General features: G+C 38.7%; 9 non-coding genes across 9 annotated transcripts; all 9 read left to right on the forward strand.

Moving 5' to 3' along the window:
• The first annotated feature begins 2,541 nt into the window (after positions 1–2,541).
• Positions 2,542–2,613, forward strand: TRNAP-UGG (transfer RNA proline (anticodon UGG)). The gene has a single exon. It is a non-coding gene; the product is annotated as a tRNA-Pro (tRNA).
• Positions 2,614–12,823: 10,210 nt separating this feature from the next.
• TRNAV-CAC (transfer RNA valine (anticodon CAC)) lies at positions 12,824–12,896 on the forward strand. The gene has a single exon. It is a non-coding gene; the product is annotated as a tRNA-Val (tRNA).
• Positions 12,897–20,364: 7,468 nt separating this feature from the next.
• Positions 20,365–20,437, forward strand: TRNAV-CAC (transfer RNA valine (anticodon CAC)). Its single transcript has one exon. It is a non-coding gene; the product is annotated as a tRNA-Val (tRNA).
• Positions 20,438–25,303: 4,866 nt separating this feature from the next.
• On the forward strand, positions 25,304–25,376 carry TRNAV-CAC (transfer RNA valine (anticodon CAC)). The gene has a single exon. It is a non-coding gene; the product is annotated as a tRNA-Val (tRNA).
• A 2,354-nt stretch (positions 25,377–27,730) lies between these two features.
• Positions 27,731–27,803, forward strand: TRNAV-CAC (transfer RNA valine (anticodon CAC)). The gene has a single exon. It is a non-coding gene; the product is annotated as a tRNA-Val (tRNA).
• A 4,944-nt stretch (positions 27,804–32,747) lies between these two features.
• On the forward strand, positions 32,748–32,820 carry TRNAV-CAC (transfer RNA valine (anticodon CAC)). The gene has a single exon. It is a non-coding gene; the product is annotated as a tRNA-Val (tRNA).
• A 4,494-nt stretch (positions 32,821–37,314) lies between these two features.
• On the forward strand, positions 37,315–37,386 carry TRNAP-UGG (transfer RNA proline (anticodon UGG)). Its single transcript has one exon. It is a non-coding gene; the product is annotated as a tRNA-Pro (tRNA).
• Positions 37,387–39,824: 2,438 nt separating this feature from the next.
• Positions 39,825–39,896, forward strand: TRNAP-UGG (transfer RNA proline (anticodon UGG)). The gene has a single exon. It is a non-coding gene; the product is annotated as a tRNA-Pro (tRNA).
• Positions 39,897–49,792: 9,896 nt separating this feature from the next.
• On the forward strand, positions 49,793–49,864 carry TRNAP-UGG (transfer RNA proline (anticodon UGG)). The gene has a single exon. It is a non-coding gene; the product is annotated as a tRNA-Pro (tRNA).
• The last annotated feature ends 22,225 nt before the right edge of the window (positions 49,865–72,089 follow it).

The raw sequence follows: 72,089 nt of genomic DNA on the forward strand, positions 1-72,089 counted from the left end.
TGATAGTGCTATCGTTTGAGAAAGGGTAAGTTGAGACTGACTTTCATGCGTATTCACAGACCAAGCATCATAAAGATACCAGCATGATCTTCATTGCGGGCTTAGAGCCGGTATTAGCTTTTGAGAGGTAAGAGGATTTTGAGGGCTCGTTTGTCTAGGGGTATGATTCTCGCTTTGGGTGCGAGAGGTCCCGGGTTCAAATCCCGGACGAGCCCTTTTCTTGGTACTCTTTTCAAGTTGTTTTGAAGTTTGCGTTTCAAAACCAACATCAATTTTTTCTTTGCAGTAGTGGATAATTCTTTGCTAGAGTCTCATGCTTCAGCCCTGCCCAGTCTGAGCTAATATCAAACATCTGGTCTTGCATGGCATGTACGAGCGTTCAGCTAGGGATGTCGGGCAGGTTGCATGAAAGAAATCTAAAGCCAGAGGCCCATGGAATAGCCAGTTCGGAGCAGTTTCATTACAGAAAAATCAACTGTAGGTATCTGTTTCTGTAGTGTAGTGGTTATCACGTTCGCCTCACACGCGAAAGGTCCCCAGTTCGAAACCGGGCAGAAACAGTTGTTATATTGTGTTGGCTACAATGTTGATAGGTGCCGTTTTGCCATGGAATTGTCCAAGCCCTGAAGATTATTTCATGCAATCTCGTTCCAAGAAAGGGAATTCTCTCAAAACACTAAAGTAATCGGCGTGTGGATGTATCTGTTGGTTCTCAGACCTTGCTTTCAAAAGAGCCCTGCAATCGGTTCACTGCTCACCTAGAACAAGCATTAACATGGAGAATTGTTGGCACCAACAGGAATCTTATTTTAGTGGAGTGTTTCTGGCTTTGAGTGCAGAGGCCCTCGGCTCAATTCCAAGATGATCCTTCTCAAGGTGATGATACAAATGCATTGTCACCTTTACGTTTAATGTCAGAATCATTTATTTCCAGTTGGTGGTGTAAGAATGTTTGCAACAGTATGGCGATTTTTCCTAGCCATGCATGAATGAAAGCATATCACTCGCCTTTAGGTGTTTTTCTAATACATTGATATTTGCATCTTCCTTCTTAGCCTGCATGTTTGACTATCTTACAGGCTGCATGTAATAAGTATCACATCAGGGCCCTTCTTCTACTCAATTCACAACTGTTCTATCACGACATAGATAAGAAAGCTGCATCTGCTTTTGTTGTGTAGTGGTAATCAGGTTTACCTGACGTGTGAAAGCCCCATGCTTTGAAAGTACACAGTAACAAAGAAACCGATGACTTTTATAAAAAGGTGTCATGTGTGTCTGTTACTTTGCACAAAAAGTGCCAGAGATGACTTCATTTGCAGTCACTTGAAAAGTAGGGATTCTCCAATAAATGGTAAATGGTTGAAACAAATCTGAAGAAATGCATGACATACCTGTGTGTGTGTGTGTACGCATGTATGTATATATAGGGAGAGAGAGAGCGTCAATATAAACAGACTTTATTTCAATCAAGCTGTCTTTTCTATCCTTCAGGACCAGAATGTTCTGATCATCAGCGCTCCAGAATGTAGTGTTTTCTTGGCAAGCATCACATATTGTGATGTGTTAGCTAAAAGTTCCATATCCTAGAGACTGATATATTCCTCTGTACTTGTACCTTGGGGATTCATCAAAACCTGGCATCATAAGCAGCTTTCTACTGCCACAGACTGGACAGCGAAACAATTTAAAATATCCCAGAAAAAGAAAATAAGCATGCTTAATCAGAGCTTTCTGGACAGGAAGGACCTTTGAGCAAGTGAGGAATAAGCACTGCTTTTGTTAATTTGCATAGGCAGAATAGAGACTTCTGGGAAAAGGCCGAAATTACAGTCACAGAAAATGGCTGCATCTATAGAGAACGCTAAGAAGTGTTGGCAGCTTTTCCTCTGACCCTGACCACTTTTACAAGCAATCCTATGATAGTCAGCAGGACCCACCCTAAAAAGGAAGGGGCATCCACTTGGACCCTTTCCACCTTTTCTAAATCTCGCCTGATTGAGCACTGATTGAGCACTGATTGAGCAGATAAGCACATGTCATTCTCATTTCAGAAAGGTATTGGTTAGCTTGCTGCTAGCAGCTCAGTTATGTTATGATGTTAGAGGCTATGCAAGGAATGCTTTAGTCCAGCGATATGCAGTTTTTATTGCGCCTTGCATTCAGCAGGAAGATCTTTAGCTTGAATCTGTGGCCTAGGTATTCACCTTGGTATTTCTTTTGGCACAAAGTGAAGGAGTATTTGAGAGAAAATGCACAATGTGTTTCTTATGTTGTTATGAACAACTTGTTACTCTTTCTCATTAAGCTTCAGCCACTGCAGAAATATATAAATAAGGGCTGACTTCCTGTAAGACGTGTCCAAAGCTGGGACGGAATAAAAGGAGACACTTGTAAATGATAGTGCTATCGTTTGAGAAAGGGTAAGTTGAGACTGACTTTCATGCGTATTCACAGACCAAGCATCATAAAGATACCAGCATGATCTTCATTGCGGGCTTAGAGCCGGTATTAGCTTTTGAGAGGTAAGAGGATTTTGAGGGCTCGTTGGTCTAGGGGTATGATTCTCGCTTTGGGTGCGAGAGGTCCCGGGTTCAAATCCCGGACGAGCCCTTTTCTTGGTACTCTTTTCAAGTTGTTTTGAAGTTTGCGTTTCAAAACCAACATCAATTTTTTCTTTGCAGTAGTGGATAATTCTTTGCTAGAGTCTCATGCTTCAGCCCTGCCCAGTCTGAGCTAATACCAAACATCTGGTCTTGCATGGCATGTACGAGCGTTCAGCTAGGGATGTCGGGCAGGTTGCATGAAAGAAATCTAAAGCCAGAGGCCCATGGAATAGCCAGTTCGGAGCAGTTTCATTACAGAAAAATCAACTGTAGGTATCTGTTTCTGTAGTGTAGTGGTTATCACGTTTGCCTCACACGCGAAAGGTCCCCGGTTTGAAACCGGGCAGAAACAGTTGTTATATTGTGTTGGCTACAATGTTGATAGGTGCCGTTTTGCCATGGAATTGTCCAAGCCCTGAAGATTATTTCATGCAATCTCGTTCCAAGAAAGGGAATTCTCTCAAAACACTAAAGTAATCGGCGTGTGGATGTATCTGTTGGTTCTCAGACCTTGCTTTCAAAAGAGCCCTGCAATCGGTTCACTGCTCACCTAGAACAAGCATTAACATGGAGAATTGTTGGCACCAACCGGAATCTTATTTTAGTGGAGTGTTTCTGGCTTTGAGTGCAGAGGCCCTCGGCTCAATTCCAAGATGATTCTTCTCAAGGTGATGATACAAATGCATTGTCACCTTTACGTTTAATGTCAGAATCATTTATTTCCAGTCGGTGGTGTAAGAATGTTTGCAACAGTATGGTGATTTTTCCTAGCCATGCATGAATGAAAGCATATCACTCGCCTTTAGGTGTTTTTCTAATACATTTATATTTGCATCTTCCTTCCTAGCCTGCATGTTTGACTATCTTACAGGCTGCATGTAAAAAGTATCACATCAGGGCCCTTCTTTTACTCAATTCACAACTGTTCTATCACGACATAGATAAGAAAGCTGCATCTGCTTTTGTTGTGTAGTGGTAATCAGGTTTACCTGGCGTGTGAAAGCCCCATGCTTTGAAAGTACACAGTAACAAAGAAACCGATGACTTTTATAAAAAGGTGTCATGTGTGTCTCTTACTTTGCACACAAAGTGCCAGAGATGACTTCATTTGCAGTCACTTGAAAAGTAGGGATTCTCCAATAAATGGTAAATGGTTGAAACATATCTGAAGAAATGCATGGCATACCTGTGTGTGTGTGTGTGTGTACGCATGTATGTATATATAGGGAGAGAGAGAGCATCAATATAAACAGACTTTATTTCAATCAAGCTGTCTTTTCTATCCTTTAGGAGCAGAATGTTCTGATCATCAGCGCTCCAGAATGTAGTGTTTTCTTGGCAAGCATCACATATTGTGATGTGTTAGCTAAAAGTTCCATATCCTACAGACTGATATATTCCTCTGTACTTGTACCTTGGGGATTCATCAAAACCTGGCATCATAAGCAGCTTTCTACTGCCACAGACTGGACAGCGAAACAATTTAAAATATCCCAGAAAAAGAAAATAAGCATGCTTAATCAGAGCTTTCTGGACAGGAAGGACATTTGAGCAAGTGAGGAATAAGCACTGCTTTTGTTAATTTGCATAGGCAGAATAGAGACTTCTGGGAAAAGGCCGAAATTACAGACACAGAAAATGGCTGCATCTATAGAGAACGCTAAGAAGTGTTGGCAGCTTTTCCTCTGACCCTGACCACTTTTACAAGCAATCCTATGATAGTCAGCAGGACCCACCCTAAAAAGGAAGGGGCATCCACTTGGACCCTTTCCACCTTTTCTAAGTCTCGCCTGATCGAGCCTCATCGAGCACTGATTGAGCAGATAAGCACATGTAATTCTCATTTCAGAAAGATATTGGTTAGCTTGCTGCTAGCAGCTCAGTTATGTTATGATGTTAGAGGCTATGCAAGGAATGCTTTAGTCCAGCATTATGCAGTTTTTATTGCGCCTTGCATTCAACAGGAAGATCTTTAGCTTGAATCTGTGGCCTAGGTCTTCACCTTGGTATTTCTATTGGCACAAAGTGAATGAGTATTTGAGAGAAAATGCACAATGTGTTTCTTATGTTGTTAGGAACAACTTATTACTCTTTCTCATTAAGCTTCAGCCACTGCAGAAATATATAAATAAGGGCTGACTTCCTGTAAGACGTGTCCAAAGCTGGGACGAAATAAAAGGAGACACTTGTAAATGATAGTGCTATCGTTTGCGAACGGGTAAGTTGAGACTGATTTTCATGCGTATTCACAGATCAAGTATGATAAAGATACCAGCATGATCTTCATTGCGGGCTTAGAGCCGGTATTAGCTTTTGAGAGGTAAGAGGATTTTGAGGGCTCGTTGGTCTAGGGGTATGATTCTCGCTTTGGGTGCGAGAGGTCCCGGGTTCAAATCCCGGACAAGCCCTTTTCTTGGTACTCTTTTCAAGTTGTTTTGAAGTTTGCGTTTCAAAGCCAACATCAATTTTTTCTTTGCAGTAGTGGATAATTCTTTGCTAGAGTCTCATGCTTCAGCCCTGCCCAGTCTGAGCTAATACCAAACATTTCTCTTGACGAATTTTACAAAAATTCTGGTCTTGTATGGCGCTAGAGTCTCATGCTTCAGCCCTGCCCAGTCTGAGCTAATACCAAACATTTCTCTTTACGAATTTTACAAAAATTCTGGTCTTGCATGGCATGTACGAGCGTTCAGCTAGGGATGTTGGGCAGGTTGCATGAAAGAAATCTAAAGCCAGAGGCCCTTGGAATAGCCAGTTCTGAGCAGTTTCATTACAGAAAAATCAACTGTAAGTATCTGTTTCTGTGGTGTAGTGGTTATTACGTTCGCCTCACACGTGAAAGGTCACCGGGCAGAAACAGTTGTTATATTGTGTTGGCTACAATGTTGATAGGTGCCTTTTTACCATGGAATTGTTCAAGCCCTGAAGATTATTTCATGCAATCTCGTTCCAAGAAAGGGAATTCTCTCAAAACACTAAAGTAATCGGCGTGTGGATGTTTCTGTTGGTTCTCAGACCTTGCTTTCAAAAGAGCCCTGCAATCGGTTCACTGCTCACCTAGAACAAGCATTAACATGGAGAATTGTTGGCACCAACAGGAATCTTATTTTAGTGGAGTGTTTCTGGCTTTGAGTGCAGAGGCCCTCGGCTCAATTCCAAGATGATCCTTCTCAAGGTGATGATACAAATGCATTGTCACCTTTACGTTTAATGTCAGAATCATTTATTTCCAGTCGGTGGTGTAAGAATGTTTGCAACAGTATGGTGATTTTTCCTAGCCATGCATGAATGAAAGCATTTCACTCGCCTTTAGGTGTTTTTCTAATACATTTATATTTGCATCTTCCTTCCTAGCCTGCATGTTTGACTATCTTACAGGCTGCATGTAATAAGTATCACATCAGGGCCCTTCTTTTACTCAATTAACAACTGTTCTATCACGACATAGATAAGAAAGCTGCATCTGCTTTTGTTGTGTAGTGGTAATCAGGTTTACCTGGCGTGTGAAAGCCCCATGCTTTGAAAGTACACAGTAATAAAGAAACCGATGACTTTTATAAAAAGGTGTCATGTGTGTCTCTTACTTTGCACAAAAAGTGCCAGAGATGACTTCATTTGCAGTCACTTGAAAAGTAGGGATTCTCCAATAAATGGTAAATGGTTGAAACAAATCTGAAGAAATGCATGGCATACCTGTGTGTGTGTGTGTACGCATGTATGTATATATAGGGAGAGAGAGAGCGTCAATATAAACAGACTTTATTTCAATCAAGCTGTCTTTTCTATCCTTTAGGAACAGAATGTTCTGATCATCAGCGCTCCAGAATGTAGTGTTTTCTTGGCAAGCATCACATATTGTGATGTGTTAGCTAAAAGTTCCATATCCTACAGACTGATATATTCCTCTGTACTTGTACCTTGGGGATTCATCAAAACCTGGCATCATAAGCAGCTTTCTACTGCCACAGACTGGACAGCGAAACAATTTAAAATATCCCAGAAAAAGAAAATAAGCATGCTTAATCAGAGCTTTCTGGACAGGAAGGACATTTGAGCAAGTGAGGAATAAGCACTGCTTTTGTTAATTTGCATAGGCAGAATAGAGACTTCTGGGAAAAGGCCGAAATTACAGACACAGAAAATAGAGAACGCTAAGAAGTGTTGGCAGCTTTTCCTCTGACCCTGACCACTTTTACAAGCAATCCTATGATAGTCAGCAGGACCCACCCTAAAAAGGAAGGGGCATCCACTTGGACCCTTTCCACCTTTTCTAAGTCTCGCCTCATCGAGCACTGATTGAGCAGATAAGCACATGTAATTCTCATTTCAGAAAGGTATTGGTTAGCTTGCTGCTAGCCGCTCAGTTATGTTATGATGTTAGAGGCTATGCAAGGAATGCTTTAGTCCAGCATTATGCAGTTTTTATTGCGCCTTGCATTCAACAGGAAGATCTTTAGCTTGAATCTGTGGACTAGGTATTCACCTTGGTATTTCTATTGGCACAAAGTGAATGAGTATTTGAGAGAAAATGCACAATGTGTTTCTTATGTTGTTATGAACAACTTGTTACTCTTTCTCATTAAGCTTCAGCCACTGCAGAAATATATAAATAAGGGCTGACTTCCTGTAAGACGTGTCCAAAGCTGGGACGAAATAAAAGGAGACACTTGTAAATGATAGTGCTATCGTTTGAGAAAGGGTAAGTTGAGACTGACTTTCATGAGTATTCACAGACCAAGCATGATAAAGATACCAGCATGATCTTCATTGCGGGCTTAGAGCCGGTATTAGCTTTTGAGAGGTAAGAGGATTTTGAGGGCTCGTTGGTCTAGGGGTATGATTCTCGCTTTGGGTGCGAAAGGTCCCGGGTTCAAATCCCGGACGAGCCCTTTTCTCGGTACTCTTTTCAAGTTGTTTTGAAGTTTGCGTTTCAAAGCCAACATCAATTTTTTCTTTGCAGTAGTTGATAATTCTTTGCTAGAGTCTCATGCTTCAGCCCTGCCCAGTCTGAGCTCATACCAAACATTTCTCTTGACGAATTTTACAAAAATTCTGGTCTTGTATGGCGCTAGAGTCTCATGCTTCAGCCCTGCCCAGTCTGAGCTAATACCAAACATTTCTCTTTACGAATTTTACAAAAATTCTGGTCTTGCATGGCATGTACGAGCGTTCAGTTAGGGATGTCGGGCAGGTTGCATGAAAGAAATCTAAAGCCAGAGGCCCTTGGAATAGCCAGTTTTGAGCAGTTTCATTACAGAAAAATCAACTGTAAGGATCTGTTTCTGTAGTGTAGTGATTATCACGTTCGCCTCACACGCAAAAGGTCCCCGGTTTGAAACCGGGCAGAAACAGTTGTTATATTGTGTTGGCTACAATGTTGATAGGTGCTGTTTTGCCATGGAATTGTCCAAGCCCTGAAGATTATTTCATGCAATCTCGTTCCAAGAAAGGGAATTCTCTCAAAACACTAAAGTAATCGGCGTGTGGATGTTTCTGTTGGTTCTCAGACCTTGCTTTCAAAAGAGCCCTGCAATCGGTTCACTGCTCACCTAGAACAAGCATTAACATGGAGAATTGTTGGCACCAACAGGAATCTTATTTTAGTGGAGTGTTTCTGGCTTTGAGTGCAGAGGCCCTCGGCTCAATTCCAAGATAATTCTTCTCAAGGTGATGATGCAAATGCATTGTCACCTTTACGTTTAATGTCAGAATCATTTATTTCCAGTCGGTGGTGTAAGAATGTTTGCAACAGTATGGTGATTTTTCCTAGCCATGCATGAATGAAAGCATATCACTCGCCTTTAGGTGTTTTTCTAATACATTTATATTTGCATCTTCCTTCCTAGCCTGCATGTTTGACTATCTTACAGGCTGCATGTAATAAGTATCACATCAGGGCCCTTCTTCTACTCAATTCACAACTGTTCTATCACGACATAGATAAGAAAGCTGCATCTGCTTTTGTTGTGTAGTGGTAATCAGGTTTACCTGGCGTGTGAAAGCCCCATGCTTTGAAAGTACACAGTAACAAAGAAACCGATGACTTTTATAAAAAGGTGTCATGTGTGTCTCTTACTTGGCACAAAAAGTGCCAGAGATGACTTCATTTGCAGTCACTTGAAAAGTAGGGATTCTCCAATAAATGGTAAATGGTTGAAACAAATCTGAAGAAATGCATGGCATACCTATGTGTGTGTGTGTACGCATGTATGTATATATAGGGAGAGAGAGAGCGTCAATATAAACAGACTTTATTTCAATCAAGCTGACTTTTCTATCCTTTAGGAGCAGAATGTTCTGATCATCAGCGCTCCAGAATGTAGTGTTTTCTTGGCAAGCATCACATATTGTGATGTGTTAGCTAAAAGTTCCATATCCTACAGAGTGATATATTCCTCTGTACTTGTACCTTGGGGATTCATCAAAACCTGGCATCATAAGCAGCTTTCTACTGCCACAGACTGGACAGCGAAACAATTTAAAATATCCCAGAAAAAGAAAATAAGCATGCTTAATCAGAGCTTTCTGGACAGGAAGGACATTTGAGCAAGTGAGGAATAAGCACTGCTTTTGTTAATTTGCATAGGCAGAATAGAGACTTCTGGGAAAAGGCCGAAATTACAGACACAGAAAATGGCTGCATCTATAGAGAACGCTAAGAAGTGTTGGCAGCTTTTCCTCTGACCCTGACCACTTTTACAAGCAATCCTATGATAGTCAGCAGGACCCACCCTAAAAAGGAAGGGGCATCCACTTGGACCCTTTCCACCTTTTCTAAGTCTCGCCTGATCAAGCCTCATCGAGCACTGATTGAGCAGATAAGCACATGTAATTCTCATTTCAGAAAGGTATTGGTTAGCTTGCTGCTAGCAGCTCAGTTATGTTATGATGTTAGAGGCCATGAGAGGAATGCTTTAGTCCAGCATAATGCAGTTTTTATTGCGCCTTGCATTCAACAGGAAGATCTTTAGCTTGAATCTGTGGCCTAGGTATTCACCTTGGTATTTCTATTGGCACAAAGTGAATGAGTATTTGAGAGAAAATGCACAATGTGTTTCTTATGTTGTTATGAACAACTTGTTACTCTTTCTCATTAAGCTACAGCCACTGCAGAAATATATAAATAAGGGCTGACTTCTTGTAAGACGTGTCCAAAGCTGGGACGAAATAAAAAGAGACACTTGTAAATGATAGTGCTATCGTTTGAGAAAGGGTAAGTTGAGACTGACTTTCATGCGTATTCACAGACCAAGCATGATAAAGATACCAGTATGATTTTCATTGCGGGCTAAGAGCCGGTATTAGCTTTTGAGAGGTAAGAGGATTTTGAGGGCTCGTTGGTCTAGGGTTATGATTCTCGCTTTGGGTGCGAGAGGTCCCGGGTTCAAATCCCGGACGAGCCCTTTTCTTGGTACTCTTTTCAAGTTGTTTTGAAGTTTGCGTTTCAAAGCCAACATCAATTTTTTCTTTGCAGTAGTGGATAATTCTTTGCTAGAGTCTCATGCTTCAGCCCTGCCCAGTCTGAGCTAATACCAAACATATCTCTTGACGAATTTTACAAAAATTCTGGTCTTGCATGGCATGTACGAGCGTTCAGCTATGGATGTCGGGCAGGTTGCATGAAAGAAATCTAAAGCCAGAGGCCCTTGGAATAGCCAGTTCTGAGCAGTTTCATTACAGAAAAATCAACTATAAGTATCTGTTTCTGTAGTGTAGTGGTTATCATGTTCGCCTCACACGTGAAAGGTCCCCGGTTCGAAACCGGGCAGAAACAGTTGTTATATTGTGTTGGCTACAATGTTGATAGGTGCCGTTTTGCCATGGAATTGTCCAAGCCCTGAAGATTATTTCATGCAATCTCGTTCCACGAAAGGGAATTCTCTCAAAACACTAAAGTAATCGGCGTGTGGATGTTTCTGTTGGTTCTCAGACCTTGCTTTCAAAAGAGCCCTGCAATCGGTTCACTGCTCACCTAGAACAAGCATTAACATGGAGAATTGTTGGCACCAACCGGAATCTTATTTTAGTGGAGTGTTTCTGGCTTTGAGTGCAGAGGCCCTCGGCTCAATTCCAAGATGATTCTTCTCAAGGTGATGATACAAATGCATTGTCACCTTTACGTTTAATGTCAGAATCATTTATTTCCAGTCGGTGGTGTAAGAATGTTTGCAACAGTATGGTGATTTTTCCTAGCCATGCATGAATGAAAGCATATCACTCGCCTTTAGGTGTTTTTCTAATACATTTATATTTGCATCTTCCTTCCTAGCCTGCATGTTTGACTATCTTACAGGCTGCATGTAAAAAGTATCACATCAGGGCCCTTCTTTTACTCAATTCACAACTGTTCTATCACGACATAGATAAGAAAGCTGCATCTGCTTTTGTTGTGTAGTGGTAATCAGGTGTACCTGGCGTGTGAAAGCCCCATGCTTTGAAAGTACACAGTAACAAAGAAACCGATGACTTTTATAAAAAGGTGTCATGTGTGTCTCTTACTTTGCACACAAAGTGCCAGAGATGACTTCATTTGCAGTCACTTGAAAAGTAGGGATTCTCCAATAAATGGTAAATGGTTGAAACATATCTGAAGAAATGCATGGCATACCTGTGTGTGTGTGTGTGTACGCATGTATGTATATATAGGGAGAGAGAGAGCATCAATATAAACAGACTTTATTTCAATCAAGCTGTCTTTTCTATCCTTTAGGAGCAGAATGTTCTGATCATCAGCGCTCCAGAATGTAGTGTTTTCTTGGCAAGCATCACATATTGTGATGTGTTAGCTAAAAGTTCCATATCCTACAGACTGATATATTCCTCTGTACTTGTACCTTGGGGATTCATCAAAACCTGGCATCATAAGCAGCTTTCTACTGCCACAGACTGGACAGCGAAACAATTTAAAATATCCCAGAAAAAGAAAATAAGCATGCTTAATCAGAGCTTTCTGGACAGGAAGGACATTTGAGCAAGTGAGGAATAAGCACTGCTTTTGTTAATTTGCATAGGCAGAATAGAGACTTCTGGGAAAAGGCCGAAATTACAGACACAGAAAATGGCTGCATCTATAGAGAACGCTAAGAAGTGTTGGCAGCTTTTCCTCTGACCCTGACCACTTTTACAAGCAATCCAATGATAGTCAGCAGGACCCACCCTAAAAAGGAAGGGGCATCCACTTGGACCCTTTCCACCTTTTCTAAGTCTCGCCTGATCGAGCCTCATTGAGCACTGATTGAGCAGATAAGCACATGTAATTCTCATTTCAGAAAGGTATTGGTTAGCTTGCTGCTAGCAGTTCAGTTATGTTATGATGTTAGAGGCTATGCAAGGAATGCTTTAGTCCAGCATTATGCAGTTTTTATTGCGCCTTGCATTCAACAGGAAGATCTTTAGCTTGAATCTGTGGCCTAGGTATTCACCTTGGTATTTCTATTGGCACAAAGTGAATGAGTATTTGAGAGAAAATTCACAATGTGTTTCTTATGTTGTTATGAACAACTTATTACTCTTTCTCATTAAGCTTCAGCCACTGCAGAAATATATAAATAAGGACTGACTTCCTGTAAGACGTGTCCAAAGCTGGGACGAAATAAAAGGAGACACGTGTAAATGATAGTGCTATCGTTTGAGAAAGGGTAAGTTGAGACTGACTTTCATGCGTATTCACAGACCAAGCATGATAAAGATACCAGCATGATCTTCATTGCGGGCTTAGAGCCGGTATTAGCTTTTGAGAGGTAAGAGGATTTTGAGGGCTCGTTGGTATAGGGGTATGATTCTCGCTTTGGGTGCGAGAGGTCCCGGGTTCAAATCCCGGACGAGCCCTTTTCTTGGTACTCTTTTCAAGTTGTTTTGAAGTTTGCGTTTCAAAGCCAACATCAATTTTTTCTTTGCAGTAGTGGATAATTCTTTGCTAGAGTCTCATGCTTCAGCCCTGCCCAGTCTGAGCTAATACCAAACATTTCTCTTGACGAATTTTACAAAAATTCTGGTCTTGTATGGCGCTAGAGTCTAATGCTTCAGCCCTGCCCAGTCTGAGCTAATACCAAACATTTCTCTTTACGAATTTTACAAAAATTCTGGTCTTGCATGGCATGTAAGAGCGTTCAGCTAGGGATGTCGGGCAGGTTGCATGAAAGAAATCTAAAGCCAGAGGCCCTTGGAATAGCCAGTTCTGAGCAGTTACATTACAGAAAAATCAACTGTAAGTATCTGTTTCTGTAGTGTAGTGGTTATCACGTTCGCCTCACATGCGAAAGGTCCCCGGTTCGAAACCGGGCAGAAACAGTTGTTATATTGTGTTGGCTACAATGTTGATAGGTGCTGTTTTCCATGGAATTGTCCAAGCCCTGAATATTATTTCATGCAATCTCGTTCCAAAAAAGGGAATTCTCTCAAAACACTAAAGTAATTGGCGTGTGGATGTTTCTGTTGGTTCTCAGACCTTGCTTTCAAAAGAGCCCTGCAATCGGTTCACTGCTCACCTAGAACAAGCATTAACATGAAGAATTGTTGGCACCAACAGGAATCTTATTTTAGTGGAGTGTTTCTGGCTTTGAGTGCAGAGGCCCTCGGCTCAATTCCAAGATGATTCTTCTCAAGGTGATGATACAAATGCATTGTCACCTTTACGTTTAATGTTAGAATCATTTATTTCCAGTAGGTGGTGTAAGAATATTTGCAACAGTATGGTGATTTTTCCTAGCCATGCATGAATGAAAGCATATTACTTGCCTTTAGGTGTTTTTCTCATACATTTATATTTGCATCTTCCTTCCTAGCCTGCATGTTTGACTATCTTACAGGCTGCATGTAATAAGTATCACATCAGGGCCCTTCTTTTACTCAATTCACAACTGTTCTATCACGACATAGATAAGAAAGCTGCATCTGCTTTTGTTGTGTAGTGGTAATCAGGTTTACCTGGCGTGTGAAAGCCCCATGCTTTGAAAGTACACAGTAACAAAGAAACCGATGACTTTTATAAAAAGGTGTCATGTGTGTCTCTTACTTTGCACAAAAAGTGCCAGAGATGACTTCATTTGCAGTCACTTGAAAAGTAGGGATTCTCCAATAAATGGTAAATGGTTGAAACAAATCTGAAGAAATGCATGGCATATCTGTGTGTGTGTGTGTACGCATGTATGTATATATAGGGAGAGAGAGAGCGTCAATATAAACAGACTTTATTTCAATCAAGCTGTCTTTTCTATCCTTTAGGAGCAGAATGTTCTGATCATCAGCGCTCCAGAATGTAGTGTTTTCTTGGCAAGCATCACATATTGTGATGTGTTAGCTAAAAGTTCCATATCCTACAGACTGATATATTCCTCTGTACTTGTACCTTGGGGATTCATCAAAACCTGACATCATAAGCAACTTTCTACTGCCACAGACTGGACAGCGAAACAATTTAAAATATCCCCGAAAAAGAAAATAAGCATGCTTAATCAGAGCTTTCTGCACAGGAAGGACATTTGAGCAAGTGAGGAATAAGCACTGCTTTTGTTAATTTGCATAGGCAGAATAGAGACTTCTGGGAAAAGGCCGAAATTACAGACACAGAAAATGGCTGCATCTATAGAGAACGCTAAGAAGTGTTGGCAGCTTTTCCTCTGACCCTGACCACTTTTACAAGCAATCCTATGATAGTCAGCAGGACCCACCCTAAAAAGGAAGGGGCATCCACTTGGACCCTTTCCACCTTTTCTAAGTCTCGCCTGATCGAGCCTCATCGAGCCTCATCGAGCACTGATTGTGCAGATAAGCACATGTAATTCTCATTTCAGAAAGGTATTGGTTAGCTTGCTGCTAGCAGCTCAGTTATGTTATGATGTTAGAGGCTATGCAAGGAATGCTTTAGTCCAGCATTATGCAGTTTTTATTGCGCCTTGCATTCAACAGGAAGATCTTTAGCTTGAATCTGTGGCCTAGGTATTCACCTTGGTATTTCTATTGGCACAAAGTGACTGAGTATTTGAGAGAAAATGCACAATGTGTTTCTTATGTTGTTATGAACAACTTGTTACTCTTTCTCATTAAGCTTCAGCCACTGCAGAAATATATAAATAAGGGCTGACTTCCTGTAAGACGTGTCCAAAGCTGGGACGAAATAAAAGGAGACACTTGTAAATGATAGTGCTATCGTTTGAGAAAGGGTAAGTTGAGACTGACTTTCATGAGTATTCACAGACCAAGCATGATAAAGATACCAGCATGATCTTCATTGCGGGCTTAGAGCCGGTATTAGCTTTTGAGAGGTAAGAGGATTTTGAGGGCTCGTTGGTCTAGGGGTATGATTCTCGCTTTGGGTGCGAAAGGTCCCGGGTTCAAATCCCGGACGAGCCCTTTTCTCGGTACTCTTTTCAAGTTGTTTTGAAGTTTGCGTTTCAAAGCCAACAAGAATTTTTTCTTTGCAGTAGTTGATAATTCTTTGCTAGAGTCTCATGCTTCAGCCCTGCCCAGTCTGAGCTAATACCAAACATTTCTCTTGACGAATTTTACAAAAATTCTGGTCTTGTATGGCGCTAGAGTCTCATGCTTCAGCCCTGCCCAGTCTGAGCTAATACCAAACATTTCTCTTTACGAATTTTACAAAAATTCTGGTCTTGCATGGCATGTACGAGCGTTCAGTTAGGGATGTCGGGCAGGTTGCATGAAAGAAATCTAAAGCCAGAGGCCCTTGGAATAGCCAGTTTTGAGCAGTTTCATTACAGAAAAATCAACTGTAAGGATCTGTTTCTGTAGTGTAGTGGTTATCACGTTCGCCTCACACGCGAAAGGTCCCCGGTTTGAAACCGGGCAGAAACAGTTGTTATATTGTGTTGGCTACAATGTTGATAGGTGCTGTTTTGCCATGGAATTTTCCAAGCCCTGAAGATTATTTCATGCAATCTCGTTCCAAGAAAGGGAATTCTCTCAAAACACTAAAGTAATCGGCGTGTGGATGTTTCTGTTGGTTCTCAGACCTTGCTTTCAAAAGAGCCCTGCAATCGGTTTACTGCTCACAAAGAACAAGCATTAACATGGAGAATTGTTGGCACCAACAGGAATCTTATTTTAGTGGAGTGTTTCTGGCTTTGAATGCAGAGGCCCTCGGCTCAATTCCAAGATGATCCTTCTAAAGGTGATGAAACAAATGCATTGTCCCCTTTACGTTTAATGTCAGAATCATTTATTTCCAGTCGGTGGTGTAAGAATGTTTGCAACAGTATGGTGATTTTTCCTAGCCATGCATGAATGAAAGCATATCACTCGCCTTTAGGTGTTTTTCTAATACATTTATATTTGCATCTTCCTTCCTAGCTTGCATGTTTGACTATCTTACAGGCTGCATGTAATAAGTATCACATCAGGGCCCTTCTTTTACTCAATTAACAACTGTTCTATCACGACATAGATAAGAAAGCTGCATCTGCTTTTGTTGTGTAGTGGTAATCAGGTTTACCTGACGTGTGAAAGCCCCATGCTTTGAAAGTACACAGTAACAAAGAAACCGATGACTTTTATAAAAAGGTGTCATGTGTGTCTCTTACTTTGCACAAAAAGTGCCAGAGATGACTTCATTTGCAGTCACTTGAAAAGTAGGGATTCTCCAATAAATGGTAAATGGTTGAAACAAATCTGAAGAAATGCATGGCATACCTGTGTGTGTGTGTGTACGCATGTATGTATATATAGGGAGAGAGAGAGTGTCAATATAAACAGACTTTATTTCAATCAAGCTGTCTTTTCTATCCTTTAGGAGCAGAATGTTCTGATCATCAGCGCTCCAGAATGTAGTGTTTTCTTGGCAAGCATCACATATTGTGATGTGTTAGCTAAAAGTTCCATATCCTACAGACTGATATATTCCTCTGTACTTGTACCTTGGGGATTCATCAAAACCTGGCATCATAAGCAGCTTTCTACTGCCACAGACTGGACAGCGAAACAATTTAAAATATCCCAGAAAAAGAAAATAAGCATGCTTAATCAGAGCTTTCTGGACAGGAAGGACATTTGAGCAAGTGAGGAATAAGCACTGCTTTTGTTAATTTGCATAGGCAGAATAGAGACTTCTGGGAAAAGGCCGAAATTACAGACACAGAAAATGGCTGCATCTATAGAGAACGCTAAGAAGTGTTGGCAGCTTTTCCTCTGACCCTGACCACTTTTACAAGCAATCCTATGATAGTCAGCAGGACCCACCCTAAAAAGGAAGGGGCATCCACTTGGACCCTTTCCACCTTTTCTAAGTCTCGCCTAATCGAGCACTGATTGAGCAGATAAGCACATGTAATTCTCATTTCAGAAAGGTATTGGTTAGCTTGCTGCTAGCAGCTCAGTTATGTTATGATGTTAGAGGCTATGCAAGGAATGCTTTAGTCCAGCATTATGCAGTTTTTATTGCGCCTTGCATTCAACAGGAAGATCTTTAGCTTGAATCTGTGGCCTAGGTATTCACCTTGGTATTTCTATTGGCACAAAGTGAATGAGTATTTGAGAGAAAATGCACAATGTGTTTCTTATGTTGTTATGAACAACTTATTACTCTTTCTCATTAAGCTTCAGCCACTGCAGAAATATATAAATAAGGGCTGACTTCCTGTAAGACGTGTCCAAAGCTGGGACGAAATAAAAGGAGACACTTGTAAATGATAGTGCTATCGTTTGAGAAAGGGTAAGTTGAGACTGACTTTCATGCGTATTCACAGACCAAGCATGATATAGATACCAGCATGATCTTCATTGCGGGCTTAGAGCCGGTATTAGCTTTTGAGAGGTAAGAGGATTTTGAGGGCTCGTTGGTCTAGGGGTATGATTCTCACTTTCGGTGCGAGAGGTCCCAGGTTAAAATCCCGGACGAGCCCTTTTCTTGGTACTCTTTTCAAGTTGTTTTGAAGTTTGCGTTTCAAAGCCAACATAAATTTTTTCTTTGCAGTAGTGGATAATTCTTTGGTAGAGTCTCATGCTTCAGCCCTGCCCAGTCTGAGCTAATACCAAACATTTCTCTTGACAAATTTTACAAAAATTCTGGTCTTGCATGGCGCTAGAGTCTCATGCTTCAGCCCTGCCCAGTCTGAGCTAATACCAAACATTACTCTTTACGAATTTTACAAAAATTCTGGTCTTGCATGGCATGTACGAGCGTTCAGCTAGGGATGTCGGGCAGGTTGTATGAAAGAAATCTAAAGCCATAGGCCCTTGGAATAGCCAGTTCTGAGCAGTTTCATTACAGAAAAATCAACTGTAAGTATCTGTTTCTGTAGTGTAGTGGTTATCACGTTCGCCTCACACGCAAAAGGTCCCCGGTTCGAAACCGGGCAGAAACAGTTGTTAAATTGTGTTGGCTACAATGTTGATAGGTGCTGTTTTGCCATGGAATTGTCCAAGCCCTGAAGATTATTTCATGCAATCTCTTTTCAAGAAAGGGAATTCTCTCAAAACACTAAAGTAATCGGCGTGTGGATGTATCTGTTGGTTCACAGACCTTGCTTTCAAAAGAGCCCTGCAATCGGTTCACTGCTCACCTAGAACAAGCATTAACATGGAGAATTGTTGGCACCAACAGGAATCTTATTTTAGTGGAGTGTTTCTGGCTTTGAATGCAGAGGCCCTCGGCTCAATTCCAAGATGATCCTTCTAAAGGTGATGAAACAAATGCATTGTCCCCTTTACGTTTAATGTCAGAATCATTTATTTCCAGTCAGTGGTGTAAGAATGTTTGCAACAGTATGGTGATTTTTCCTAGCCATGCATGAATGAAAGCATATCACTCGCCTTTAGGTGTTTTTCTAATACATTTATATTTGCATCTTCCTTCCTAGCCTGCATGTTTGACTATCTTACAGGCTGCATGTAATAAGTATCACATCAGGGCCCTTCTTTTACTCAATTAACAACTGTTCTATCACGACATAGATAAGAAAGCTGCATCTGCTTTTGTTGTGTAGTGGTAATCAGGTTTACCTGGCGTGTGAAAGCCCCATGCTTTGAAAGTACACAGTAACAAAGAAACCGATGACTTTTATAAAAAGGTGTCATGTGTGTCTCTTACTTGGCACAAAAAGTGCCAGAGATGACTTCATTTGCAGTCACTTGAAAAGTAGGGATTCTCCAATAAATGGTAAATGGTTGAAACAAATCTGAAGAAATGCATGGCATACCTGTGTGTGTGTGTGTACGCATGTATGTATATATAGGGAGAGAGAGAGCGTCAATATAAACAGACTTTATTTCAATCAAGCTGTCTTTTCTATCCTTTAGGAGCAGAATGTTCTGATCATCAGCGCTCCAGAATGTAGTGTTTTCTTGGCAAGCATCACATATTGTGATGTGTTAGCTAAAAGTTCCATATCCTACAGACTGATATATTCCTCTGTACTTGTACCTTGGGGATTCATCAAAACCTGGCATCATAAGCAGCTTTCTACTGCCACAGACTGGACAGCGAAACAATTTAAAATATCCCAGAAAAAGAAAATAAGCATGCTTAATCAGAGCTTTCTGGACAGGAAGGACATTTGAGCAAGTGAGGAATAAGCAGTGCTTTTGTTAATTTGCATAGGCAGAATAGAGACTTCTGGGAAAAGGCCGAAATTACAGACACAGAAAATGGCTGCATCTATAGAGAACGCTAAGAAGTGTTGGCAGCTTTTCCTCTGACCCTGACCACTTTTACAAGCAATCCTATGATAGTCAGTAGGACCCACCCTAAAAAGGAAGGGGCATCCACTTGGACCCTTTCCACCTTTTCTAAGTCTCGCCTGATCAAGCCTCATCGAGCACTGATTGAGCAGATAAGCACATGTAATTCTCATTTCAGAAAGGTATTGGTTAGCTTGCTGCTAGCAGCTCAGTTATGTTATGATGTTAGAGGCCATGCGAGGAATGCTTTAGTCCAGCATTATGCAGTTTTTATTGCGCCTTGCATTCAACAGGAAGATCTTTAGCTTGAATCTGTGGCCTAGGTATTCACCTTGGTATTTCTATTGGCACAAAGTGAATGAGTATTTGAGAGAAAATGCACAATGTGTTTCTTATGTTGTTATGAACAACTTGTTACTCTTTCTCATTAAGCTTCAGCCACTGCAGAAATATATAAATAAGGGCTGACTTCCTGTAAGACGTGTCCAAAGCTGGGACGAAATAAAAAGAGACACTTGTAAATGATAGTGCTATCGTTTGAGAAAGGGTAAGTTGAGACTGACTTTCATGCGTATTCACAGACCAAGCATGATAAAGATACCAGTATGATTTTCATTGCGGGCTAAGAGCCGGTATTAGCTTTTGAGAGGTAAGAGGGTTTTGAGGGCTCGTTGGTCTAGGGTTATGATTCTCGCTTTGGGTGCGAGAGGTCCCGGGTTCAAATCCCGGACGAGCACTTTTCTTGGTACTCTTTTCAAGTTGTTTTGAAGTTTGCGTTTCAAAGCCAACATCAATTTTTTCTTTGCAGTAGTGGATAATTCTTTGCTAGAGTCTCATGCTTCAGCCCTGCCCAGTCTGAGCTAATACCAAACATTTCTCTTGACGAATTTTACAAAAATTCTGGTCTTGTATGGCGCTAGAGTCTAATGCTTCAGCCCTGCCCAGTCTGAGCTAATACCAAACATTTCTCTTTACGAATTTTACAAAAATTCTGGTCTTGCATGGCATGTAAGAGCGTTTAGCTAGGGATGTCGGGCAGGTTGCATGAAAGAAATCTAAAGCCAGAGGCCCTTGGAATAGCCAGTTCTGAGCAGTTACATTACAGAAAAATCAACTGTAAGTATCTGTTTCTGTAGTGTAGTGGTTATCACGTTCGCCTCACACGCGAAAGGTCCCCGGTTCGAAACCGGGCAGAAACAGTTGTTATATTGTGTTGGCTACAATGTTGATAGGTGCTGTTTTGCCATGGAATTGTCCAAGCCCTGAAGATTATTTCATGCAATCTCGTTCCAAAAAAGGGAATTCTCTCAAAACACTAAAGTAATTGGCGTGTGGATGTTTCTGTTGGTTCTCAGACCTTGCTTTCAAAAGAGCCCTGCAATCGGTTCACTGCTCACCTAGAACAAGCATTAACATGAAGAATTGTTGGCACCAACAGGAATCTTATTTTAGTGGAGTGTTTCTGGCTTTGAGTGCAGAGGCCCTCGGCTCAATTCCAAGATGATTCTTCTCAAGGTGATGATACAAATGCATTGTCACCTTTACGTTTAATGTTAGAATCATTTATTTCCAGTAGGTGGTGTAAGAATATTTGCAACAGTATGGTGATTTTTCCTAGCCATGCATGAATGAAAGCATATCACTCGCCTTTAGGTGTTTTTCTAATACATTTATATTTGCATCTTCCTTCCTAGCCTGCATGTTTGACTATCTTACAGGCTGCATGTAATAAGTATCACATCAGGGCCCTTCTTTTACTCAATTCACAACTGTTCTATCACGACATAGATAAGAAAGCTGCATCTGCTTTTGTTGTGTAGTGGTAATCAGGTTTACCTGGCGTGTGAAAGCCCCATGCTTTGAAAGTACACAGTAACAAAGAAACCGATGACTTTTATAAAAAGGTGTCATGTGTGTCTCTTACTTTGCACAAAAAGTGCCAGAGATGACTTCATTTGCAGTCACTTGAAAAGTAGGGATTCTCCAATAAATGGTAAATGGTTGAAACAAATCTGAAGAAATGCATGGCATATCTGTGTGTGTGTGTGTGTGTACGCATGTATGTATATATAGGGAGAGAGAGAGCGTCAATATAAACAGACTTTATTTCAATCAAGCTGTCTTTTCTATCCTTTAGGAGCAGAATGTTCTGATCATCAGCGCTCCAGAATGTAGTGTTTTCTTGGCAAGCATCACATATTGTGATGTGTTAGCTAAAAGTTCCATATCCTACAGACTGATATATTCCTCTGTACTTGTACCTTGGGGATTCATCAAAACCTGACATCATAAGCAACTTTCTACTGCCACAGACTGGACAGCGAAACAATTTAAAATATCCCAGAAAAAGAAAATAAGCATGCTTAATCAGAGCTTTCTGCACAGTTAGGACATTTGAGCAAGTGAGGAATAAGCACTGCTTTTGTTAATTTGTATAGGCAGAATAGAGACTTCTGGGAAAAGGCCGAAATTACAGACACAGAAAATGGCTGCATCTATAGAGAACGCTAAGAAGTGTTGGCAGCTTTTCCTCTGACCCTGACCACTTTTACAAGCAATCCTATGATAGTCAGCAGGACCCACCCTAAAAAGGAAGGGGCATCCACTTGGACCCTTTCCACCTTTTCTAAGTCTCGCCTGATCGAGCCTCATCGAGCACTGATTGAGCAGATAAGCACATGTAATTCTCATTTCAGAAAGGTATTGGTTAGCTTGCTGCTAGCAGCTCAGTTATGTTATGATGTTAGAGGCTATGCAAGGAATGCTTTAGTCCAGCATTATGCAGTTTTTATTGCGCCTTGCATTCAACAGGAAGATCTTTAGCTTGAATCTGTGGCCTAGGTATTCACCTTGGTATTTCTATTGGCACAAAGTGAATGAGTATTTGAGAGAAAATGCACAATGTGTTTCTTATGTTGTTATGAACAACTTGTTACTCTTTCTCATTAAGCTTCAGCCACAGCAGAAATATATAAATAAGGGCTGACTTCCTGTAAGACGTGTCCAAAGCTGGGACGAAATAAAAGGAGACACTTGTAAATGATAGTGCTATCGTTTGAGAAAGGGTAAGTTGAGACTGACTTTCATGCGTATTCACAGACCAAGCATGATAAAGATACCAGCATGATCTTCATTGCGGGCTTAGAGCCGGTATTAGCTTTTGAGAGGTAAGAGGATTTTGAGGGCTCGTTGGTCTAGGGGTATGATTCTCGCTTTGGGTGCGAGAGGTCCCGGGTTCAAATCCCGGATGAGCCCTTTTCTTGGTACTCTTTTCAAGTTGTTTAGAAGTTTGCGTTTCAAAGCCAACATCAATTTTTTCTTTGCAGTAGTGCATAATTCTTTGCTAGAGTCTCATGCTTCAGCCCTGCCCAGTCTGAGCGAATACCAAACATTTCTCTTGACGAATTTTACAAAAATTCTGGTCTTGCATGGCATGTACGAGCGTTCAGCTAGGGATGTCGGGCAGGTTGCATGAAAGAAATCTAAAGCCAGAGGCCCTTGGAATAGCCAGTTCTGAGCAGTTTCATTACAGAAAAATCAACTGTAAGTATCTGTTTCTGTGGTGTAGTGGTTATCACGTTTGCCTCACACGCGAAAGGTCCACGGTTCAAAACCGGGCAGAAACAGTTGTTATATTGTGTTGGCTACAATGTTGATAGGTGCTGTTTTGCCATGGAATTGTCCAAGCCCTGAAGATTATTTCCTGCAATCTCGTTCCAAGAAAGGGAATTCTCTCAAAACACTAAAGTAATCGGCGTGTGGATGTTTCTGTTGGTTCTCAGACCTTGCTTTCAAAAGAGCCCTGCAATCGGTTCACTGCTCACCTAGAACAAGCATTAACATGGAGAATTGTTGGCACCAACAGGAATCTTATTTTAGTGGAGTGTTTCTGGCTTTGAGTGCAGAGACCTCGGCTCAATTCCAAGATGATTCTTCTCAAGGTGATGATACAAATGCATTGTCACCTTTACGTTTAATGTCAGAATCATTTATTTCCAGTCGGTGGTGTAAGAATGTTTGCAACAGTATGGTGATTTTTCCTAGCCATGCATGAATGAAAGCATATCACTCGCCTTTAGGTGTTTTTCTAATACATTTATATTTGCATCTTCCTTCCTAGCCTGCATGTTTGACTAACTTACAGGCTGCATGTAATAAGTATCACATCAGGGCCCTTCTTTTACTCAATTCACAACTGTTCTATCACGACATAGATAAGAAAGCTGCATCTGCTTTTGTTGTGTAGTGGTAATCAGGTTTACCTGGCGTGTGAAAGCCCCATGCTTTGAAAGTACACAGTAACAAAGAAACCGATGACTTTTATAAAAAGGTGTCATGTGTGTCTCTTACTTTGCACAAAAAGTGCCAGAGATGACTTCATTTGCAGTCACTTGAAAAGTAGGGATTCTCCAATAAATGGTAAATGGTTGAAACAAATCTGAAGAAATGCATGGCATACCTGTGTGTGTGTGTGTACGCATGTATGTATATATAGGGAGAGAGAGAGCGTCAATATAAACAGACTTTATTTCAATCAAGCTGTCTTTTCTATCCTTTAGGAGCAGAATGTTCTGATCATCAGCGCTCCAGAATGTAGTGTTTTCTTGGCAAGCATCACATATTGTGATGTGTTAGCTAAAAGTTCCATATCCTACAGACTGATATATTCCTCTGTACTTGTACCTTGGGGATTCATCAAAACCTGGCATCATAAGCAGCTTTCTACTGCCACAGACTGGACAGCGAAACAATTTAAAATATCCCAGAAAAAGAAAATAGGCATGCTTAATCAGAGCTTTCTGGACAGGAAGGACATTTGAGCAAGTGAGGAATAAGCACTGCTTTTGTTAATTTGCATAGGCAGAATAGAGACTTCTGGGAAAAGGCCGAAATTACAGACACAGAAAATGGCTGCATCTATAGAGAACGCTAAGAAGTGTTGGCAGCTTTTCCTCTGACCCTGACCACTTTTACAAGCAATCCTATGATAGTCAGCAGGACCCACCCTAAAAAGGAAGGGGCATCCACTTGGACCCTTTCCACCTTTTCTAAGTCTCGCCTCATCGAGCCTCATCGAGCACTGATTGAGCAGATAAGCACATGTAATTCTCATTTCAGAAAGGTATTGGTTAGCTTGCTGCTAGCAGTTCAGTTATGTTATGATGTTAGAGGCTATGCAAGGAATGCTTTAGTCCAGTATTATGCAGTTTTTATTGCTCCTTGCATTCAACAGGAAGATCTTTAGCTTGAATCTGTGGCCTAGGTATTCACCTTGGTGTTTCTATTGGCACAAAGTGAATGAGTATTTGAGAGAAAATGCACAATGTGTTTCTTATGTTGTTATGAACAACTTATTACTCTTTCTCATTAAGCTTCAGCCACTGCAGAAATATATAAATAAGGACTGACTTCCTGTAAGACGTGTCCAAAGCTGGGACGAAATAAAAGGAGACACGTGTAAATGATAGTGCTATCGTTTGAGAAAGGGTAAGTTGAGACTGACTTTCATGCGTATTCACAGACCAAGCATGATAAAGATACCAGCATGATCTTCATTGCGGGCTTAGAGCCGGTATTAGCTTTTGAGAGGTAAGAGGATTTTGAGGGCTCGTTGGTCTAGGGGTATGATTCTCGCTTTGGGTGCGAGAGGTCCCGGATTCAAATCCCGGACGAGCCCTTTTCTTGGTACTCTTTTCAGTTGTTTTGAAGTTTGCGTTTCAAAGCCAACATCAAGTTTTTCTTTGCAGTAGTGGATAATTCTTTGCTAGAGTCTCATGCTTCAGCCCTGCCCAGTCTGAGCTAATACCAAACATTTCTCTTGACGAATTTTACAAAAATTCTGGTCTTGTATGGCGCTAGAGTCTAATGCTTCAGCCCTGCCCAGTCTGAGCTAATACCAAACATTTCTCTTTACGAATTTTACAAAAATTCTGGTCTTGCATGGCATGTAAGAGCGTTTAGCTAGGGATGTCGGGCAGGTTGCATGAAAGAAATCTAAAGCCAGAGGCCCTTGGAATAGCCAGTTCTGAGCAGTTACATTACAGAAAAATCAACTGTAAGTATCTGTTTCTGTAGTGTAGTGGTTATCACGTTCGCCTCACACGCGAAAGGTCCCCGGTTCGAAACCGGGCAGAAACAGTTGTTATATTGTGTTGGCTACAATGTTGATAGGTGCTGTTTTGCCATGGAATTGTCCAAGCCCTGAAGATTATTTCATGCAATCTCGTTCCAAAAAAGGGAATTCTCTCAAAACACTAAAGTAATTGGCGTGTGGATGTTTCTGTTGGTTCTCAGACCTTGCTTTCAAAAGAGCCCTGCAATCGGTTCACTGCTCACCTAGAACAAGCATTAACATGAAGAATTGTTGGCACCAACAGGAATCTTATTTTAGTGGAGTGTTTCTGGCTTTGAGTGCAGAGGCCCTCGGCTCAATTCCAAGATGATTCTTCTCAAGGTGATGATACAAATGCATTGTCACCTTTACGTTTAATGTTAGAATCATTTATTTCCAGTAGGTGATGTAAGAATGTTTGCAACAGTATGGTGATTTTTCCTAGCCATGCATGAATGAAAGCATATCACTCGCCTTTAGGTGTTTTTCTAATACATTTATATTTGCATCTTCCTTCCTAGCCTGCATGTTTGACTATCTTACAGGCTGCATGTAATAAGTATCACATCAGGGCCCTTCTTTTACTCAATTCACAACTGTTCTATCACGACATAGATAAGAAAGCTGCATCTGCTTTTGTTGTGTAGTGGTAATCAGGTTTACCTGGCGTGTGAAAGCCCCATGCTTTGAAAGTACACAGTAACAAAGAAACCGATGACTTTTATAAAAAGGTGTCATGTGTGTCTCTTACTTTGCACAAAAAGTGCCAGAGATGACTTCATTTGCAGTCACTTGAAAAGTAGGGATTCTCCAATAAATGGTAAATGGTTGAAACAAATCTGAAGAAATGCATGGCATATCTGTGTGTGTGTGTGTGTGTACGCATGTATGTATATATAGGGAGAGAGAGAGCGTCAATATAAACAGACTTTATTTCAATCAAGCTGTCTTTTCTATCCTTTAGGAGCAGAATGTTCTGATCATCAGCGCTCCAGAATGTAGTGTTTTCTTGGCAAGCATCACATATTGTGATGTGTTAGCTAAAAGTTCCATATCCTACAGACTGATATATTCCTCTGTACTTGTACCTTGGGGATTCATCAAAACCTGACATCATAAGCAACTTTCTACTGCCACAGACTGGACAGCGAAACAATTTAAAATATCCCAGAAAAAGAAAATAAGCATGCTTAATCAGAGCTTTCTGCACAGGAAGGACATTTGAGCAAGTGAGGAATAAGCACTGCTTTTGTTAATTTGTATAGGCAGAATAGAGACTTCTGGGAAAAGGCCGAAATTACAGACACAGAAAATGGCTGCATCTATAGAGAACGCTAAGAAGTGTTGGCAGCTTTTCCTCTGACCCTGACCACTTTTACAAGCAATCCTATGATAGTCAGCAGGACCCACCCTAAAAAGGAAGGGGCATCCACTTGGACCCTTTCCACCTTTTCTAAGTCTCGCCTGATCGAGCCTCATCGAGCACTGATTGAGCAGATAAGCACATGTAATTCTCATTTCCGAAAGGGATTGGTTAGCTTGTTGCTAGCAGCTCAGTTATGTTATGATGTTAGAGGCTATGCAAGGAATACTTTAGTCCAGCATTATGCAGTTTTTATTGCGCCTTGCATTCAACAGGAAGATCTTTAGCTTGAATCTGTGGCCTAGGTATTCACCTTGGAATTTCTATTGGCACAAAGTGAATGAGTATTTGAGAGAAAATGCACAATGTGTTTCTTATGTTGTTATGAACAACTTGTTACTCTTTCTCATTAAGCTTCAGCCACTGCAGAAATATATAAATAAGGGCTGACTTCCTGTAAGACGTGTCCAAAGCTGGGACGAAATAAAAGGAGACACTTGTAAATGATAGTGCTATCGTTTGAGAAAGGGTAAGTTGAGACTGACTTTCATGCGTATTCACAGACCAAGCATGATAAAGATACCAGCATGATCTTCATTGCGGGCTTAGAGCCGGTATTAGCTTTTGAGAGGTAAGGGGATTTTGAGGGCTTGTTGGTCTTGGGGTATGATTCTCGCTTTGGGTGCGAGAGGTCCCGGGTTCAAATCCCGGACGAGCACTTTTCTTGGTACTCTTTTCAAGTTGTTTTGAAGTTTGCGTTTCGAAGCCAACATCAATTTTTTCTTTGCAGTAGTGGATAATTCTTTGCTAGAGTCTCATGCTTCAGCCCTGCCCAGTCTGAGCTAATACCAAACATTTCTCTTGACGAATTTTACAAAAATTCTGGTCTTGCATGGCATGTACGAGCGTTCAGCTAGGGATGTCGGGCAGGTTGCATGAAAGAAATCTAAAGCCAGAGGCCCTTGGAATGGCCAGTTCTGAGCAGTTTCATTACAGAAAAATCAGCTGTAAGTATCTGTTTCTGTGGTGTAGTGGTTATCACGTTTGCCTCACACGCGAAAGGTCCCCGGTTCGAAACCGGGCAGAAACAGTTGTTATATTGTGTTGGCTACAATGTTGATAGGTGCCGTTTTGCCATGGAATTGTCCAAGCCCTGAAGATTATTTCATGCAATCTCGTTCCAAGAAAGGGAATTCTCTCAAAACACTAAAGTAATCGGCGTGTGGATGTTTCTGTTGGTTCTCAGACCTTGCTTTCAAAAGAGCCCTGCAATCGGTTCACTGCTCACCTAGAATAAGCATTAACATGGAGAATTGTTGGCACCAACCGGAATCTTATTTTAGTGGAGTGTTTCTGGCTTTGAGTGCAGAGACCTCGGCTCAATTCCAAGATGATTCTTCTCAAGGTGATGATACAAATGCATTGTCACCTTTACGTTTAATGTCAGAATCATTTATTTCCAGTCGGTGGTGTAAGAATGTTTGCAACAGTATGGTGATTTTTCCTAGCCATGCATGAATGAAAGCATATCACTCGCCTTTAGGTGTTTTTCTAATACATTTATATTTGCATCTTCCTTCCTAGCCTGCATGTTTGACTATCTTACAGGCTGCATGTAATAAGTATCACATCAGGGCCCTTCTTTTACTCAATTCACAACTGTTCTATCACGACATAGATAAGAAAGCTGCATCTGCTTTTGTTGTGTAGTGGTAATCAGGTTTACCTGGCGTGTGAAAGCCCCATGCTTTGAAAGTACACAGTAACAAAGAAACCGATGACTTTTATAAAAAGGTGTCATGTGTGTCTCTTACTTTGCACAAAAAGTGCCAGAGATGACTTCATTTGCAGTCACTTGAAAAGTAGGGATTCTCCAATAAATGGTAAATGGTTGAAACAAATCTGAAGAAATGCATGGCATACCTGTGTGTGTGTGTGTACGCATGTATGTATATATAGGGAGAGAGAGAGCGTCAATATAAACAGACTTTATTTCAATCAAGCTGTCTTTTCTATCCTTTAGGAGCAGAATGTTCTGATCATCAGCGCTCCAGAATGTAGTGTTTTCTTGGCAAGCATCACATATTGTGATGTGTTAGCTAAAAGTTCCATATCCTACAGACTGATATATTCCTCTGTACTTGTACCTTGGGGATTTATCAAAACCTGGCATCATAAGCAGCTTTCTACTGCCACAGACTGGACAGCGAAACAATTTAAAATATCCCAGAAAAAGAAAATAGGCATGCTTAATCAGAGCTTTCTGGACAGGAAGGACATTTGAGCAAGTGAGGAATAAGCACTGCTTTTGTTAATTTGCATAGGCAGAATAGAGACTTCTGGGAAAAGGCCGAAATTACAGACACAGAAAATGGCTGCATCTATAGAGAACGCTAAGAAGTGTTGGCAGCTTTTCCTCTAACCCTGACCACTTTTACAAGCAATCCTATGATAGTCAGCAGGACCCACCCTAAAAAGGAAGGGGCATCCACTTGGACCCTTTCCACCTTTTCTAAGTCTCGCCTCATCGAGCACTGATTGAGCAGATAAGCACATGTAATTCTCATTTCAGAAAGGTATTGGTTAGCTTGCTGCTAGCAGCTCAGTTATGTTATGATGTTAGAGGCTATGCAAGGAATGCTTTAGTCCAGCATTATGCAGTTTTTATTGCGCCTTGCATTCAACAGGAAGATCTTTAGCTTGAATCTGTGGCCTAGGTATTCACCTTGGAATTTCTATTGGCACAAAGTGAATGAGTATTTGAGAGAAAATGCACAATGTGTTTCTTATGTTGTTATGAACAACTTGTTACTCTTTCTCATTAAGCTTCAGCCACTGCAGAAATATATAAATAAGGGCTGACTTCCTGTAAGACGTGTCCAAAGCTGGGACGAAATAAAAGGAGACACTTGTAAATGATAGTGCTATCGTTTGAGAAAGGGTAAGTTGAGACTGACTTTCATGCGTATTCACAGACCAAGCATGATAAAGATACCAGCATGATCTTCATTGCGGGCTTAGAGCCGGTATTAGCTTTTGAGAGGTAAGGGGATTTTGAGGGCTTGTTGGTCTAGGGGTATGATTCTCGCTTTGGGTGCGAGAGGTCCCGGGTTCAAATCCCGGACGAGCCCTTTTCTTGGTACTCTTTTCAAGTTGTTTTGAAGTTTGCGTTTCGAAGCCAACATCAATTTTTTCTTTGCAATAGTGGATAATTCTTTGCTAGAGTCTCATGCTTCAGCCCTGCCCAGTCTGAGCTAATACCAAACATTTCTCTTGACGAATTTTACAAAAATTCTGATCTTGTATGGCGCTAGAGTCTCATGCTTCAGCCCTGCCCAGTCTGAGCTAATACCAAACATTTCTCTTTACGAATTTTACAAAAATTCTGGTCTTGCATGGCATGTATGAGCGTTCAGCTAGGGATGTCGGGCAGGTTGCATGAAAGAAATCTAAAGCCATAGGCCCTTGGAATAGCCAGTTCTGAGCAGTTTCATTACAGAAAAATCAACTTTAAGTATCTGTTTCTGTAGTGTAGTGGTTATCACGTTCGCCTCACATGCGAAAAGTCCCCGGTTCGAAAGCGGGCAGAAACAGTTGTGATATTGTGTTGGCTACAATGTTGATAGGTGCCGTTTTGCCATGGAATTGTCCAAGCCCTGAAGATTATTTCATGCAATCTCGTTCCAAGAAAGGGAATTCTCTCAAAACACTAAAGTAATCGGCGTGTGGATGTTTCTGTTGGTTCTCAGACCTTGCTTTCAAAAGAGCCCTGCAATCGGTTCACTGCTCACCTAGAACAAGCATTAACATGGAGAATTGTTGGCACCAACAGGAATCTTATTTTAGTGGAGTGTTTCTGGCTTTGAGTGCAGAGGCCCTCGGCTCAATTCCAAGATGATTCTTCTCAAGGTGATGATACAAATGCATTGTCACCTTTACGTTTAATGTCAGAATCATTTATTTCCAGTCGGTGGTGTAAGAATGTTTGCAACAGTATGGTGATTTTTCCTAGCCATGCATGAATGAAAGCATATCACTCGCCTTTAGGTGTTTTTCTAATACATTTATATTTGCATCTTCCTTCCTAGCCTGCATGTTTGACTATCTTACAGGCTGCATGTAATAAGTATCACATCAGGGCCCTTCTTTTACTCAATTCACAACTGTTCTATCACGACATAGATAAGAAAGCTGCATCTGCTTTTGTTGTGTAGTGGTAATCAGGTTTACCTGGCGTGTGAAAGCCCCATGCTTTGAAAGTACACAGTAACAAAGAAACCGATGACTTTTATAAAAAGGTGTCATGTGTGTCTCTTACTTTGCACAAAAAGTGCCAGAGATGACTTCATTTGCAGTCACTTGAAAAGTAGGGATTCTCCAATAAATGGTAAATGGTTGAAACAAATCTGAAGAAATGCATGGCATACCTGTGTGTGTGTGTGTACGCATGTATGTATATATAGGGAGAGAGAGAGCGTCAATATAAACAGACTTTATTTCAATCAAGCTGTCTTTTCTATCCTTTAGGAGCAGAATGTTCTGATCATCAGCGCTCCAGAATGTAGTGTTTTCTTGGCAAGCATCACATATTGTGATGTGTTAGCTAAAAGTTCCATATCCTACAGACTGATATATTCCTCTGTACTTGTACCTTGGGGATTCATCAAAACCTGGCATCATAAGCAGCTTTCTACTGCCACAGACTGGACAGCGAAACAATTTAAAATATCCCAGAAAAAGAAAATAAGCATGCTTAATCAGAGCTTTCTGGACAGGAAGGACATTTGAGCAAGTGAGGAATAAGCACTGCTTTTGTTAATTTGCATAGGCAGAATAGAGACTTCTGGGAAAAGGCCGAAATTACAGACACAGAAAATGGCTGCATCTATAGAGAACGCTAAGAAGAGTTGGCAGCTTTTCCTCTGACCCTGACCACTTTTACAAGCAATCCTATGATAGTCAGCAGGACCCACCCTAAAAAGGAAGGGGCATCCACTTGGACCCTTTCCACCTTTTCTAAGTCTCGCCTGATCGAGCCTCATCGAGCACTGAATCAGCAGATAAGCACATGTAATTCTCATTTCAGAAAGGTATTGGTTAGCTTGCTGCTAGCAGCTCAGGTATGTTATGATGTTAGAGGCTATGCAAGGAATGCTTTAGTCCAGCATTATGCAGTTTTTATTGCGCCTTGCATTCAACAGGAAGATCTTTAGCTTGAATCTGTGGCCTAGGTATTCACCTTGGTATTTCTATTGGCACAAAGTGAATGAGTATTTGAGAGAAAATGCACAATGTGTTTCTTATGTTGTTATGAACAACTTGTTACTCTTTCTCATTAAGCTTCAGCCACTGCAGAAATATATAAATAAGGGCTGACTTCCTGTAAGACGTGTCCAAAGCTGGGACGAAATAAAAGGAGACACTTGTAAATGATAGTGCTATCGTTTGAGAAAGGGTAAGTTGAGACTGACTTTCATGCGTATTCACAGACCAAGCATGATAAAGATACCAGCATGATCTTCATTGCGGGCTTAGAGCCGGTATTAGCTTTTGAGAGGTAAGAGGATTTTGAGGGCTCGTTGGTCTAGGGGTATTATTCTCGCTTTGGGTGCGAGAGGTCCCGGGTTCAAATCCCGGACGAGCCCTTTTCTTGGTACTCTTTTCAAGTTGTTTTGAAGTTTGCGTTTCAAAGCCAACATCAATTTTTTCTTTGCAGTAGTGGATAATTCTTTGCTAGAGTCTCATGCTTCAGCCCTGCCCAGTCTGAGCTAATACCAAACATTTCTCTTGACGAATTTTACAAAAATTCTGGTCTTGTATGGCGCTAGAGTCTCATGCTTCAGCCCTGCCCAGTCTGAGCTAATCCCAAACATTTCTCTTTACGAATTTTACAAAAATTCTGGTCTTGCATGGCATTTACGAGCGTTCAGCTAGGGATGTCGGGCAGGTTGCATGAAGGAAATCTAAAGCCAGAGGCCCTTGCAATAGCCAGTTCTGAGCAGTTTCATTACAGAAAAATCAACTGTAAGTATCTGTTTCTGTAGTGTAGTGGTTATCACGTTCGCCTCACACGCGAAAGGTCCCCGGTTCGAAACCGGGCAGAAACAGATGTTATATTGTGTTGGCTACAATGTTGATAGGTGCTGTTTTGCCATGGAATTGTCCAAGCCCTGAAGATTATTTCATGCAATCTCGTTCCAAGAAAGGGAATTCTCTCAAAACACTAAAGTAATCGGCGTGTGGATGTTTCTGTTGGTTCTCAGACCTTGCTTTCAAAAGAGCCCTGCAATCGGTTCACTGCTCACCTAGAACAAGCATTAACATGGAGAATTGTTGGCACCAACAGGAATCTTATTTTAGTGGAGTGTTTCTGGCTTTGAGTGCAGAGGCCCTCGGCTCAATTCCAAGATGATTCTTCTCAAGGTGATGATACAAATGCATTGTCACCTTTACTTTTAATGTCAGAATCATTTATTTCCAGTCGGTGGTGTAAGAATGTTTGCAACAGTATGGTGATTTTTCCTGGCCATGCATGAATGAAAGCATATCACTCGCCTTTAGGTGTTTTTCTAATACATTTATATTTGCATCTTCCTTCCTAGCCTGCATGTTTGACTATCTTACAGGCTGCATGTAATAAGTATCACATCAGGGCCCTTCTTTTACTCAATTCACAACTGTTCTATCACGACATAGATAAGAAAGCTGCATCTGCTTTTGTTGTGTCGTGGTAATCAGGTTTACCTGGCGTGTGAAAGCCCCATGCTTTGAAAGTACACAGTAACAAAGAAACCGATGACTTTTATAAAAAGGTGTCATGTGTGTCTCTTACTTTGCACAAAAAGTGCCAGAGATGACTTCATTTGCAGTCACTTGAAAAGTAGGGATTCTCCAATAAATGGTAAATGGTTGAAACAAATCTGAAGAAATGCATGGCATACCTGTGTGTGTGTGTGTACGCATGTATGTATATATAGGGAGAGAGAGAGCGTCAATATAAACAGACTTTATTTCAATCAAGCTGTCTTTTCTATCCTTTAGGAGCAGAATGTTCTGATCATCAGCGCTCCAGAATGTAGTGTTTTCTTGGCAAGCATCACATATTGTGATGTGTTAGCTAAAAGTTCCATATCCTACAGACTGATATATTCCTCTGTACTTGTACCTTGGGGATTCATCAAAACCTGGCATCATAAGCAGCTTTCTACTGCCACAGACTGGACAGCGAAACAATTTAAAATATCCCAGAAAAAGAAAATAAGCATGCTTAATCAGAGCTTTCTGGACAGGAAGGACATTTGAGCAAGTGAGGAATAAGCACTGCTTTTGTTAATATGCATAGGCAGAATAGAGACTTCTGGGAAAAGGCCGAAATTACAGACACATAAAATGGCTGCATCTATAGAGAACGCTAAGAAGTGTTGGCAGCTTTTCCTCTGACCCTGACCACTTTTACAAGCAATCCTATGATAGTCAGCAGGACACACCATAAAAAGTAAGGGGCATCCACTTGGACCCTTCTCACCTTTTCTAAGTCTCGCCTGATCGAGCCTCATCGAGCACTGATTGAGCAGATAAGCACATGTAATTCTCATTTCAGAAAGGTATTGGTTAGCTTGCTGCTAGCAGCTCAGTTATGTTATGATGTTAGAGGCTATGCAAGGAATGCTTTAGTCCAGCATTATGCAGTTTTTATTGCGCCTTGCATTCAACAGGAAGATCTTTAGCTTGAATCTGTGGCCTAGGTATTCACCTTGGTATTTCTATTGTCACAAAGTGAATGAGTATTTGAGAGAAAATGCACAATGTGTTTCTTATGTTGTTATGAACAACTTGTTACTCTTTCTCATTAAGTTTCAGCCACTGCAGAAATATATAAATATGGGCTGATTTCCTGTAAGACGTGTCCAAAGCTGGGACGAAATAAAAGGAGACACTTGTAAATGATAGTGCTATCGTTTGAGAAAGGGTAAGTTGAGACTGACTTTCATGCGTATTCACAGACCAAGCATGATAAAGATACCAGCATGATCTTCATTGCGGGCTTAGAGCCGGTATTAGCTTTTGAGAGGTAAGAGGATTTTGAGGGCTCGTTGGTATAGGGGTATGATTCTCGCTTTGGGTGCGAGAGGTCCCGGGTTCAAATCCCGGACGAGCCCTTTTCTTGGTACTCTTTTCAAGTTGTTTTGAAGTTTGAGTTTCAAAGCCAACATCAATTTTTTTTTTGCAGTAGTGGCTAATTCTTTGCTAGAGTCTTATGCTTCAGCCCTGCCCAGTCTGAGCTAATACCAAACATTTCTCTTGACGAATTTTACAAAAATTCTGGTCTTGTATGGCGCTAGAGTCTCATGCTTCAGCCCTGCCCAGTCTGAGCTAATACCAAACATTTCTCTTTACGAATTTTACAAAAATTCTGGTCTTGCATGGCATGTACGAGCGTTCAGCTAGGGATGTCGGGCAGGTTGCATGAAAGAAATCTAAAGCCAGAGGCCCTTGGAATAGCCAGTTCTGCGCAGTTTCATTACAGAAAAATCAACTGTAAGTATCTGTTTCTGTAGTGTAGTCGTTATCACGTTCGCCCCACACGCGAAAGGTCCCCGGTTCGAAACCGGGCAGAAACAGTTGTTACATTGTGTTGGCTACAAAGTTGATAGGTGCTGTTTTGCCATGGAATTGTCCAAGCCCTGAAGATTATTTCATGCAATCTCGTTCCAAGAAAGGGAATTCTCTCAAAACACTAAAGTAATCGGCGTGTGGATGTATCTGTTGGTTCTCAGACCTTGCTTTCAAAAGAGCCCTGCAATCGGTTCACTGCTCACCTAGAACAAGCATTAACATGGAGAATTGTTGGCACCAACAGGAATCTTATTTTAGTGGAGTGTTTCTGGCTTTGAGTGCAGAGGCCCTCGGCTCAATTCCAAGATGATTCTTCTCAAGGTGATGATACAAATGCATTGTCACCTTTACGTTTAATGTCAGAATCATTTATTTCCAGTCGGTGGTGTAAGAATGTTTGCAACAGTATGGTGATTTTTCCTAGCCATGCATGAATGAAAGCATATCCCTCGCCTTTATGTGTTTTTCTAATACATTTATATTTGCATCTTCCTTCCTAGCCTGCATGTTTGACTATCTTACAGGCTGCATGTAATAAGTATCACATCAGGGCCCTTCTTTTACACAATTCACAACTGTTCTATCACGACATAGATGAGAAAGCTGCATCTGCTTTTGTTGTGTAGTGGTAATCAGGTTTACCTGGCGTGTGAAAGCCCCATGCTTTGAAAGTACACAGTAACAAAGAAACCGATGACTTTTATAAAAAGGTGTCATGTGTGTCTCTTACTTTGCACAAAAAGTGCCAGAGATGACTTCATTTGCAGTCACTTGAAAAGTAGGGATTCTCCAATAAATGGTAAATGGTTGAAACAAATCTGAAGAAATGCATAGCATACCTGTGTGTGTGTGTGTACGCATGTATGTATATATAGGGAGAGAGAGAGCGTCAATATAAACAGACTTTATTTCAATCAAGCTGTCTTTTCTATCCTTTAGGAGCAGAATGTTCTGATCATCAGCGCTCCAGAATGTAGTGTTTTCTTGGCAAGCATCACATATTGTGATGTGTTAGCTAAAAGTTCCATATCCTACAGACTGATATATTCCTCTGTACTTGTACCTTGGGGATTCATCAAAACCTGGCATCATAAGCCGCTTTCTACTGCCACAGACTGGACAGCGAAACAATTTAAAATATCCCAGAAAAAGAAAATAAGCATGCTTAATCAGAGCTTTCTGGACAGGAAGGACATTTGAGCAAGTGAGGAATAAGCACTGCTTTTGTTAATTTGCATAGGCAGAATAGAGACTTCTGGGAAAAGGCCGAAATTACAGACACAGAAAATGGCTGCATCTATAGAGAACGCTAAGAAGAGTTGGCAGCTTTTCCTCTGACCCTGACCACTTTTACAAGCAATCCTATGATAGTCAGCAGGACCCACCCTAAAAAGGAAGGGGCATCCACTTGGACCCTTTCCACCTTTTCTAAGTCTCGCCTGATCGAGCCTCATCGAGCACTGAATCAGCAGATAAGCACATGTAATTCTCATTTCAGAAAGGTATTGGTTAGCTTGCTGCTAGCAGCTCAGTTATGTTATGATGTTAGAGGCTATGCAAGGAATGTTTTAGTCCAGCATTATGCAGTTTTTTTTGCGCCTTGCATTCAACAGGAAGATCTTTAACTTGAATCTGTGGCCTAGGTATTCACCTTGGTATTTCTATTGGCACAAAGTGAATGAGTATTTGAGAGAAAATGCACAATGTGTTTCTTATGTTGTTATGAACAACTTGTTACTCTTTCTCGTTAAGCTTCAGCCACTGCCGAAATATATAAAAAAGGGCTGACTTCCTGTAAGACGTGTCCAAAGCTGGGACGAAATAAAAGGAGACACTTGTAAATGATAGTGCTATCGTTTGAGAAAGGGTAAGTTGAGACTGACTTTCATGCGTATTCACAGACCAAGCATGATAAAGATACCAGCATGATCTTCATTGCGGGCTTAGAGCCGGTATTAGCTTTTGAGAGGTAAGAGGATTTTGAGGGCTCGTTGGTCTAGGGGTATGATTCTCGCTTTGGGTGCGAGAGGTCCCGGGTTCAAATCCCGGACGAGCCCTTTTCTTGGTACTCTTTTCAAGTTGTTTTGAAGTTTGCGTTTCAAAGCCAACATTAATTTTTTCTTTGCAGTAGTGGATAATTCTTTGCTAGAGTCTCATGCTTCAGCCCTGCCCAGTCTGAGCTAATACCAAACATTTCTCTTGACGAATTTTACAAAAATTCTGGTCTTGTATGGCGCTAGAGTCTCATGCTTCAGCCCTGCCCAGTCTGAGGTAATACCAAACATTTCTCTTTACGAATTTTACAAAAATTCTGGTCTTGCATGGTATGTAGAGCGTTCAGCTAGGGATGTCGGGCAGGTTGCATGAAAGAAATCTAAAGCCAGAGGCCCTTGGAATAGCCAGTTCTGAGCAGTTTCATTACAGAAAAACCAACTGTAAGTATCTGTTTCTGTAGTGTAGTGGTTATCACGTTCGCCTCACATGCGAAAGGTTCCCGGTTCGAAACCAGGCAGAAACAGTTGTTATATTGTGTTGGCTACAATGTTGATAGGTGCCGTTTTGCCATGGAATTGTCCAAGCCCTGAAGATTATTTCATGCAATCTCGTTCCAAGAAAGGGAATTCTCTCAAAACACTAAAGTAATCGGCGTGTGGCTGTTTCTGTTGGTTCTCAGACCTTGCTTTCAAAAGAGCCCTGCAATCGGTTCACTGCTCACCTAGAACAAGCACTAACATGGAGAATTGTTGGCACCAACAGGAATCTTATTTTAGTGGAGTGTTTCTGGCTTTGAGTGCAGAGGCCCTCGGCTCAATTCCAAGATGATTCTTCTCAAGGTGATGATACAAATGCATTGTCACCTTTACGTTTAATGTCAGAATCATTTATTTCCAGTCGGTGGTGTAAGAATGTTTGCAACAGTATGGTGATTTTTCCTAGCCATGCATGAATGAAAGCATATCACTCGCCTTTAGGTGTTTTTCTAATACATTTATATTTGCATCTTCCTTCCTAGCCTGCATGTTTGACTATCTTACAGGCTGCATGTAATAAGTATCACATCAGGGCCCTTCTTTTACTCAATTCACAACTGTTCTATCACGACATAGATAAGAAAGCTGCATCTGCTTTTGTTGTGTAGTGGTAATCAGGTTCACCTGGCGTGTGAAAGCCCCATGCTTTGAAAGTACACAGTAACAAAGAAACCGATGACTTTTATAAAAAGGTGTCATGTGTGTCTCTTACTTTGCAGAAAAAGTGCCAGAGATGACTTCATTTGCAGTCACTTGAAAAGTAGGGATTCTCCAATAAATGGTAAATGGTTGAAACAAATCTGAAGAAATGCATAGCATACCTGTGGGTGTGTGTGTACGCATGTATGTATATATAGGGAGAGAGAGAGCGTCAATATAAACAGACTTTATTTCAATCAAGCTGTCTTTTCTATCCTTTAGGAGCAGAATGTTCTGATCATCAGCGCTCCAGAATGTAGTGTTTTCTTGGCAAGCATCACATATTGTGATGTGTTAGCTAAAAGTTCCATATCCTACAGACTGATATATTCCTCTGTACTTGTACCTTGGGGATTCATCAAAACCTGGCATCATAAGCAGCTTTCTACTGCCACAGACTGGACAGCAAAACAATTTAAAATAGCCCAGAAAAAGAAAATAAGCATGCTTAATCAGAGCTTTCTGGACAGGAAGGACATTTGAGCAAGTGAGGAATAAGCACTGCTTTTGTTAATTTGCATAGGCAGAATAGAGACTTCTGGGAAAAGGCCGAAATTACAGACACAGAAAATGGCTGCATCTATAGAGAACGCTAAGTGTTGGCAGCTTTTCCTCTGACCCTGACCACTTTTACAAGCAATCCTATGATAGTCAGCAGGACCCACCCTAAAAAGGAAGGGGCATCCACTTGGACCCTTTCCACCTTTTCTAAGTCTCGCCTGATCGAGCCTCATCGAGCACTGATTGAGCAGATAAGCACATGTAATTCTCATTTCAGAAAGGTATTGGTTAGCTTGCTGCTAGCAGCTCAGTTATGTTATGATGTTAGAGGCTATGCAAGGAATGCTTTAGTCCAGCATTATGCAGTTTTTATTGCGCCTTGCATTCAACAGGAAGATCTTTAGCTTGAATCTGTGGCCTAGGTATTCACCTTGGTATTTCTATTGGCACAAAGTGAATGAGTATTTGAGAGAAAATGCACAATGTGTTTCTTATGTTGTTATGAACAACTTGTTACTCTTTCTCATTAAGCTTCAGCCACTGCAGAAATATATAAATAAGGGCTGACTTCCTGTAAGACGTGTCCAAAGCTGGGACGAAATAAAAGGAGACACTTGTAAATGATAGTGCTATCGTTTGAGAAAGGGTAAGTTGAGACTGACTTTCATGCGTATTCACAGACCAAGCATGATAAAGATACCAGCATGATCTTCATTGCGGGCTTAGAGCCAGTATTAGCTTTTGAGAGGTAAGAGGATTTTGAGGGCTCGTTGGTCTAGGGGTATGATTCTCGCTTTGGGTGCGAGAGGTCCCGGGTTCAAATCCCGGACGAGCCCTTTTCTTGGTACTCTTTTCAAGTTGTTTTGAAGTTTGCGTTTCAAAGCCAACATCAATTTTTTCTTTGCAGTAGTGGATAATTCTTTGCTAGAGTCTCATGCTTCAGCCCTGCCCAGTCTGAGCTAATACCAAACATTTCTCTTGACAAATTTTACAAAAATTCTGGTATTGTATGGCGCTAGAGTCTCATGCTTCAGCCCTGCCCAGTCTGAGCTAATACCAAACATTTCTCTTTACGAATTTTACAAAAATTCTGGTCTTGCATGGCATGTACGAGCCTTCAGCTATGGATGTCGGGCAGGTTGCATGAAAGAAATCTAAAGCCATAGGCCCTTGGAATAGCCAGTTCTGAGCAGTTTCATTACAGAAAAATCAACTTTAAGTATCTGTTTCTGTAGTGTAGTGGTTATCACGTTCGCCTCACACGCGAAAGGTCCCCGGTTCGAAAGTGGGCAGAAACAGTTGTTATATTGTGTTGGCTACAATGTTGATAGGTGCCGTTTTGCCATGGAATTGTCCAAGCCCTGAAGATTATTTCATGCAATCTCGTTCCAAGAAAGGGAATTCTCTCAAAACACTAAAGTAATCGGCGTGTGGATGTTTCTGTTGGTTCTCAGACCTTGCTTTCAAAAGAGCCCTGCAATCGGTTCACTGCTCACCTAGAACAAGCATTAACATGGAGAATTGTTGGCACCAACAGGAATCTTATTTTAGTGGAGTGTTTCTGGCTTTGAGTGCAGAGGCCCTCGGCTCAATTCCAAGATGATTCTTCTCAAGGTGATGATACAAATGCATTGTCACCTTTACGTTTAATGTCAGAATCATTTATTTCCAGTCGGTGGTGTAAGAATGTTTGCAACAGTATGGTGATTTTTCCTAGCCATGCATGAATGAAAGCATATCACTCGCCTTTAGGTGTTTTTCTAATACATTTATATTTGCATCTTCCTTCCTAGCCTGCATGTTTGACTATCTTACAGGCTGCATGTAATAAGTAACCAATCAGGGCCCTTCTTTTACTCAATTCACAACTGTTCTATCACGTCATAGATAAGAAAGCTGCGTCTGCTTTTGTTGTGTAGTGGTAATCAGGTTTACCTGGCGTGTGAAAGCCCCATGCTTTGAAAGTACACAGTAACAAAGAAACCGATGACTTTTATAAAAAGGTGTCATGTGTGTCTCTTACTTTGCACAAAAAGTGCCAGAGATGACTTCATTTGCAGTCACTTGAAAAGTAGGGATTCTCCAATAAATGGTAAATGGTTGAAACAAATCTGAAGAAATGCATGGCATACCTGTGTGTGTGTGTGTACGCATGTATGTATATATAGGGAGAGAGAGAGCGTCAATATAAACAGACTTTATTTCAATCAAGCTGTCTTTTCATCCTTTAGGAGCAGAATTTTCTGATCATCAGCGCTCCAGAAATTAAGTGTTTTCTTGGCAAGCATCACATATTGTGATGTGTTAGCTAAAAGTTCCATATCCTACAGACTGATATATTCCTCTGTACTTGTACCTTGGGGATTCATCAAAACCTTGCATCATAAGCAGCTTTCTACTGCCACAGACTGGACAGCGAAACAATTTAAAATATCCCAGAAAAAGAAAATAAGCATGCTTAATCAGAGCTTTCTGGACAGGAAGGACATTTGAGCAAGTGAGGAATAAGCACTGCTTTTGTTAATTTGCATAGGCAGAATAGAGACTTCTTCGAAATGGCCGAAATTACAGACACAGAAAATGGCTGCATCTATAGAGAACGCTAAGAAGTGTTGGCAGCTTTTCCTCTGACCCTGACCACTTTTACAAGCAATCCTATGATAGTCAGCAGGACCCACCCCAAAAAGGAAGGGGCATCCACTTGGACCCTTTCCACCTTTTCTAAGTCTCGCCTGATCGAGCCTCATCGAGCACTGATTGAGCAGATAAGCACATGTAATTCTCATTTCAGAAAGGTATTGGTTAGCTTGCTGCTAGCAGCTCAGTTATGTTATGATGTTAGAGGCTATGCAAGGAATGCTTTAGTCCAGCATTATGCAGTTTTTATTGCGCCTTGCATTCAACAGGAAGATCTTTAGCTTGAATCTGTGGCCTAGGTAATCACCTTGGTATTTCTATTGGCACAAAGTGAATGAGTATTTGAGAGAAAATGCACAATGTGTTTCTTATGTTGTTATGAACAACTTGTTACTCTTTCTCATTAAGCTTCAGCCACTGCAGAAATATATAAATAAGGGCTGACTTCCTGTAAGACGTGTCCAAAGCTGGGACGAAATAAAAGGAGACACTTGTAAATGATAGTGCTATCGTTTGAGAAAGGGTAAGTTGAGACTGACTTTCATGCGTATTCACAGACCAAGCATGATAAAGATACCAGCATGATCTTCATTGCGGGCTTAGAGCCGGTATTAGCTTTTGAGAGGTAAGAGGATTTTGAGGGCTCGTTGGTCTAGGGGTATGATTCTCGCTTTGGGTGCGAGAGGTCCTGGGTTCAAATCGCGGACGAGCCCTTTTCTTGGTACTCTTTTCAAGTTGTTTTGAAGTTTGCGTTTCAAAGCCAACATCAATTTTTTCTTTGCAGTAGTGGATAATTCTTTGCTAGAGTCTCATGCTTCAACCCTGCCCAGTCTGAGCTAATACCAAACATTTCTCTTTACGAATTTTACAAAAATTCTGGTCTTGCATGGCATGTACGAGCGTTCAGCTAGGGATGTCGGGCAGGTTGCATGAAAGAAATCTAAAGCCAGAGGCCCTTGGAATAGCCAGTTCTGAGCAGTTTCATTACAGAAAAATCAACTGTAAGTATTTGTTTCTGTAGTGTAGTGGTTATCACGTTCACCTCACACGCGAAAGGTCCCCGGTTTGAAACCGGGCAGAAACAGTTGTTATATTGTGTTGGCTACAATGTTGATAGGTGCCGTTTTGCCATGGAATTGTCCAAGCCCTGAAGATTATTTCATGCAATCTCGTTCCAAGAAAGGGAATTCTCTCAAAACACTAAAGTAATCGGCGTGTGGATGTATCTGTTGGTTCTCAGACCTTGCTTTCAAAAGAGCCCTGCAATCGGTTCACTGCTCACCTAGAACAAGCATTAACATGGAGAATTGTTGGCACCAACAGGAATCTTATTTTAGTGGAGTGTTTCTGGCTTTGAGTGCAGAGGCCCTCGGCTCAATTCCAAGATGATTCTTCTCAAGGTGATGATACAAATGCATTGTCACCTTTACGTTTAATGTCAGAATCATTTATTTCCAGTCGGTGGTGTACGAATGTTTGCAACAGTATGGTGATTTTTCCTAGCCATGCATGAATGAAAGCATATCACTCGCCTTTAGGTGTTTTTCTAATACATTTATATTTGCATCTTCCTTCCTAGCCTGCATGTTTGACTATCTTACAGGCTGCATGTAATAAGTATCACATCAGGGCCCTTCTTTTACTCAATTCACAACTGTTCTATCACGACATAGATAAGAAAGCTGCATCTGCTTTTGTTGTGTAGTGGTAATCAGGTTTACCTGGCGTGTGAAAGCCCCATGCTTTGAAAGTACACAGTAACAAAGAAACCGATGACTTTTATAAAAAGGTGTCATGTGTGTCTCTTACTTTGCACAAAAAGTGCCAGAGATGACTTCATTTGCAGTCACTTGAAAAGTAGGGATTCTCCAATAAATGGTAAATGGTTGAAACAAATCTGAAGAAATGCATGGCATACCTGTGTGTGTGTGTGTACGCATATATGTATATATAGGGAGAGAGAGAGCGTCAATATAAACAGACTTTATTTCAATCAAGCTGTCTTTTCTATCCTTTAGGAGCAGAATGTTCTGATCATCAGCGCTCCAGAATGTAGTGTTTTCTTGGCAAGCATCACATATTGTGATGTGTTAGCTAAAAGTTCCATATCCCACAGACTGATATATTCCTCTGTACTTGTACCTTGGGGATTCATCAAAACCTGGCATCATAAGCAGCTTTCTACTGCCACAGACTGGACAGCGAAACAATTTAAAATATCCCAGAAAAAGAAAATAAGCATGCTTAATCAGAGCTTTCTGGACAGGAAGGACCTTTGAGCAAGTGAGGAATAAGCACTGCTTTTGTTAATTTGCATAGGCAGAATAGAGACTTCTGGGAAAAGGCCGAAATTACAGACACAGAAAATGGCTGAATCTATAGAGAACGCTAAGAAGTGTTGGCAGCTTTTCCTCTGACCCTGACCACTTTTACAAGCAATCCTATGATAGTCAGCAGGACCCACCCTAAAAAGGAAGGGGCATCCACTTGGACCCTTTCCACCTTTTCTAAGTCTCGCCTGATCGAGCCTCATCAAGCACTGATTGAGCAGATAAGCACATGTAATTCTCATTTCAGAAAGGTATTGGTTAGCTCGCTGCTAGCAGCTCAGTTATGTTATGATGTTAGAGGCTATGCAAGGAATGCTTTAGTCCAGCATTATGCAGTTTTTATTGCGCCTTGCATTCAACAGGAAGATCTTTAGCTTGAATCTGTGGCCTAGGTATTCACCTAGGTATTTCTATTGGCACAAAGTGAATGAGTATTTGAGAGAAAATGCACAATGTGTTTCTTATGTTGTTATGAACAATTTGTTACTCTTTCTCATTAAGCTTCAGCCACTGCAGAAATATATAAATAAGGGCTGACTTCCTGTAAGACGTGTCCAAAGCTGGGACGAAATAAAAGGAGACACTTGCAAATGATAGTGCTATCGTTTGAGAAAGGGTAAGTTGAGACTGACTTTCATGCGTATTCACAGACCAAGCATGATAAAGATACCAGCATGATCTTCATTGCGGGCTTAGAGCCGGTATTAGCTTTTGAGAGGTAAGAGGATTTTGAGGGCTCGTTGGTCTAGGGGTATGATTCTCGCTTTGGGTGCGAGAGGTCCCGTGTTCAAATCCCGGACGAGCCCTTTTCTTGGTACTCTTTTCAAGTTGTTTTGAAGTTTGAGTTTCAAAGCCAACATCAATTTTTTTTTTGCAGTAGTGGCTAATTCTTTGCTAGAGTCTCATGCTTCAGCCCTGCCCAGTCTGAGCTAATACCAAACATTTCTCTTGACGAATTTTACAAAAATTCTGGTCTTGTATGGCGCTAGAGTCTCATGCTTCAGCCCTGCCCAGTCTGAGCTAATACCAAACATTTCTCTTTACGAATTTTACAAAAATTCTGGTCTTGCATGGCATGTACGAGCGTTCAGCTAGGGATGTCGGGCAGGTTGCATGAAAGAAATCTAAAGCCAGAGGCCCTTGGAATAGCCAGTTCTGCGCAGTTTCATTACAGAAAAATCAACTGTAAGATCTGTTTCTGTAGTGTAGTCGTTATCACGTTCGCCTCACACGCGAAAGGTCCCCGGTTCGAAACCGGGCAGAAACAGTTGTTACATTGTGTTGGCTACAATGTTGATAGGTGCCGTTTTGCCATGGAATTGTCCAAGCCCTGAAGATTATTTCATGCAATCTCGTTCCAAGAAAGGGAATTCTCTCAAAACACTAAAGTAATCGGCGTGTGGATGTATCTGTTGGTTCTCAGACCTTGCTTTCAAAAGAGCCCTGCAATCGGTTCACTGCTCACCTAGAACAAGCATTAACATGGAGAATTGTTGGCACCAACAGGAATCTTATTTTAGTGGAGTGTTTCTGGCTGTGAGTGCAGAGGCCCTCGGCTCAATTCCAAGATGATTCTTCTCAAGGTGATGATACAAATGCATTGTCACCTTTACGTTTAATGTCAGAATCATTTATTTCCAGTCGGTGGTGTAAGAATGTTTGCAACAGTATGGTGATTTTTCCTAGCCATGCATGAATGAAAGGATATCCCTCGCCTTTAGGTGTTTTTCTAATACATTTATATTTGCATCTTCCTTCCTAGCCTGCATGTTTGACTATCTTACAGGCTGCATGTAATAAGTATCACATCAGGGCCCTTCTTTTACTCAATTCACAACTGTTCTATCACGACATAGATAAGAAAGCTGCATCTGCTTTTGTTGTGTAGTGGTAATCAGGTTTACCTGGCGTGTGAAAGCCCCATGCTTTGAAAGTACACAGTAACAAAGAAACCGATGACTTTTATAAAAAGGTGTCATGTGTGTCTCTTACTTTGCACAAAAAGTGCCAGAGATGACTTCATTTGCAGTCACTTGAAAAGTAGGGATTCTCCAATAAATGGTAAATGGTTGAAACAAATCTGAAGAAATGCATAGCATACCTGTGTGTGTGTGTGTGTGTACGCATGTATGTATATATAGGGAGAGAGAGAGCGTCAATATAAACAGACTTTATTTCAATCAAGCTGTCTTTTCTATCCTTTAGGAGCAGAATGTTCTGATCATCAGCGCTCCAGAATGTAGTGTTTTCTTGGCAAGCATCACATATTGTGATGTGTTAGCTAAAAGTTCCATATCCTACAGACTGATATATTCCTCTGTACTTGTACCTTGGGGATTCATCAAAACCTGGCATCATAAGCCGCTTTCTACTGCCACAGACTGGACAGCGAAACAATTTAAAATATCCCAGAAAAAGAAAATAAGCATGCTTAATCAGGGCTTTCTGGACAGGAAGGACATTTGAGCAAGTGAGGAATAAGCACTGCTTTTGTTAATTTGCATAGGCAGAATAGAGACTTCTGGGAAAAGGCCGAAATTACAGACACAGAAAATGGCTGCATCTATAGAGAACGCTAAGAAGTGTTGGCAGCTTTTCCTCTGACCCTAACCACTTTTACAAGCAATCCTATGATAGTCAGCAGGACCCACCCTAAAAAGGAAGGGGCATCCACTTGGACCCTTTCCACCTTTTCTAAGTCTCGCCTGATTGAGCCTCATCGAGCACTGATTGAGCAGATAAGCACATTTAATTCTCATTTCAGAAAGGTATTGGTTAGCTTGCTGCTAGCAGCTCAGTTATGTTATGATGTTAGAGGCTATGCAAGGAATGCTTTAGTCCAGCATTATGCAGTTTTTATTGCGCCTTGCATTCAACAGGAAGATCTTTAGCTTGAATCTGTGGCCTAGGTATTCACCTTGGTATTTCTATTGGCACAAAGTGAATGAGTATTTGAGAGAAAATGCACAATGTGTTTCTTATGTTGTTATGAACAACTTGTTACTCTTTCTCATTAAGCTTCAGCCTCTGCAGAAATATATAAATAAGGGCTGACTTCCTGTAAGACGTGTCCAAAGCTGGGACGAAATAAAAGGAGACACTTGTAAATGATAGTGCTATCGTTTGAGAAAGGGTAAGTTGAGACTGACTTTCATGCGTATTCACAGACCAAGCATGATAAAGATACCAGCATGATCTTCATTGCGGGCTTAGAGCCGGTATTAGCTTTTGAGAGGTAAGAGGATTTTGAGGGCTCGTTGGTCTAGGGGTATGATTCTCGCTTTGGTTGCGAGAGGTCCCGGGTTCAAATCCCGGACGAGCCCTTTTCTTGGTACTCCTTTCAAGTTGTTTTGAAGTTTGCATTTCAAAGCCAACATCAAATTTTTTCTTTGCAGTAGTGGATAATTCTTTGCTAGAGTCTCATGCTTCAGCCCTGCCCAGTCTGAGCTAATACCAAACATTTCTCTTGACGAATTTTACAAAAATTCTGGTCTTGTATGGCGCTAGAGTCTCATGCTTCAGCCCTGCCCAGTCTGAGCTAATACCAAACATTTCTCTTTACGAATTTTACAAAAATTCTGGTCTTGCATGGCATGTACGAGCGTTCAGCTAGGGATGTCGGGCAGGTTGCATGAAAGAAATCTAAAGCCAGAGGCCCTTGGAATAGCCAGTTCTGAGCAGTTTCATTACAGAAAAATCAACTGTAAGTATCTGTTTCTGTAGTGTAGTGGTTATCACGTTCGCCTCACACGCGAAAGGTGCCCGGTTCGAAACCGGGCAGAAACAGTTGTTATATTGTGTTGGCTACAATGTTGATAGGTGCCGTTTTGCCATGGAATTGTCCAAGCCCTGAAGATTATTTCATGCAATCTCGTTCCAAGAAAGGGAATTCTCTCAAAACACTAAAGTAATCGGCGTGTGGATGTATCTGTTGGTTCTCAGACCTTGCTCTCAAAAGAGCCCTGCAATCGGTTCACTGCTCACCTAGAACAAGCATTAACATGGAGAATTGTTGGCACCAACAGGAATCTTATTTTAGTGGAGTGTTTCTGGCTTTGAGTGCAGAGGCCCTCGGCTCAATTCCAAGATGATTCTTCTCAAGGTGATGATACAAATGCATTGTCATCTTTACGTTTAATGTCAGAATCATTTATTTCCAGTCGGTGGTGTAAGAATGTTTGCAACAGTATGGTGATTTTTCCTAGCCATGCATGAATGAAAGCATATCACTCGCCTTTAGGTGTTTTTCTAATACATTTATATTTGCATCTTCCTTCCTAGCCTGCATGTTTGACTATCTTACAGGCTGCATGTAATAAGTATCACATCAGGGCCCTTCTTTTACTCAATTCACAACTGTTCTATCACGACATAGATAAGAAAGCTGCATCTGCTTTTGTTGTGTAGTGGTAATCAGGTTTACCTGGCGTGTGAAAGCCCCATGCTTTGAAAGTACACAGTAACAAAGAAACCGATGACTTTTATAAAAAGGTGTCATGTGTGTCTCTTACTTTGCACAAAAAGTGCCAGAGATGACTTCATTTGCAGTCACTTCAAAGTAGGGATTCTCCAATAAATGGTAAATGGTTGAAACAAATCTGAAGAAATGCATGGCATACCTGTGTGTGTGTGTGTACGCATGTATGTATATATAGGGAGAGAGAGAGCGTCAATATAAACAGACTTTATTTCAATCAAGCTGTCTTTTCTATCCTTTAGGAGCAGAATGTTCTGATCATCAGCGCTCCAGAACGTAGTGTTTTCTTGGCAAGCATCACATATTGTGATGTGTTAGCTAAAAGTTCCATATCCTACAGACTGATATATTCCTCTGTACTTGTACCTTGGGGATTCATCAAAACCTGGCATCATAAGCAGCTTTCTACTGCCACAGACTGGACAGCGAAACAATTTAAAATATCCCAGAAAAAGAAAATAAGCATGCTTAATCAGAGCTTTCTGGACAGGAAGGACATTTGAGCAAGTGAGGAATAAGCACTGCTTTTGTTAATTTGCATAGGCAGAATAGAGACTTCTGGGAAAAGGCCGAAATTACAGACACATAAAATGGCTGCATCTATAGAGAACGCTAAGAAGTGTTGGCAGCTTTTCCTCTGACCCTGACCACTTTTACAAGCAATCCTATGATAGTCAGCAGGACACACCCTAAAAAGTAAGGGGCATCCACTTGGACCCTTTCCACCTTTTCTAAGTCTCGCCTGATCGAGCCTCATCGAGCACTGATTGAGCAGATAAGCACATGTAATTCTCATTTCAGAAAGGTATTGGTTAGCTTGCTGCTAGCAGCTCAGTTATGTTATGATGTTAGAGGCTATGCAAGGAATGCTTTAGTCCAGCATTATGCAGTTTTTATTGCGCCTTGCATTCAACAGGAAGATCTTTAGCTTGAATCTGTGGCCTAGGTATTCACCTTGGTATTTCTATTGGCACAAAGTGAATGAGTATTTGAGAGAAAATGCACAATGTGTTTCTTATGTTGTTATGAACAACTTGTTACTCTTTCTCATTAAGCTTCAGCCACTGCAGAAATATATAAATATGGGCTGACTTCCTGTAAGACGTGTCCAAAGCTGGGACGAAATAAAAGGAGACACTTGTAAATGATAGTGCTATCGTTTGAGAAAGGGTAAGTTGAGACTGACTTTCATGCATATTCACAGACCAAGCATGATAAAGATACCAGCATGATCTTCATTGCGGGCTTAGAGCCGGTATTAGCTTTTGAGAGGTAAGAGGATTTTGAGGGCTCGTTGGTCTAGGGGTATGATTCTCGCTTTGGGTGCGAGAGGTCCCGGGTTCAAATCCCGGACGAGCCCTTTTCTTGATACTCTTTTCAAGTTGTTTTGAAGTTTGCGTTTCAAAGCCAACATCAATTTTTTCTTTGCAGTAGTGGCTAATTCTTTGCTGGAGTCTCATGCTTCAGCCCTGCCCAGTCTGAGCTAATACCAAACATTTCTCTTTACGAATTTTACAAAAATTCTGGTCTTGTATGGCGCTAGAGTCTCATGCTTCAGCCCTGCCCAGTCTGAGCTAATACCAAACATTTCTCTTTACGAATTTTACAAAAATTCTGGTCTTGCATGGCATGTACGAGCGTTCAGCTAGGGATGTCGGGCAGGTTGCATGAAAGAAATCTAAAGCCAGAGGCCCTTGGAATAGCCAGTTCTGAGCAGTTTCATTACAGAAAAATCAACTGTAAGTATCTGTTTCTGTAGTGTAGTGGTTATCACGTTCGCCTCACACGCAAAAGGTCCCCGGTTCGAAACCGGGCAAAAACAGTTTTTATATTGTGTTGGCTACAATGTTGATAGGTGCCGTTTTGCCATGGAATTGTCCAAGCCCTGAAGATTATTTCATGCAATCTCGTTCCAAGAAAGAGAATTCTCTCAAAACACTAAAGTAATCGGCGTGTGGATGTATCTGTTGGTTCTCAGACCTTGCTTTCAAAAGAGCCCTGCAATCGGTTCACTGCTCACCTAGAACAAGCATTAACATGGAGAATTGTTGGCACCAACAGGAATCTTATTTTAGTGGAGTGTTTCTGGCTTTGAGTGCAGAGGCCCTCGGCTCAATTCCAAGATGATTCTTCTCAAGGTGATGATACAAATGCATTGTCATCTTTACGTTTAATGTCAGAATCATTTATTTCCAGTCGGTGGTGTAAGAATGTTTGCAACAGTATGGTGATTTTTCCTAGCCATGCATGAATGAAAGCATATCACTCGCCTTTAGGTGTTTTTCTAATACATTTATATTTGCATCTTCCTTCCTAGCCTGCATGTTTGACTATCTTACAGGCTGCATGTAATAAGTATCACATCAGGGCCCTTCTTTTACTCAATTCACAACTGTTCTATCACGACATAGATAAGAAAGCTGCATCTGCTTTTGTTGTGTCGTGGTAATCAGGTTTACCTGGCGTGTGAAAGCCCCATGCTTTGAAAGTACACAGTAACAAAGAAACCGATGACTTTTATAAAAAGGTGTCATGTGTGTCTCTTACTTTGCACAAAAAGTGCCAGAGATGACTTCATTTGCAGTCACTTGAAAAGTAGGGATTCTCCAATAAATGGTAAATGGTTGAAACAAATCTGAAGAAATGCATGGCATACCTGTGTGTGTGTGCGTACGCATGTATGTATATATAGGGAGAGAGAGAGCGTCAATATAAACAGACTTTATTTCAATCAAGCTGTCTTTTCATCCTTTAGGAGCAGAATTTTCTGATCATCAGCGCTCCAGAATGAAGTGTTTTCTTGGCAAGCATCACATATTGTGATGTGTTAGCTAAAAGTTCCATATCCTACAGACTGATATATTCCTCTGTACTTGTACCTTGGGGATTCATCAAAACCTGGCATCATAAGCAGCTTTCTACTGCCACAGACTGGACAGCGAAACAATTTAAAATATCCCAGAAAAAGAAAATAAGCATGCTTAATCAGAGCTTTCTGGACAGGAAGGACATTTGAGCAAGTGAGGAATAAGCACTGCTTTTGTTAATTTGCATAGGCAGAATAGAGACTTCTGGGAAAAGGCCGACATTACAGACACAGAAAATGGCTGCATCTATAGAGAACGCTAAGAAGTGTTGGCAGCTTTTCCTCTGACCCTGACCACTTTTACAAGCAATCCTATGATAGTCAGCAGGACCCACCCTAAAAAGGAAGGGGCATCCACTTGGACCCTTTCCACCTTTTCTAAGTCTCGCCTGATCGAGCCTCATCGAGCACTGATTGAGCAGATAAGCACATGTAATTCTCATTCCAGAAAGGTATTGGTTAGCTTGCTGCTAGCAGCTCAGTTATGGTATGATGTTAGAGGCTATGCAAGGAATGCTTTAGGCCAGCATTATGCAGGTTTTATTGCGCCTTGCATTCAACAGGAAGATCTTTAGCTTGAATCTGTGGCCTAGGTATTCACCTTGGTATTTCTATTGGCACAAAGTGAATGAGTATTTGAGAGAAAATGCACAATGTGTTTCTTATGTTGTTATGAACAACTTGTTACTCTTTCTCATTAAGCTTCAGCCACTGCAGAAATATATAAATAAGGGCTGACTTCCTGTAAGACGTGTCAAAAGCTGGGACGAAATAAAAGGAGACACTTGTAAATGATAGTGCTATCGTTTGAGAAAGGGTAAGTTGAGACTGACTTTCATGCGTATTCACAGACTGTAAATGACTATTGCATGTGAATTATCACTTTTGGAACTAAAATACGTGTGTTTAGAGACATTTTAATGCCTGAAATTGGTCGAAATAGAAGCTTCTGAGTAGGAGAAAAAGTCTGTAAAAATGGCAATTTTGGTCACATTGAGGCTTCAAAAAGTAGTTATTTAACATGTGGCACAATCCAAATGACATTTTGAATCAATTTTTCTACAGTCCAAAAAATCAATTTTCTGATGAAAAACGATGACCTGTGACCTGTCGAACTTCCCCCAAATGGTCAGAAATGGAAATTTTTTAATGTTTTGTTTTTTGACTGTAAATGACTACTGCATGTGAATTAGAACTGTTAGAACTAAAATAAGTGTGTTTAGAGTCATTTTAATGCCTGCAATTGGTCGAAATAGAAGCTTCTGAGTAGGAGAAAAAGTCTGTAAAAATGGCAATTTTGGTCACATTGAGGCTTCAAAAAGTAGTTATTCAACATGACGCACAATCCAAATGACATTTTGAATCAATTTTTCTACAGTCCAAAAAAATCAATTTTCTGATGAAAAACGATGACCCGTGACCTGTCGAACTTCCTCCAAATGGTCAGAAATGGAAACTTTTTAATGTTTTGTTTTTTGACTGTAAATGACTATTGCATGTGAATTAGAACTGTTAGAACTAAAGTAAGAGTGTTTAGAGTCATTTTAATGCCTGAAATTGGTCGAAATAGAAGCTTCAGAGTAGGAGAAAAAGTCTGTAAAAATGGCAATTTTGGTCACATTGAGGATTCAAAAAGTAGTTATTTAAAATGAGGCACAATCCAAATGAAATTTTGAATCAAATTTTCTCCAGTCCAAAAAATCAATTTTCTGATGAAAAACGATGACCCGTGACCTGTCGAACTTTCTCCAGATGGACAGAAATGGTAAGTTTTTTAATGTTTAATTTTTTGACTGTAAATGACTATTGCATGTGAATTATCACTTTTGGAACTAAAATACGTGTGTTTAGAGTCATTTTAATGCCTGAAATTGGATGAAATAGAAGCTTCTGAGTAGGAGAAAAAGTCTGCAAAAATGGCAATTTTGGTCACAAATGAGGTTTCAAAAAGTAGTTATTCAACATGAAGCACAATCCAAATGACATTTTGAATCAATTTTTCTACAGTCCAAAAAATCAATTTTCTGATAAAAAACGATGACCCGTGACCTGTCGAACTTCCTCCAAATGCTCAGAAATTGAAATTTTTTAATGTTTTGGATTTGACTTTAAATGACTATTTCATGTGAATTAGAACTATTAGAACTAAAATAAGTGTGTTTAGAGTCATTTTAATGCCTGAAATTGGTCGAAATAGAAGCTTCTGAGTAGGAGAAAAAGTCTGTAAAAATGGCAATTTTGGTCACATTGATGCTTCAAAAAGTAGTTATTTAACATGAGGCACAATACAAATGACATTTTGAATCAATTTTTCCACAGTCCAAAAAATCAATTTTCTGATGAAAAACGATGACCCGTGACTGTCGAACTTCCTCCAAATGGTCAGAAATTGAAATTTTTTAATGTTTAATTTTTTGACTGTAAATGACTATTGCATGTGAATTATCACTTTTGGAACTAAAATACGTGTGTTTAGAGTCATTTTAATGCCTGAAATTGGTCGAAATAGAAGCTTCTGAGTAGGAGAAAAAGTCTGCAAAAATGGCAATTTTGGTCACAATTGAGGCTTCAAAAAGTAGTTATTCAACATGAGGCACAATCCAAATGACATTTTGAATCAATTTTTCTACAGTCCAAAAAATCAATTTTCTGATAAAAAAACGATGACCCGTGACCTGTCGAACTTCCTCCAAATGGTCAGAAATGGAAACTTTTTAATGTTTTGGTTTTGACTGTAAATGACTATTGCATGTGAATTAGAACTATTAGAACTAAAATAAGTGTGTTTAGAGTCATTTTAATGCCTGAAATTGGTCGAAATAGAAGCTTCTGAGTAGGAGAAAAAGTCTGTAAAAATGGCAATTTTGGTCACATTGATGCTTCAAAAAGTAGTTATTTAACATGAGGCACAATACAAATGACATTTTGAATCAATTTTTCCACAGTCCAAAAAATCAATTTTCTGATGAAAAACGATGACCCGTGACCTGTCGAACTTTCTCCAGATGGACAGAAATGGTAAGTTTTTTAATGTTTAATTTTTTGACTGTAAATGACTATTGCATGTGAATTATCACTTTTGGAACTAAAATACGTGTGTTTAGAGACATTTTAATGCCTGAAATTGGTCGAAATAGAAGCTTCTGAGTAGGAGAAAAAGTCTGTAAAAATGGCAATTTTGGTCACATTGAGGCTTCAAAAAGTAGTTATTTAACATGTGGCACAATCCAAATGACATTTTGAATCAATTTTTCTACAGTCCAAAAAATCAATTTTCTGATGAAAAACGATGACCCGTGACCTGTCGAACTTCCCCCAAATGGTCAGAAATGGAAATTTTTTAATGTTTTGTTTTTTGACTGTAAATGACTACTGTATGTGAATTAGAACTGTTAGAACTAAAATAAGTGTGTTTAGATTCATTTTAATGCCTGCAATTGGTCGAAATAGAAGCTTCTGAGTAGGAGAAAAAGTCTGTAAAAATGGCAATTTTGGTCACATTGAGGCTTCAAAAAGTAGTTATTCAACATGAGGCACAATCCAAATGACATTTTGAATCAATTTTTCTACAGTCCAAAAAATCAATTTTCTGATGAAAAACGATGACCCGTGACCTGTCGAACTTCCTCCAAATGGTCAGAAATGGAAATTTTTTAATGTTTTGTTTTTTGACTGTAAATGACTACTGCATGTGAATTAGAACTGTTAGAACTAAAATAAGTGTGTTTAGAGTCATTTTAATGCCTGAAATTGGTCGAAATAGAAGCTTCAGAGTAGGAGAAAAAGTCTGTAAAAATGGCAATTTTGGTCACATTGAGGATTCAAAAAGTAGTTATTTAAAATGAGGCACAATCCAAATGAAATTTTGAATCAAATTTTCTCCAGTCCAAAAAATCAATTTTCTGATGAAAAACGATGACCCGTGACCTGTCGAACTTTCTCCAGATGGACAGAAATGGAAATTTTTTAATGTTTTGTTTTTTGACTGTAAATGACTATTGCATGGGAATTATCACTTTTGGAAACAAAATACGTGTGTTTAGAGTCATTTTAATGCCTGAAATTGGATGAAATAGAAGCTTCTGAGTAGGAGAAAAAGTCTGCAAAAATGGCAATTTTGGTCACAATTGAGGCTTCAAAAAGTAGTTATTCAACATGAGGCACAATCCAAATGACATTTTGAATCAATTTTTCTACAGTCCAAAAAATCAATTTTCTGATAGATAACGATGAACCGTGACCTGTCGAACTTCCTCCAAATGGTCAGAAATGGAAATTTTTTAATGTTTTGGTTTTGACTGTAAATGACTATTGCAGGTGAATTAGAACTATTAGAACTAAAATAAGTGTGTTTAGAGTCATTTTAATGCCTGAAATTGGTCGAAATAGAAGCTTCTGAGTAGGAGAAAAAGTCTGTAAAAATGGCAATTTTGGTCACATTGATGCTTCAAAAAGTAGTTATTTAACATGAGGCACAATACAAATGACATTTTGAATCAATTTTTCCACAGTCCAAAAAATCAATTTTCTGATGAAAAACGATGACCCGTGACTGTCGAACTTCCTCCAAATGGTCAGAAATGGAAATTTTTTCATGTTTTGTTTTTTGACTGTAAATGACTATTGCATGTGAAATAGAACTGTTAGAACTAAAATAAGTGTGTTTAGAGTCATTTTAATGCCTGAAATTGGATGAAATAGAAGCTTCTGAGTAGGAGAAAAGTCTGTAAAAATGGCAATTTTGTTCACATTGAGGCTCCAAAAATTTGTTATTTCACATGAGGCACAATCAAAATTACATTTTGAATCAATTTTTCTACAGTCCAAAAAATCAATTTTCTGATGAAAAACGATGACCCGTGACCTGTCGAACTTCCTCCAAATGGTCAGAAATGGAAATTTTTTAATGTTTTGTTTTTTGACTGTAACTGACTATTGCATGTGAATTAGAACTATTAGAACTAAAATACGTGTGTTTAGAGTCATTTTATTGCCTGAAATTGGTCGAAATAGAAGCTTCTGAGTAGGAGAAAAAGTCAGTAAAAATGGCAATTTTGGTCACATTGAGGATTCAAAAAGTAGTTATTTAAAATGAGGCACAATCCAAATGAAATTTTGAATCAAATTTTCTCCAGTCCAAAAAATCAATTTTCTGATAAAAAACGATGACCCGTGACCTGTCGAACTTCCTCCAAATGGTCAGAAATGGAAATTTTTTAATGTTTTGGTTTTGACTGTAAATGACTATTGCATGTGAATTAGAACTATTAGAACTAAAATAAGTGTGTTTAGAGTCATTTTAATGCCTGAAATTGGTCGAAATAGAAGCTTCTGAGTAGGAGAAAAAGTCTGTAAAAATGGCAATTTTGGTCACATTGATGCTTCAAAAAGTAGTTATTTAACATGAGGCACAATACAAATGACATTTTGAATCAATTTTTCCACAGTCCAAAAAATCAATTTTCTGATGAAAAACGATGACCCGTGACTGTCGAACTTCCTCCAAATGGTCAGAAATGGACATTTTTTAATGTTTTGTTTTTTGACTGTAAATGACTATTGCATGTGAATTAGAACTGTTAGAACTAAAATAAGTGTGTTTAGAGTCATTTTAATGCCTGAAATTGGATGAAATAGAAGCTTCTGAGTAGGAGAAAAGTCTGTAAAAATGGCAATTTTGTTCACATTGAGGCTCCAAAAATTAGTTATTGAACATGAGGCACAATCAAAATTACATTTTGAATCAATTTTTCTATAGTCCAAAAAACTCAATTTTCTGATGAGAAACGATGACCCGTGACCTGTCGAACTTCCTCCAAATGGTCAGAAATGGAAATTTTTTAATTAATTTTTTGACTGTAAATGACTATTGCATGTGAATTATCACTTTTGGAACTAAAATACGTGTGTTTAGAGTCATTTTAATGCCTGAAATTGGTCGAAATAGAAGCTTCTGAGTAGGAGAAAAAGTCTGCAAAAATGGCAATTTTGGTCACAATTGAGGCTTCAAAAAGTAGTTATTCAACATGAGGCACAATCCAAATGACATTTTGAATCAATTTTTCTACAGTCCAAAAAATCAATTTTCTGATAAAAAACGATGACCCGTGACCTGTCGAACTTCCTCCAAATGGTCAGAAATGGAAATTTTTTAATGTTTTGGTTTTGACTGTAAATGACTATTGCATGTGAATTAGAACTATTAGAACTAAAATACGTGTGTTTAGAGTCATTTTATTGCCTGAAATTGGTCGAAATAGAAGCATCTGAGTAGGAGAAAAAGTCTGTAAAAATGGCAATTTTGGTCACATTGAGGATTCAAAAAGTAGTTATTTAAAATGAGGCACAATCCAAATGAAATTTTGAATCAAATTTTCTCCAGTCCAAAAAATCAATTTTCGGATGAAAAACGATGACCCGTGACCTGTTGAACTTTCTCCAGATGGACAGAAATGGTAATTTTTTAATGTTTACATTTTTTGACTGTAAATGACTATTGCATGTGAATTATCACTTTTGGAACTAAAATACGTGTGTTTAGAGTCATTTTAATGCCTGAAATTGGATGAAATAGAAGCTTCTGAGTAGGAGAAAAAGTCTGCAAAAATGGCAATTTTGGTCACAATTGAGGCTTCAAAAAGTAGTTATTCAACATGAGGCACAATCCAAATGACATTTTGAATCAATTTTTCCACAGTCCAAAAAATCAATTTTCTGATGAAAAACGGTGACCCGTGACTGTCGAACTTCCTCCAAATAGTCAGAAATTGAAATTTTTTAATGTTTTGTTTTTTGACTGTAAATGACTATTGCATGTGAATTAGAACTGTTAGAACTAAAATAAGTGTGTTTAGAGTCATTTTAATGCCTGAAATTGGATGAAATAGAAGCTTCTGAGTAAAGTCTGTAAAAATGGCAATTTTGGTCACATTGAGGATTCAAAAAGTAGTTATTTAAAATGAGGCACAATCCAAATGAAATTTTGAATCAAATTTTCTCCAGTCCAAAAAATCAATTTTCTGATGAAAAACGATGACCCGTGACCTGTTGAACTTTCTCCAGATGGACAGAAATGGTAATTTTTAATGTTTAAATTTTTTGACTGTAAATGACTATTGCATGTGAATTATCACTTTTGGAACTAAAATACGTGTGTTTAGAGTCATTTTAATGCATGAAATTGGATGAAATAGAAGCTTCTGAGTAGGAGAAAAAGTCTGCAAAAATGGCAATTTTGGTCACAATTGAGGCTTCAAAAAGTAGTTATCCAACATGAGGCACAATCCAAATGACATTTTGAATCAATTTTTCTACAGTCCAAAAAATCAATTTTCTGATAAAAAACGATGACCCGTGACCTGTCGAACTTCCTCCAAATGGTCAGAAATGGAAATTTTTTAATGTTTTGGTTTTGACTGTAAATGACTATTGCATGTGAATAAGAACTATTAGAACTAAAATAAGTGTGTTTAGAGTCATTTTAATGCCTGAAATTGGTCGAAATAGAAGCTTCTGAGTAGGAGAAAAAGTCTGTAAAAATGGCAATTTTGGTCACATTGATGCTTCAAAAAGTAGTTATTTAACATGAGGCACAATACAAATGACATTTTGAATCAATTTTTCCACAGTCCAAAAAATCAATTTTCTGATGAAAAACGATGACCCGTGACCTGTCGAACTTTCTCCAGATGGACAGAAATGGTAAGTTTTTTAATGTTTAAGTTTTTTGACTGTAAATGACTATTGCATGGGAATTATCACTTTTGGAACTAAAATACGTGTGTTTAGAGTCATTTTAATGCCTGAAATTGGATGAAATAGGAGCTTCTGAGTAGGAGAAAAAGTCTGCAAAAATGGCAATTTTGGTCACAATTGAGGCTTCAAAAAGTAGTTATTCAACATGAGGCACAATCCAAATGACATTTTGAATCAATTTTTCCACAGTCCAAAAAATCAATTTTCTGATGAAAAACGATGACCCGTGACTGTCGAACTTCCTCCAAATGGTCAGAAATGGAAATTTTTTAATGTTTTGTTTTTTGACTGTAAATGACTATTGCATGTGAATTAGAACTGTTAGAACTAAAATAAGTGTGTTTAGAGTCATTTTAATGCCTGAAATTGGATGAAATAGAAGCTTCTGAGTAGGAAAAAAGTCTGTAAAAATGGCAATTTTGTTCACATTGAGGCTCCAAAAATTAGTTATTGAACATGAGGCACAATCAAAATTACATTTTGAATCAATTTTTCTAAAGTCCAAAAAATCAATTTTCTGATGAAAAACGATGACCCGTGACCTGTCGAACTTCCTCCAAATGGTCAGAAATGATAATTTTTTAATGTTTAATTTTTTGACTGTAAATGACTATTGCATGTGAATTATCACTTTTGGAACTAAAATACGTGTGTTTAGAGTCATTTTAATGCCTGAAATTGGTCGAAATAGAAGCTTCTGAGTAGGAGAAAAAGTCTGCAAAAATGGCAATTTTGGTCACAATTGAGGCTTCAAAAAGTAGTTATTCAACATGAGGCACAATCCAAATGACATTTTGAATCAATTTTTTTACAGTCCAAAAAATCAATTTTCTGATAAAAAATGATGACCCGTGACCTGTCGAACTTCCTCCAAATGGTCAGAAATGGAAATTTTTTAATGTTTTGCTTTTGACTGTAAATGACTATTGCATGTGAATTAGAACTATTAGACAAAAATAAGTGTGTTTAGAGTCATTTTAATGCCTGAAATTGGTCGAAATAGAAGCTTCTGAGTAGGAGAAAAAGTCTGTAAAAATGGCAATTTTGGTCACATTGAGGCTTCAAAAAGTAGTTATTCAACATGAGGCACAATCCAAATGACATTTTGAATCAATTTTTCTACAGTCCAAAAAATCAATTTTCTGATGAAAAAAGATGACCCGTGACCTGTCGAACTTCCTCCAAATGGTCAGAAATGGAAATTTTTTAATGTTTTGTTTTTTGACTGTAACTGAGTATTGCATGTGAATTAGAACTATTAGAACTAAAATACGTGTGTTTAGAGTCATTTTATTGCCTGAAATTGGTCGAAATAGAAGCTTCTGTGTAGGAGAAAAAGTCTGTAAAAATGGCAATTTTGGTCACATTGAGGATTCAAAAAGTAGTTATTTAAAATGAGGCACAATCCAAATGAAATTTTGAATCAAATTTTCTCCAGTCCAAAAAATCAATTTTCTGATGAAAAACGATGACCCGTGACCTGTCGAACTTTCTCCAGATGGACAGAAATGGAAATTTTTTAATGTTTTGTTTTTTGACTGTAAATGACTATTGCATGTGAATTATCACTTTTGGAACTAAAATACGTGTGTTTAGAGTCATTTTAATGCCTGAAATTGGATGAAATAGAAGCTTCTGAGTAGGAGAAAAAGTCTGCAAAAATGGCAATTTTGGTCACAATTGAGGCTTCAAAAAGTAGTTATTCAACATGAGGCACAATCCAAATGACATTTTGAATCAATTTTTCTACAGTCCAAAAAATCAATTTTCTGATAAAAAACGATGACCCGTGACCTGTCGAACTTCCTCCAAATGGTCAGAAATGGAAATTTTTTAATGTTTTGGTTTTGACTGTAAATGACTATTGCATGTGAATTAGAACTATTAGAACTAAAATAAGTGTGTTTAGAGTCATTTTAATGCCTGAAATTGGTCGAAATAGAAGCTTCTGAGTAGGAGAAAAAGTCTGTAAAAATGGCAATTTTGGTCACATTGATGCTTCAAAAAGTAGTTATTTAACATGAGGCACAATACAAATGACATTTTGAATCAATTTTTCCACAGTCCAAAAAATCAATTTTCTGATGAAAAACGGTGACCCGTGACTGTCGAACTTCCTCCAAATGGTCAGAAATGGAAATTTTTTAATGTTTTGGTTTTGACTGTAAATGACTATTGCATGTGAATTATCACTTTTGGAACTAAAATGCGTGTGTTTAGAGTCATTTTAATGCCTGAAATTGGTCGAAATAGAAGCGTCTGAGTAGGAGAAAAAGTCTGTGAAAATGGCAATTTTGGTCACATTGAGGCTTCAAAAAGTAGTTATTTAACATGAGGCACAATCCAAATGAAATTTTGAATCAAATTTTCTCCAGTCCAAAAAATCAATTTTCTGATGAAAAACGATGACCCGTGACCTGTTGAACTTTCTCCAGATGGACAGAAATGGTACTTTTTTAATGTTTAAATTTTTTGACTGTAAATGACTATTGCATGTGAATTATCACTTTTGGAACTAAAATGCGTGTGTTTAGAGTCATTTTAATGCCTGAAATTGGTCGAAATAGAAGCGTCTGAGTAGGAGAAAAAGTCTGTAAAAATGGCAATTTTGGTCACATTGAGGCTTCAAAAAGTAGTTATTTAACATGAGGCACAATCCAAATGACATTTTGAATCAATTTTTCTACAGTCCAAAAAATCAATTTTCTGATGAAAAACGATGACCCGTGACCTGTCGAACTTCCCCCAAATGGTCAGAAATGGACATTTTTTAATGTTTTGTTTTTTGACTGTAAATGACTACTGCATGTGAATTAGAACTGTTAGAACTAAAATAAGTGTGTTTAGAGTCATTTTAATGCCTGCAATTGGTCGAAATAGAAGCTTCTGAGTAGGAGAAAAAGTCTGTAAAAATGGCAATTTTGGTCACATTGATGCTTCAAAAAGTAGTTATTTAACATGAGGCACAATACAAATGACATTTTGAATCAATTTTTCCACAGTCCAAAAAATCAATTTTCTGATGAAAAACGATGACCCGTGACTGTCGAACTTCCTCCAAATAGTCAGAAATTGAAATTTTTTAATGTTTTGTTTTTTGACTGTAAATGACTATTGCATGTGAATTAGAACTGTTAGAACTAAAATAAGTGTGTTTAGAGTCATTTTAATGCCTGAAATTGGATGAAATAGAAGCTTCTGAGTAGGAGAAAAGTCTGTAAAAATGGCAATTTTGTTCACATTGAGGCTCCAAAAATTAGTTATTGAACATGAGGCACAATCAAAATTACATTTTGAATCAATTTTTCTACAGTCCAAAAAATCAATTTTCTGATGAGAAACGATGACCCGTGACCTGTCGAACTTCCTCCAAATGGTCAGAAATGGAAATTTTTTAATTAATTTTTTGACTGTAAATGACTATTGCATGTGAATTATCACTTTTGGAACTAAAATACGTGTGTTTAGAGTCATTTTAATGCCTGAAATTGGTCGAAATAGAAGCTTCTGAGTAGGAGAAAAAGTCTGCAAAAATGACATTTTGAATCAATTTTTCTACAGTCCAAAAAATCAATTTTCTGATAAAAAACGATGACCCGTGACCTGTCGAACTTCCTCCAAATGGTCAGAAATGGAAATTTTTTATTGTTTTGGTTTTGACTGTAAATGACTATTGCATGTGAATTATCACTTTTGGAACTAAAATGCGTGTGTTTAGAGTCATTTTAATGCCTGAAATTGGTCGAAATAGAAGCGTCTGAGTAGGAGAAAAAGTCTGTAAAAATGGCAATTTTGGTCACATTGAGGCTTCAAAAAGTAGTTATTTAACATGAGGCACAATCCAAATGAAATTTTGAATCAAATTTTCTCCAGTCCAAAAAATCAATTTTCTGATGAAAAACGATGACCCGTGACCTGTTGAACTTTCTCCAGATGGACAGAAATGGTACTTTTTTAATGTTTAAATTTTTTGACTGTAAATGACTATTGCATGTGAATTATCACTTTTGGAACTAAAATGCGTGTGTTTAGAGTCATTTTAATGCCTGAAATTGGTCGAAATAGAAGCGTCTGAGTAGGAGAAAAAGTCTGTAAAAATGGCAATTTTGGTCACATTGAGGCTTCAAAAAGTAGTTATTTAACATGAGGCACAATCCAAATGACATTTTGAATCAGTTTTTCTACAGTCCAAAAAATCAATTTTCTGATGAAAAACGATGACCCGTGACCTGTCGAACTTCCCCCAAATGGTCAGAAATGGACATTTTTTAATGTTTTGTTTTTTGACTGTAAATGACTACTGCATGTGAATTAGAACTGTTAGAACTAAAATAAGTGTGTTTAGAGTCATTTTAATGCCTGCAATTGGTCGAAATAGAAGCTTCTGAGTAGGAGAAACAGTCTGTAAAAATGGCAATTTTGGTCACATTGATGCTTCAAAAAGTAGTTATTTAACATGAGGCACAATACAAATGACATTTTGAATCAATTTTTCCACAGTCCAAAAAATCAATTTTCTGATGAAAAACGATGACCCGTGACTGTCGAACTTCCTCCAAATAGTCAGAAATTGAAATTTTTTAATGTTTTGTTTTTTGACTGTAAATGACTATTGCATGTGAATTGGAACTGTTAGAACTAAAATAAGTGTGTTTAGAGTCATTTTAATGCTTGAAATTGGATGAAATAGAAGCTTCTGAGTAGGAGAAAAAGTCTGCAAAAATGGCAATTTTGGTCACAATTGAGGCTTCAAAAAGTAGTTATCCAACATGAGGCACAATCCAAATGACATTTTGAATCAATTTTTCTACAGTCCAAAAAATCAATTTTCTGATAAAAAACGATGACCCGTGACCTGTCGAACTTCCTCCAAATGGTCAGAAATGGAAATTTTTTAATGTTTTGGTTTTGACTGTAAATGACTATTGCATGTGAATTAGAACTATTAGAACTAAAATAAGTGTGTTTAGAGTCATTTTAATGCCTGAAATTGGTCGAAATAGAAGCTTCTGAGTAGGAGAAAAAGTCTGTAAAAATGGCATTTTTGGTCACATTGATGCTTCAAAAAGTAGTTATTTAACATGAGGCACAATACAAATGACATTTTGAATCAATTTTTCCACAGTCCAAAAAATCAATTTTCTGATGAAAAACGATGACCCGTGACCTGTCGAACTTTCTCCAGATGGACAGAAATGGAAATTTTTTAATGTTTTGTTTTTTGACTGTAACTGAGTATTGCATGTGAATTAGAACTATTAGAACTAAAATACGTGTGTTTAGAGTCATTTTATTGCCTGAAATTGGTCGAAATAGAAGCTTCTGTGTAGGAGAAAAAGTCTGTAAAAATGGCAATTTTGGTCACATTGAGGATTCAAAAAGTAGTTATTTAAAATGAGGCACAATCCAAATGAAATTTTGAATCAAATTTTCTCCAGTCTCAAAAATCAATTTTCTGATGAAAAACGATGACCCGTGACCTGTCGAACTTTCTCCAGATGGACAGAAATGGAAATTTTTTAATGTTTTGTTTTTTGACTGTAAATGACTATTGCATGTGAATTATCACTTTTGGAACTAAAATACGTGTGTTTAGAGTCATTTTAATGCCTGAAATTGGATGAAATAGAAGCTTCTGAGTAGGAGAAAAAGTCTGCAAAAATGGCAATTTTGGTCACAATTGAGGCTTCAAAAAGTAGTTATTCAACATGAGGCACAATCCAAATGACATTTTGAATCAATTTTTCTACAGTCCAAAAAATCAATTTTCTGATAAAAAACGATGACCCGTGACCTGTCGAACTTCCTCCAAATGGTCAGAAATGGAAATTTTTTAATGTTTTGGTTTTGACTGTAAATGACTATTGCATGTGAATTAGAACTATTAGAACTAAAATAAGTGTGTTTAGAGTCATTTTAATGCCTGAAATTGGTCGAAATAGAAGCTTCTGAGTAGGAGAAAAAGTCTGTAAAAATGGCAATTTTGGTCACATTGATGCTTCAAAAAGTAGTTATTTAACATGAGGCACAATACAAATGACATTTTGAATCAATTTTTCCACAGTCCAAAAAATCAATTTTCTGATGAAAAACGGTGACCCGTGACTGTCGAACTTCCTCCAAATGGTCAGAAATGGAAATTTTTTAATGTTTTGGTTTTGACTGTAAATGACTATTGCATGTGAATTATCACTTTTGGAACTAAAATGCGTGTGTTTAGAGTCATTTTAATGCCTGAAATTGGTCGAAATAGAAGCGTCTGAGTAGGAGAAAAAGTCTGTAAAAATGGCAATTTTGGTCACATTGAGGCTTCAAAAAGTAGTTATTTAACATGAGGCACAATCCAAATGACATTTTGAATCAATTTTTCTACAGTCCAAAAAATCAATTTTCTGATGAAAAACGATGACCCGTGACCTGTCGAACTTCCCCCAAATGGTCAGAAATGGACATTTTTTAATGTTTTGTTTTTTGACTGTAAATGACTACTGCATGTGAATTAGAACTGTTAGAACTAAAATAAGTGTGTTTAGAGTCATTTTAATGCCTGCAATTGGTCGAAATAGAAGCTTCTGAGTAGGAGAAAAAGTCTGTAAAAATGGCAATTTTGGTCACATTGATGCTTCAAAAAGTAGTTATTTAACATGAGGCACAATACAAATGACATTTTGAATCAATTTTTCCACAGTCCAAAAAATCAATTTTCTGATGAAAAACGATGACCCGTGACTGTCGAACTTCCTCCAAATAGTCAGAAATTGAAATTTTTTAATGTTTTGTTTTTTGACTGTAAATGACTATTGCATGTGAATTAGAACTGTTAGAACTAAAATAAGTGTGTTTAGAGTCATTTTAATGCCTGAAATTGGATGAAATAGAAGCTTCTGAGTAGGAGAAAAGTCTGTAAAAATGGCAATTTTGTTCACATTGAGGCTCCAAAAATTAGTTATTGAACATGAGGCACAATCAAAATTACATTTTGAATCAATTTTTCTACAGTCCAAAAAATCAATTTTCTGATGAGAAACGATGACCCGTGACCTGTCGAACTTCCTCCAAATGGTCAGAAATGGAAATTTTTTAATTAATTTTTTGACTGTAAATGACTATTGCATGTGAATTATCACTTTTGGAACTAAAATACGTGTGTTTAGAGTCATTTTAATGCCTGAAATTGGTCGAAATAGAAGCTTCTGAGTAGGAGAAAAAGTCTGCAAAAATGACATTTTGAATCAATTTTTCTACAGTCCAAAAAATCAATTTTCTGATAAAAAACGATGACCCGTGACCTGTCGAACTTCCTCCAAATGGTCAGAAATGGAAATTTTTTAATGTTTTGGTTTTGACTGTAAATGACTATTGCATGTGAATTATCACTTTTGGAACTAAAATGCGTGTGTTTAGAGTCATTTTAATGCCTGAAATTGGTCGAAATAGAAGCGTCTGAGTAGGAGAAAAAGTCTGTAAAAATGGCAATTTTGGTCACATTGAGGCTTCAAAAAGTAGTTATTTAACATGAGGCACAATCCAAATGAAATTTTGAATCAAATTTTCTCCAGTCCAAAAAATCAATTTTCTGATGAAAAACGATGACCCGTGACCTGTTGAACTTTCTCCAGATGGACAGAAATGGTACTTTTTTAATGTTTAAATTTTTTGACTGTAAATGACTATTGCATGTGAATTATCACTTTTGGAACTAAAATGCGTGTGTTTAGAGTCATTTTAATGCCTGAAATTGGTCGAAATAGAAGCGTCTGAGTAGGAGAAAAAGTCTGTAAAAATGGCAATTTTGGTCACATTGAGGCTTCAAAAAGTAGTTATTTAACATGAGGCACAATCCAAATGACATTTTGAATCAATTTTTCTACAGTCCAAAAAATCAATTTTCTGATGAAAAACGATGACCCGTGACCTGTCGAACTTCCCCCAAATGGTCAGAAATGGACATTTTTTAATGTTTTGTTTTTTGACTGTAAATGACTACTGCATGTGAATTAGAACTGTTAGAACTAAAATAAGTGTGTTTAGAGTCATTTTAATGCCTGCAATTGGTCGAAATAGAAGCTTCTGAGTAGGAGAAACAGTCTGTAAAAATGGCAATTTTGGTCACATTGATGCTTCAAAAAGTAGTTATTTAACATGAGGCACAATACAAATGACATTTTGAATCAATTTTTCCACAGTCCAAAAAATCAATTTTCTGATGAAAAACGATGACCCGTGACTGTCGAACTTCCTCCAAATAGTCAGAAATTGAAATTTTTTAATGTTTTGTTTTTTGACTGTAAATGACTATTGCATGTGAATTAGAACTGTTAGAACTAAAATAAGTGTGTTTAGAGTCATTTTAATGCCTGAAATTGGATGAAATAGAAGCTTCTGAGTAGGAGAAAAGTCTGTAAAAATGGCAATTTTGGTCACATTGAGGATTCAAAAAGTAGTTATTTAAAATGAGGCACAATCCAAATGAAATTTTGAATCAAATTTTCTCCAGTCCAAAAAATCAATTTTCTGATGAAAAACGATGACCCGTGACCTGTTGAACTTTCTCCAGATGGACAGAAATGGTACTTTTTTAATGTTTAAATTTTTTGACTGTAAATGACTAATGCATGTGAATTATCACTTTTGGAACTAAAGTACGTGTGTTTAGAGTCATTTTAATGCATGAAATTGGATGAAATAGAAGCTTCTGAGTAGGAGAAAAAGTCTGCAAAAATGGCAATTTTGGTCACAATTGAGGCTTCAAAAAGTAGTTATCCAACATGAGGCACAATCCAAATGACATTTTGAATCAATTTTTCTACAGTCCAAAAAATCAATTTTCTGATAAAAAACGATGACCCGTGACCTGTCGAACTTCCTCCAAATGGTCAGAAATGGAAATTTTTTAATGTTTTGGTTTTGACTGTAAATGACTATTGCATGTGAATTAGAACTATTAGAACTAAAATAAGTGTGTTTAGAGTCATTTTAATGCCTGAAATTGGTCGAAATAGAAGCTTCTGAGTAGGAGAAAAAGTCTGTAAAAATGGCAATTTTGGTCACATTGATGCTTCAAAAAGTAGTTATTTAACATGAGGCACAATACAAATGACATTTTGAATCAATTTTTCCACAGTCCAAAAAATCAATTTTCTGATGAAAAACGATGACCCGTGACCTGTCGAACTTTCTCCAGATGGACAGAAATGGTAAGTTTTTTAATGTTTAAGTTTTTTGACTGTAAATGACTATTGCATGTGAATTATCACTTTTGGAACTAAAATACGTGTGTTTAGAGTCATTTTAATGCCTGAAATTGGATGAAATAGAAGCTTCTGAGTAGGAGAAAAAGTCTGCAAAAATGGCAATTTTGGTCACAATTGAGGCTTCAAAAAGTAGTTATTCAACATGAGGCACAATCCAAATGACATTTTGAATCAATTTTTCTACAGTCCAAAAAATCAATTTTCTGATAAAAAACGATGACCCGTGACCTGTCGAACTTCCTCCAAATGGTCAGAAATGGAAATTTTTTAATGTTTTGGTTTTGACTGTAAATGACTATTGCATGTGAATTAGAACTATTAGAACTAAAATAAGTGTGTTTAGAGTCATTTTAATGCCTGAAATTGGTCGAAATAGAAGCTTCTGAGTAGGAGAAAAAGTCTGTAAAAATGGCAATTTTGGTCACATTGATGCTTCAAAAAGTAGTTATTTAACATGAGGCACAATACAAATGACATTTTGAATCAATTTTTCCACAGTCCAAAAAATCAATTTTCTGATGAAAAACGATGACCCGTGACTGTCGAACTTCCTCCAAATGGTCAGAAATGGAAATTTTTTAATGTTTTGTTTTTTGACTGTAAATGACTATTGCATGTGAATTAGAACTGTTAGAACTAAAATAAGTGTGTTTAGAGTCATTTTAATGCCTGAAATTGGATGAAATAGAAGCTTCTGAGTAGGAAAAAAGTCTGTAAAAATGGCAATTTTGTTCACATTGAGGCTCCAAAAATTAGTTATTGAACATGAGGCACAATCAAAATTACATTTTGAATCAATTTTTCTACAGTCCAAAAAATCAATTTTCTGATGAAAAACGATGACCCGTGACCTGTCGAACTTCCTCCAAATGGTCAGAAATGGAAATTTTTTAATGTTTAATTTTTTGACTGTAAATGACTATTGCATGTGAATTATCACTTTTGGAACTAAAATACGTGTGTTTAGAGTCATTTTAATGCCTGAAATTGGTCGAAATAGAAGCTTCTGAGTAGGAGAAAAAGTCTGCAAAAATGGCAATTTTGGTCACAATTGAGGCTTCAAAAAGTAGTTATTCAACATGAGGCACAATCCAAATGACATTTTGAATCAATTTTTCTACAGTCCAAAAAATCAATTTTCTGATAAAAAATGATGACCCGTGACCTGTCGAACTTCCTCCAAATGGTCAGAAATGGAAATTTTTTAATGTTTTGGTTTTGACTGTAAATGACTATTGCATGTGAATTAGAACTATTAGACAAAAATAAGTGTGTTTAGAGTCATTTTAATGCCTGAAATTGGTCGAAATAGAAGCTTCTGAGTAGGAGAAAAAGTCTGTAAAAATGGCAATTTTGGTCACATTGAGGCTTCAAAAAGTAGTTATTCAACATGAGGCACAATCCAAATGACATTTTGAATCAATTTTTCTACAGTCCAAAAAATCAATTTTCTGATGAAAAAAGATGACCCGTGACCTGTCGAACTTCCTCCAAATGGTCAGAAATGGAAATTTTTTAATGTTTTGTTTTTTGACTGTAACTGAGTATTGCATGTGAATTAGAACTATTAGAACTAAAATACGTGTGTTTAGAGTCATTTTATTGCCTGAAATTGGTCGAAATAGAAGCTTCTGTGTAGGAGAAAAAGTCTGTAAAAATGGCAATTTTGGTCACATTGAGGATTCAAAAAGTAGTTATTTAAAATGAGGCACAATCCAAATGAAATTTTGAATCAAATTTTCTCCAGTCCAAAAAATCAATTTTCTGATGAAAAACGATGACCCGTGACCTGTCGAACTTTCTCCAGATGGACAGAAATGGAAATTTTTTAATGTTTTGTTTTTTGACTGTAAATGACTATTGCATGTGAATTATCACTTTTGGAACGAAAATACGTGTGTTTAGAGTCATTTTAATGCCTGAAATTGGATGAAATAGAAGCTTCTGAGTAGGAGAAAAAGTCTGCAAAAATGGCAATTTTGGTCACAATTGAGGCTTCAAAAAGTAGTTATTCAACATGAGGCACAATCCAAATGACATTTTGAATCAATTTTTCTACAGTCCAAAAAATCAATTTTCTGATAAAAAACGATGACCCGTGACCTGTCGAACTTCCTCCAAATGGTCAGAAATGGAAATTTTTTAATGTTTTGGTTTTGACTGTAAATGACTATTGCATGTGAATTAGAACTATTAGAACTAAAATAAGTGTGTTTAGAGTCATTTTAATGCCTGAAATTGGTCGAAATAGAAGCTTCTGAGTAGGAGAAAAAGTCTGTAAAAATGGCAATTTTGGTCACATTGATGCTTCAAAAAGTAGTTATTTAACATGAGGCACAATACAAATGACATTTTGAATCAATTTTTCCACAGTCCAAAAAATCAATTTTCTGATGAAAAACGGTGACCCGTGACTGTCGAACTTCCTCCAAATAGTCAGAAATGGAAATTTTTTAATGTTTTGTTTTTTGACTGTAAATAAATATTGCATGTGAATTAGAACTGTTAGAACTAAAATAAGTGTGTTTAGAGTCATTTTAATGCCTGAAATTGGATGAAATAGAAGCTTCTGAGTAGGAGAAAAGTCTGTAAAAATGGCAATTTTGTTCACATTGAGGCTCCAAAAATTATTTATTGAACATGAGGCACAATCAAAATTACATTTTGAATCAATTTTTCTACAGTCCAAAAAATCAATTTTCTGATGAGAAACGATGACCCGCGACCTGTCGAACTTCCTCCAAATGGTCAGAAATGGAACTTTTTTAATTAATTTTTTGACTGTAAATGACTATTGCATGTGAATTATCACTTTTGGAACTAAAATACGTGTGTTTAGAGTCATTTTAATGCCTGAAATTGGTCGAAATAGAAGCTTCTGAGTAGGAGAAAAAGTCTGCAAAAATGACATTTTGAATCAATTTTTCTACAGTCCAAAAAATCAATTTTCTGATAAAAAACGATGACCCGTGACCTGTCGAACTTCCTCCAAATGGTCAGAAATGGAAATTTTTTAATGTTTTGGTTTTGACTGTAAATGACTATTGCATGTGAATTAGAACTATTAGAACTAAAATAAGTGTGTTTAGAGTCATTTTAATGCCTGAAATTGGTCGAAATAGAAGCTTCTGAGTAGGAGAAAAAGTCTGTAAAAATGGCAATTTTGGTCACATTGAGGATTCAAAAAGTAGTTATTTAAAATGAGGCACAATCCAAATGAAATTTTTAATCAAATTTTCTCCAGTCCAAAAAATCAATTTTCTGATGAAAAACGATGACCCGTGACCTGTTGAACTTTCTCCAGATGGACAGAAATGGTACTTTTTTAATGTTTAAATTTTTTGACTGTAAATGACTATTGCATGTGAATTATCACTTTTGGAACTAAAATGCGTGTGTTTAGAGTCATTTTAATGCCTGAAATTGGTCGAAATAGAAGCGTCTGAGTAGGAGAAAAAGTCTGTAAAAATGGCAATTTTGGTCACATTGAGGCTTCAAAAAGTAGTTATTTAACATGAGGCACAATCCAAATGACATTTTGAATCAATTTTTCTACAGTCCAAAAAATCAATGTTCTGATGAAAAACGATGACCCGTGACCTGTCGAACTTCCCCCAAATGGTCAGAAATGGACATTTTTTAATGTTTTGTTTTTTGACTGTAAATGACTACTGCATGTGAATTAGAACTGTTAGAACTAAAATAAGTGT

Source organism: Triturus cristatus, chromosome 8 (genome assembly GCF_964204655.1).
Source record: "Triturus cristatus chromosome 8, aTriCri1.1, whole genome shotgun sequence".
Taxonomy (NCBI): Eukaryota; Metazoa; Chordata; class Amphibia; order Caudata; family Salamandridae; genus Triturus; species Triturus cristatus.